At 38.7% G+C, this 72,089-nt stretch overlaps 4 protein-coding genes across 5 annotated transcripts; 2 read left to right on the plus strand and 2 right to left on the minus strand.

Annotated features, from left to right (window-relative positions):
• Positions 1 to 14,650: 14,650 nt before the first annotated feature.
• Positions 14,651 to 21,628, plus strand: LOC109610045. Of its 2 annotated transcripts, none has more exons than XM_025409133.1 (9): positions 14,651 to 15,758; positions 15,837 to 15,995; positions 16,078 to 16,206; positions 16,313 to 16,444; positions 18,907 to 19,014; positions 19,629 to 19,838; positions 20,692 to 20,900; positions 20,987 to 21,146; positions 21,264 to 21,628. In XM_025409133.1, exons 1-9 carry the CDS (start codon positions 15,569 to 15,571, stop codon positions 21,362 to 21,364), a joined length of 1,398 nt encoding a protein of 465 aa, XP_025264918.1. In that variant the 5' UTR covers positions 14,651 to 15,568; the 3' UTR covers positions 21,365 to 21,628. The 2 variants fall into 2 exon arrangements, with proteins under 2 accessions (XP_025264918.1, XP_025264919.1); XM_025409134.1 differs by having other exon boundaries at positions 19,632 to 19,838.
• A 10,026-nt stretch (positions 21,629 to 31,654) lies between these two features.
• On the minus strand, positions 31,655 to 32,329 carry LOC112638086. The gene has a single exon (XM_025409129.1). The coding sequence runs from the start codon at positions 32,327 to 32,329 to the stop codon at positions 31,655 to 31,657; it is 675 nt and encodes a 224-aa protein (XP_025264914.1).
• On the minus strand, positions 32,329 to 33,219 carry LOC112638087. Its single transcript, XM_025409130.1, has one exon. It carries the CDS (start codon positions 33,217 to 33,219, stop codon positions 32,329 to 32,331), a length of 891 nt encoding a protein of 296 aa, XP_025264915.1.
• Positions 33,220 to 47,107: 13,888 nt separating this feature from the next.
• On the plus strand, positions 47,108 to 47,458 carry LOC112638088 (KRAB-A domain-containing protein 2-like). Its single transcript, XM_025409131.1, has one exon. The coding sequence runs from the start codon at positions 47,108 to 47,110 to the stop codon at positions 47,456 to 47,458; it is 351 nt and encodes a 116-aa protein (XP_025264916.1).
• The last annotated feature ends 24,631 nt before the right edge of the window (positions 47,459 to 72,089 follow it).

Here is a 72,089-nt window from a genome sequence, read left to right on the forward strand (position 1 = left end):
ATATATATATATATATATATATATATATATATATATATATATACTTGAGAAATTTTTATTTAGAAAGAAAGTCACACAAGAAAAATCATTTTTCACAAACATGCATTTTACAACGCAAAACAGTGCAGAAAACGTAATATAATAAGTTAAATGATAAAAGTTTAAATGTATAAAAGCTTAAAATGATATATACACAGAGTGTAACGTCTATAGTCTGTAACCATTTATATATTTTGAAAATTATTTTAGAAGTTACGCAAAAAACATTTCAGATAAAAATTGTATGCTCTGAAGGGGACCATGTGATAATAAAATTAAATTTTGAAAAAAAAGCAATTTTTGAAGTTCATACAATTTTGAATGTCATGATCATTTTTTAAAATGGAATTATATAATTTCTTTTATGAAATATGATGATTCTCTCTGATTATTCTGTATATAAAAGTATTAAAGTACAGATTTGGAATGAATATTACAACATTCAAATGAATATTACACAAACTATTTCATATTTTATTTTGACATATTTCGACATAAAATAAAAAATATTGTAAAAATTATTCATGTTTTGGCAAATGTACCTTAATACTATTATGCACAAGATAATAAGATAATGTAATGAAAGTATATTGTTAAAAAAATTACATTTTGTAATCTCCTTTTTAAAAGCAAAAATACATTTTCTTTATGTCAATTGATTTCTTTTATTGTATCAGAATAATAAATGGACAAATTCTTGAAATGTAAAATTTAGGAAAAAATATAATAAATATAATATAATAAATTATAATTATAATTTTCTATCATGATATAATAAGAAATAAAAAGTGCAAAATAAGTTTTTCCAATAATTTTCATAAAAAGAATTTTAATATAAAAAGAATTTTAATATAAAAAGATTTTGTGTGCAATGTTTTACAATACAAAAAAAATACAGACAATAACTTTATATTTTCAATACTGACAGTACAGTATATCAGAACATCAGAATAAAGAAGCAAGGCAATAAACAAATGCGCACAAATAGAAAACAGGTCAAAATGCACCTTTGCGACTAAGCAAATATGTAGTAGAAAAAGTCTTACCTTTCATAAAAATGGTATTATATAACAGCTCTTAGATGTAATGACTTAGATGCAATGCTCTCTTAGATGTAATCCTCTCTCTCTCTCTCTCTAGATGTAACGACAAACTGAAAATTCGAAAAGCGAATATTATTTTCACAAATGTAAAACATAAAAATAAACATAAAGATATGACAATTTTATGACTAATATGCATTTATATAATAATTCATGTTTTTTTATAATTCAATTTTATATTTATAATTTTGTACTTTTTTAAACTAATTAGCATATGGAGGAATGGTAAACGAACAATTATATTAGAATTTTAATGCTCAATAATATTTGATATTTAATTTAAACGCAACTTAAAACAGAATAATAATATACACAGTTAAACCTAATTCAGACTGCACGCAACAAGTAGCAAGCATCGGAGCAGCTAATGCTGTTCACCCAAAACCCAACAGTATAGGTCTGTTTTTTATTCTTGAACTGAGATGAACTGGCTGAGTCTCTGAACTAGTTCAGAGTCTATATCTTTGTCTTTCTAATGTGAAGTAAAGAAGATAGACTAGTGCGGAATTTGTGCGAGCAGCATTGGCTGCTGTTCCGATGCTTGCTGCGTGCAGTCTGAAACAATATTAAGTTAACAATATTTAATTTAATGCTAACATTAATGCTATTGATGCATCTGTTATGGTCATATAATGCCAAATAAGATACTACTTTTGTATTATTTTTTTTTCCTTGAGGTTTCTTGAGTGAGAGTAATAAGACTCACTTCCGAGACCAGAGATTCGAGTGCAATGGTAATCTGAGGGTCATCAACTTCGACTTCCATCATGTTTGAGTGCAAAAAAGAGTCGTGCTACTTACTGTGAAAATCCAACGAAGATGTGCGTGATCCTTCCTCCGGGGAATGATGCAATAGGAAGGAGAAAAGAAAAAGTGATCTTTTTTTAGACAATCGTACCGAGATATGAAAATAATGGACGGTGAATTCACCAATGTCCGAGCAAGCACTCGCGAAAAACTACGCGATTACGATGAAAAATACTATTAATAAGCCTAAAAAATGCGCTCATTTTAACTTTAGAAAGAACGCTCTCGAAACGCGTGTGCACGCGACCGAGGTCAAGTTCAAGATGGCCGTCAACGGCTGCATGCGTTGCGCCGAAAACGAACTCGACGGAAGGTTCGTCGTGCTGCGCGGCGCATATGCGCGATGCCGCATCAGTCAATCATCGAAACAATGAACACTGAGAATATTTACCTAAAATATTATTTCTTATTATCAGAAAACTATTCTGCTTATGCATATTATATTGTAATAATACTAATAAATACGAAAATCAACCTATAAAAAAATGATGCTGAAATTCTCTCTTTTTGAATCCATTACAAAATAAAAAAAGGACTTCTTTAAGTTTACGTAAATTGAATTCCAAAAGAAATCAAAAGATATATCTTTGTGGAATCCTTTTCTAACTATAAAAAAGGAATTCTATTTTAGTTCATTTTGAACAGATTATGCGAATTCGAAAGGAAATCAAGAAACTGAATTCTTTTTTAAATCAAATGGATCAGTTGTGCTATCTGGGAATGTTGTGGCTGCTTCAAGATATCTGTATTACAAACAACAAATATAAATTACAAGCAACAATTATAAATTCTTACATTAATTACAGAATTAAAATTGATATCTCGAAAAGGAGTAACGTCTATGATTCAATTCATGTTTTAACAAATCTATGATTCATATATAGAACTATATAAACGGAAGCATATACAATTCAGAAATAAATTGGGCAAGCAGATAGATAGTCTAGACGTCATATGCTATGATATTGTAAATATGTTAAATTGTTGTTTAAATTGTCTTTTAAATTGTTATTTTTTTATATGGAAGATATAATACAACTTTCTTAAATGATAAATAAATTGCCAATATTTAATAACATTTCTTTTTTTTTGTGTAACTGTTAAGAAGTGCAATATCATCATTGGCATAATAGCTCTTGAGAGTCACAATGTGTGTTCCAGTTGAAACTGTCCAGTTGAATTATATAATAAACAATATATTTTTTAAAATATTCTTTAATTTGTTCTCATTAATTAGTTTGTGAGAAATAGTCTTATTTATAGCAAAACTCGTATTTGATCCTTAATTTTGTTTAATTTTTTATAGAATATACACATATATTTATGTAAGAGATAAAATATCATAATTTAATTACTATTACCAAAATATGATTACCAATACTTTACAAATAATACTATTACCAAAAATTTAATAAATATATCTATTCCTTTTTTGATAAATATACTATTTATCAAAATATACTATTTATGAAAAAGGAATAGAAGAAAACATTGCACGAACAACATTCAATAAAATCATTATATCAATCTATTTTTAAACTTTTGTTTCCTACTTTAAAATATGTAAATAAAAATTGTCAATCTCTACGATTAATTAAAAAAAACAAAAAAGGAATATTATAATATAAAGGAATATTATTAACATTGTTAAAAATATTAATGTAATATGCCTCTTGAAATAAAAAATCTTACATTAAAAATCAAGAAATAAATTATTACATCATAAAAATATATATCATAAAATAAAGGAGTTGAGGTAGTCGTGCACGCTGCGTCGCTGAAACTCGCCTGACGCGAAGAGTAAGCGTAACGCAGGGTTCACCCAGACCCTATAGGATTAAGAAAATTTAGTCGTAAGGTGGCTGTGCACATTGCGTCGTCGAAGCTTGTCTGAGACAAATAGTATGGCGAAACGCAGACTCGAACCCACCTAGAGGAACTAGGAAAAAGGATATATAAATTAAGATAAAATGTAAGGTATGCGATGTAATAGTTTAATAAGAAAGATTTGAACAGTCTCTTCGGCTTAGAATGCTGGGGACTTAAAACCAAGGGATTTTTTTATATTATAAAATAAACTTTATAAAAATATTTAAAATATTTAAAATTGCAAGACAAGGGATTATAATCTCTACTGCATTTTAAATTTTAAATTCATAAAAATATGTTGATATGATTATTTGAAAAAAAAACTTGAAACGACAAGAAAAATGAGTTACTTATTTGTAGGATATTCACTAACAGGATATACATTATAGGACAAAAAAACGTAAAATAATAGCAGAAATGTACTATTTAGACACATTTAAAGAAGCTTAAAAACTTAACAAAAAAAGTACAATAAATCTCTTTCAAAAAGTTAAAGATAAGATGATAAATTGGAAAATGCAAAAAGAAACAGAAATTAAAGAAAAACCAGTCAAAAAAATTAAGAAACAAATTTAAAAAGATGTAAAAGAATATGTAAACCAAATTAATACATCAATTATATGTATGCTTATACAATAAAGCTATAATTAGCTTTAGAAAAAAAATGGATTCAAACAATCAATGAAGAAAAAAATTTTCAGAAATAGTAATATTTAGACTAATATTTACATATAAAATTAAGGATATGAATGAATTTAAACAAGATAAATCATTACACAAGTCGATTTTCAGGATTAAAAATAATGGAAAATACAAGAGATATATATAGTAAAAAGTTACGTAAAAACAACATAAATAGATTAATAAGAGATTTTTAGAAATGTGATTGAATTAATAACTATAAGAAGCTTATTTACTATAATGATAAATATTGCGATAAATGAATAACTAAAAAATAATTATGTTTGGTGTAAAAACTGCCTTTATGTTGAACCACAGAATAAAGCATATATATACCCTTTTGAAGAGTTAACTGAAAGAATAAAATATTTAGACTAAGAGCTCTTTATGATCTAAAGATAGAATCAAAGATTCTAAATTAATTTTCTAAGAAAAAGAATTCCAGCCATTAAAAAGTGAATGTCTATTCAAAAAATAGGGAATTAATTTTTAGGAATTTATATTGTTATATTTATTATATATATACAGGGTGGGGAAAAAGTATGGAAGCAAACAATTATTTCCGAAACTATTCATTTTTCGACAAAATGTCTTAGACATAATTTTTATGGTATGAAAAGATGTATTATGTGGCATAGACGGCATGACCTTGAAATGACCCTTACGAGCCCCTTATTTCATCGATACGAATTATCACAATTGTTTCGTAACTGGGAGTGTTTTTAAGGGAATGGGGCTCATATGCAGTGTTTTGTAAACGTTTCGACATCAGCTACAAGAATCTGTAACAAAAACTGACGAGTTCCATTTGAAATTTTTTACGTTATTTGTATGCAGCTCGTAAGGGTCATTTCAAGGTCATGCCGTCTATGCCACATAATACAGGTCTGGCTATTAAATAACGAGACTGCGCGCACAGAAGGCGTCTTAGAGAGGTAAGGTGGGAAACGAATGCAGCGTTGGATAGCTGGAAGTGTCTACTATTTTAGTACGAAAGCACGTTTTTGTCGCTATAATAGTATTTTTTCTGTAGAGGTTAGAAACGTGTTTTTTTTTCGTGCCGATAACAATGTGTGACGAAAAAAAAAACGAGCAACGGATCAATGTGAAATTTCTCGTTAAATTAAACAAAACTCCGACTGAGTGCTATAAGTTGTTGAAAGAGGCCTATGGTGAGAATTCTCTATCTCGTGCGCGTGTTTTCGAATGGTATAAACGGTTTTCTGAAGGCCGAGAGAGCACCGAAGATGACCAACGTCTAGGTCGATCTGTCTCTGTTTCAACTCCGCAAACAGTGACCAAAATAAATGAAATTGTGCGCGGAGATCGTCGTATGAGCATTCGGATGATTGCTGAGACTATAAACGCCGATAAAGAAACTGTCAGAAAAATTTTATATGACGAATTGAACATGAAGAAAGTCTGTGCGAAGTTGGTCCCAAAAAATTTGACCCCTGACCAAAAGCTCGTCCGTCAACAGATCTGCTCAGATTTTCTTGAGAGGTTAGATGAAGAGCCTGAATTGATGAAAAACATCATCACTTGCGATGAAACCTGGATATTCCAATACGATGTTGAAACTAAGCGGCAATCCATGCACTGGAAAACTCCTGCATCGCCAAGAATGAAAAAAGCAAGGATGTCGAAATCAAAATTTAAAGCCATGCTAATCGTTTTTTTCGACATCAACGGCATCGTGATGACTGAATGGGTTCCAGAGGGTCAAACTGTAAACCAAACTTACTATTTGAAAGTTTTGGCAACGCTGCGAGAGTGAGTTCGTAAGAAACGGCCGGAGTTGTGGAAAAACAAGTCGTGGATCTTGCACCAGGACAACGCACCTGCCCATAATGCGCTGTCTGTGAAGCGTTATTTAGCCGCTAAAGGCACTCCAGTGCTCGAACACGCGCCGTACTCGCCTGATTTAGCACCCTGTGATTTTTTCCTGTTTCCGAAGATCAAGTCTGCCTTAAAAGGAACTCGGTTCGAGTCGATAGAAGAGGTGAAGCGAAAATCGGCGGAGCTCCTAAATGCTCTTACAAAAGAAGACTTCCAGCATTGCTTTGATCAATGGAAAAAACGAATGGAACGGTGTGTGGCGAGGGAAGGGAAGTACATTGAAGGGGAGCATTCGATTGTAGAATAATTTTTAAAATAAAACTCTTTTTCATAAGCAGTCTCGTTATTTAATAGCCGGACATCTTTTCATACCATAAAAATTATGTCTAAGACATTTTGTCGAAAAATGAATAATTTCGGAAATAATTGTTTGCTTCCATACTTTTTCCCCACCCTGTATATGTATATATGTATATATATATATATATATATATATATATATATATATGCACAAAGCATGTTTTGGGACATCCCACTTTCATTTATATAATTAGTGCTATGGCACCTCATAAATAACATGCAATTTGAAATTTTGTTTATAGAGCAATAAATAAGAAAATTATAGCAATTATGTAGTCATTGCATATTTTGAGATTTATTGGACAAAGGTATTGATTGGGAATTGTCCTCAAATTATACAGTTGACATACCTGACGGAAATGTCCTCATATTAAACATTTGGCGTATAAAAATATATAAAAATCTATAAAAAGCTATAAAGCTGGTTTACAAGTTGTTCAAATACATATTTAAAACATATTAATATTTTCATAATATTTTATATTTTTTTATATAATATTTTTAATATTATAATAATTATATAAAGAATTTTGCAATTAGCATTTAACTACAATTGTTTTTTTTTTAAAAAAAGTGATGAATATGTATGTAATATTTATTTCGAACGTATACTTCAAGACTCTACATTTACGCGCAATTATTGCTTTACGGTTTTTATAAAGATTAATAACGTAAATTTTTAATAACAATTAAATTTTTTAATATTTGAAAAATAATATATTTAATTATAAACAATTATTAAAGATTTATGAATCTTAATTTATATTTCGCAAAGTTTAATTTTTCTTTTAAGAAACAAAATCAAGAAATACAAAAGAAATAAATTCAACGAAAGAAATAAGCATTTAAACTGTTTGAAATATATTTGAAAAACATTGAGATAAAATATTTATTTTGAGGTATAAAAAATGCCTTAAAAGTATATTGAGATAAAATGTTTAATTTGAAGACATTTCTCTGCATATCAATTGCATAATTTAAAGACGGTTCCCAATACATACTATCGATATACGGAAATGTCCTCAAATTAAACATTTTATCTCAATGACTCATCACTTTTAATTTATATTCTATGTCAAAATAAACATTTTTCCCAATGTTCAGGCATATTTTTAACTTTTAAATCTATTTTCTTTTGTTAAACGCATCTCTTCAGTTCACTTGAAAAAAAAATTAAATATTGTAAATTCTTAATTGAGATTTATAAAACTAATAATTAAATATATTATTTTACAAATATTTAAAAATATATAATTATCACAAAATCATTAAATCAAATTTGCATTATTATTTTTTATAAAGAGCCGTTTCTAAAGAATTCATTACATCAGCGTAGAATTTTGAAATCTATGTTCTAAATAAATATAACATACATACTTACAAGGAAAGGGTCGGAAGTGTCCCCCTCCGATTTTAATGAGCTTTGAATATGTTGTAGTCTAGATCAAAATAGGAGACACGTATTTTTTTATAAGTGCTGAGTCGGCCGTTAAGGGGGTGAAACACCTTCTTGAAATAAATCGATTTTTTCATTTCTCAGCGGATACCGTCGAAGCGATAAGAGATATAAACAAAAGTTTCAAATAAAAGTTTTATGGTCTTTAATGTACTTCAAAATCATGTAATCAGATTTGTCGAAAATGTCATATTTTTCGAAATCCCCCCCCTCCCTTTTAATGTTTGAAAATTTTTAAATTTGTCTCATAACAAAACTTATAGCTCATTTAACGACAAATTCAATCATATATAATAAAGTTGTATTCCGAAGTCACATTTTTCAGAAATAAATTAAAAATATCCCTATACACTACTATACGCCCGCTTTATCCGCCTTATGACGCTCGTTATTCACAGCGACAGTCATTTTTCTTCGCAAACTCACAGAGGCAACCATAAATTAGCAATAAATAATTTATGAGAATATATTTTTATAAATTATAGAAATTATATTTATAAATATAATTATAAATTATATAATAATTATAATTATAATATATGTCTATATTATGTGACAATAAATATACATATAATTTATATGGAAAAGTAATGTTTTTAATGCATGAAAAATAAAACTAGTCGGACAAGGAAAATTATTGATCAGATGCCGATGTTAATAGATTCAATTCTATGAATAAACAGATGTCGCATTCGCGAAATGAGTTGGTGCAATATATTATTTTATTAACAACTGCGTGCAGTGGAACACATATTACTATTAAAGCGTCTATCGAATATACGCGAGCGCGATAGTAAATATATTTATATATATAAGAAAATAATTAAAAGGATTATAACTTATAAAGCGAGCGAAAAAATGCGTCGCGATAAGAAAGTCAGCTGCCCGAAGTGCTGATACAGCCAGTATCACACGGCCAAGTCATCAAACAGAGGAAGAAATCACTCTCGAAATAGCGCTGAATTGCAATAAAATGCGAGGAAGTCTTCGGACTTCCTTCGCTTGCATTTTGATCACGCCACTTTAGAAATAACCAATGATTTTATTTGGTCATGCCACCGCGCGATCCTCCTCCGATAATCGTTCAGAACCGGAGGCGTTAAAAGTCACCGCCTAGAAGCGGCGGACAGTCACAAATCAGTTATCAAATAATTAACAAGTGCTCGAGTTAATTAACAAGACTAGCCGTTATCCTGAAAAAACAATTGTGCCCCACGCACACAACAATACAGTATGTATGTACTTTTTCGATTTTTAAAACTTTTATAGTTTTTTGCTTTTACTTACACTTCATTCAAAATTGCGGTTTATCTGTTTTGTTTTAATGTATTTAAATTATAATTAATATTTTATTACTTTATTTAAGTTATGTGATAAAACTGTTCTATTTTTCATGAAACTCGGAAAACGTAACAAATTATTAATACGCATTAAATAATAAAATATTTTTGTTGCTAATAAGTATTTTTTTGCTAATATTTATAAAACAAATATACATAATGTTAATAATTTTTTTAGATAATGTTTAATCCAAGAAATGTAGCAGTACTGCTATACACTGCACTGTATATGACTGGGGAATTCCCAGAAAGTCCTGTTACAACAGATGAAAATGAAACAAAAGACATGATGGAAAATATGCTTCGATCAATGTATGAAGAAGCGTTTGAAGTTTATGAAGAATCATCATTAGATTTTCAAAACGAATTTGATATACCTGAAGTAGAACCTGTAATTGATGAAGAAAGAGAAGAAGACACATATTTTGTAAAAGAAATTGAATGTGTTGCGGATTCTGTACCAATAGAATATAAAAGAAATGCAGTAGAGTTATGGAGAAGTGGAACAAAAAAGTCAAGAACTCTTGCATCTATAAGAAATAGATTTCGGAAAGTCACGTCATTACGTCAATTAAGAAGATGGGAGCAGCAAGTAAATCAAGGTGGCAACAGATTTGATAAACTGAAAGAAATTTCAACATATACGTTAAATAAATTCCATGAAGGTATTGAAAAGGGAATAATTATTCATGACATTGATATTGCTCGATGGGCTCTTCGCGCACAGAAGGAAGTAAATCTACTTGGGTTTACAGCATCATTATCATGGGTAAAAAGGTTTAAGCTTGCACATAATATCGTATCTAGAAAAATTACAAAATTTATAACAAAAAAAAATTTAACGTCAGACAAAGATTTAGAAGCACGAAGCAAGTCATTTATCGAAAATGTTAAATCTTCTATTATACAATATGGAATTGAAAATGTATATAATTCGGACCAAAGTGGATTTCAATTAGAATTTCATTCCGGTCGTTCACTATCACCTATTGGTATTAAAAAAGTAGAGCGCATAGTACAATCCATATCAGCAACTACACATAGTTATACTATACAACCTATTGTTTCAGCTGATGGTAGATTATTATCGCCTCTGTTTATTGTTTTAAAAGAACCTACTGGAACATTTGGTCCAATAGTAAAAGAAACAATGTTTAAAGATAATAATATCTTTGTCATGGCATCAAAATCTGGAAAATTAACATCGCATCATTTTGAGATCTGGATAAAAGAAGTGTTTTTTCCAAATGTTGGACCAAAATCAGTGTTATTATTAGATTCTTGGACTGGTCATTGTCCTGATATAATTCAAAGAAACAAACCAGATTTTATAGACAATATTAATTTGTTAACTATACCAGCTGGAGCAACGGGAAAAATACAACCTTTAGATGTATTCGGTTTTCGTTTATGGAAAAATTTTGTTAGACATTTTTCAGATACCATCATGCTTTTAGATCTTGACGTCAAGCTTCATTCAAGAAACAATATTTTAAAATTACAATCATTAACACATAATCAATTTTCATCACCAAGGTTTAAAAATTTATTCAAATATGCATGGTATAAAAGTGGTTATTTAGAAAAGAAACCAGAAGAATTTGATACACCAGTAGATTTTTGTTTCAAAACTAATTTAAAACCAACATGTGATATTTGCGGTGAAATTGCTGTAATTTCTTGCGCATGGTGTAAAAAATCCCTTTGTATAAATCATTTCTTTCATGATCATCATCTTTGTAACCGATATCAACCATGAATATTTGTTATTCTTGTATGCAATAATTATGTACGGTATTTTATGTAATATTTCCATATACATATATATAATGACTTCGGAATACAACTTTATTATATATGATTGAATTTGTCGTTAAATGAGCTATAAGTTTTGTTATGAGACAAATTTAAAAATTTTCAAACATTAAAAGGGAGGGGGGGGGATTTCGAAAAATATGACATTTTCGACAAATCTGATTACATGATTTTGAAGTACATTAAAGACCATAAAACTTTTATTTGAAACTTTTGTTTATATCTCTTATCGCTTCGACGGTATCCGCTGAGAAATGAAAAAATCGATTTTTTTCAAGAAGGTGTTTCACCCCCTTAACGGCCGACTCAGCACTTATAAAAAAATACGTGTCTCCTATTTTGATCTAGACTACAACATATTTAAAGCTCATTAAAATCGGAGGGGGACACTTCCGACCCTTTCCTTGTCAGTATATGTATATCATCATGTGATCATATCACACGATCATATTTTTCCCCTTGAGTAATATACATAACTTTTGAAATCAATTTTATATAATATATAAGAAAGTTAGCAGTTTAGTGCTCATATATTAGATGTCTGTCGATTAAACTAAAAATCTTATATATTAAAATACATATTTTATACCTTTAAAAGAATTTATACGCTGAAAAGCATCATCGATTCGTTCGTTCGATCTTTGTCCAATCTGCAAAAGAAAAAAGTTAAATTTTATTATTTTCTCTTTATTAGTTAATTGGTTTCATTGTAATGTAAAATCTTAAATTTAATTTTTTATTAAAGATTTAAATATTTTTAAAAATGTTATAGTTCTCTCACTGATTGAAATATATTTTAAGACAAATTTCCATAACAAGAAAATTAATTATTTAAAACATGTTTAAAACTTAATCGAAAAATGTTTAATATGTATTTATATTTGTTATTATAGTTTGTTATTATATTATTATAATACTTAAATTCTTTAATAATATGTTGAAAAGAAAACGAAAAGACTTTGAACATCTGAATATCAACATTCTGATTTTATGTATCAACAAATAATTTTGCTTTATCATTATTAATATTTATTTAAAAATTGTTACCTTGTGCTGCGTTGTGCTAGAAACGTCAATTATAGAACCTGGATTATCGACTTCTTCGTCTTGTTCTTCTTTGTTTCTCTCGTACATTCTTTTTTTTTGTACTTGACTCCTTAGTCGTATTTATTTTTTGGTGTTGAATCATTGTGCCAGGTTGTGGATGCAGTAGATGCTTTCTTTTTAAATGCTGCATTAAATTAGTAGTATTACCACCATGTTTCAAAATTTTTGTACATAATGTACAACGCGCACATGTGTTATTTTCTTTTTTAAAATAATCCCAAACAACGCTTTTTTTTTCCTTTTTATTCTCCATCATTTTATAATATTCACCTTTTTTCTTCGCAATATATATATATTGGTAATTTGCGAAGTAAGGAGCAAGCAGACAGGTGCACTTAGCTGTTTCCAATTTTCAACTTTTTTTCTAAAAGAAGATAAAAAAAATTTTATACACACACACACACATGTGTGTGTGTGTGTGTGTGTGTGTGTGTGTGTGTGTGTGTGTGTGTGTGTGTGTGTGTGTGTGTGTGTGTGTGTGTGTGTAAAATTTTTTTTGTTATATAACGAATATTGTTTGATACATATTATTTATGAGATTGATATATATATATATATATATATATATATATATATATATCAATCTCATAAATAATATGTATCAAACAATATTCGTTATATGTAACATAGAAACAAAATCAGCGTATATTTCATGAGCAAAGAAAATGAATAAAAGTGAACAAACAAAATGAATAAAAATAAACGAACGAAATTGTATGCATTGAAATTTTTTTAATTGTTAAAATATGTTTATATATTACATATGACTTAGTTTCGAAAATGTTTAATCAGAAGATATAAAAAAGTTTGTTATACAATTTTCATTTATGAAACTGTCTCGTACGCACGAATGTGCTCACAATGCAAGAAATACATATAAGTATTAAGCTTTTGCGAACATAGTAATATTAGAATATTAATTTAAAATAAAACTCTCGAATTAATAAGCAGGCGTAGATAATATTATCAAAATAAGTCTGAATTTTTAATTTTATTTAATATTTATGCATATAGTTAAAAAAATAAAGTGGATTTAAAGTTGGATTACCTTCGATTTTAATGTTCTTTTGCGTTTATTCACATATGGCTGCATATGGCTGCATATGGCTGCATATGGCGTCGATGAAAGAGGACCAATATATAAGATAATACCAGAAATTATCTACTTTTAAGGTTGATATTACATTTGTCGTACGACGAATTTTTCAAGTGTATTGATTGGCTATTGGATAAAAAATTTCTCAAGTCATAGAAAGCAGCCAATCAATACGCTGAGAAAATATGTCGTACGACAAACGTAATACCGGCCTAAAAGCATATAATGGTGCCGTCACATGCAGCGAAACTTGCGTAAGCGCAGAGAGAAGAATGAGAGGTGTCATGGCCCGCTCTTAGGTGATCCCTGAAAGCGATACGCCCTCTGTGGACCTAAAAAACGTGGACATGAACTACGAAGCTAATGTCCACGAATTTTCTCAGAGGGTATTACCCTCGAACCTACCTTACGAAAAGTTGTTAGTAAAATCTAGTGATAAATTTAGTACCATCGAGAAGAACAAATATCGATATAACAATTAATCGAACATAAAAACATCGGATAAATAATCGATTCCTTAATAAAAAAAGCATCGATATTCAAATAATCGAGTGATTTTTGCCCATCCCTACTATCCATAGCGAAGTCTTTAGGAACATGTTTATGGCTTATTTTGGGAAAACTTGTCCATAGTTCTTTGAATACGCCGTTTATTATTGGGATTTATCACGGTACTAAAAAACCATCTGCAGTTCACAACTACTTAGCACCGTTCATCAATGAATATAAAGAGTTACAAAATGAAGGAATAGTCATAGATGGAAAACGATACAATGTAACTTTACGATGTATAATTTGCGACAGTCCTGCACGGTCTTATGTTAAATGTACCAAACAGTTTAATGGATTCTTCAGCTGCGACAAATGTACTGAAGAAGGCGAATTTCAAAATAGAATGGTTTTTCTTTCTGAATCAGCACCACTACGAACTGATGATACTTTTAGAAATAGATTGAACGAAGAACATCATACTGGAATTTCACCGTTTGAATCTTTACCTATAGATATTGTAAAACAATTTCCACTTGACTCTCTGCACGTGGTATATTTGGATGTAATGAAATCCCTGTTAATGAGTTGGGTAGATAATCGTCGACAGCCAAGTTAGTTTTGTTTTTTTAGTTCTGAGGCTATACAACAATTATCAAATTTCTTAGTTATCGCAACGCAATGGGTGCCTAAGGAATTTAACAGAAAACCTCGAGATTTGCAGGAGTTATGTCGTTGGAAAGGAACTGAATTCCGTTTGTTTTTGTTGTATCTCGGACCGATTATTTTGCAACATTTTCTTCCTCGAAAGTATTTAATTCATTTCAACACTCTACATTGTGCCATGAGAATATTGTGCCACTCTCAAGATTGTTATGAAAACAACGCTTACGCTAAAGAATTGCTTATTTATTTCGTACAGCAATTTAAAACATTGTATGGAGAACAATATGTCACAAGTAACTTTCATTATCTTATTCATTTAAATGAAGATGTAAAAATGTATGGACCATTAGATTCATACAGTACTTTTGATTTTGAAAATCATATGCAAACTGTGAAGCGAATGATACGGAAACATGCAAATCCCTTACAACAAATTCATCGACGACTATTTGAAAAGCATCTCAATCAACATCTCCAAAACAAGAATTTGGACATTTTGCAGTACCCTCTACTGAAATATCCAATTGTGTACAACTTCCCTTGGGTTGTCATAGCGAACATCGAATTCTACAATTCCGCAATTTTCAATTGTCGACTAAAAGGCTGGACAACTGTTGTTTCATGAATGATGAAACTATTGTGATGATCAAGCATATTGGATTAATAGAAAATAGTAGATTGTAGTTCTTGGAAGACAATTTCTGAATAAATGCGACATTTCTAATTATCCGTGCCCTTCCAGTTACTTACAAATATATAAAGTCGATAATCTGTTACCTTTACGATTGTGGTCCGCACAATGCATAAGTTGCAAAGGATTTGTAATAACACATGAAAATAACACATATGCTATGGCTCTTTTACAAAAATAACAAGAGGTGTTTGGAAATAAAATTTTCAGATGCAGTACTTTGTAATAATTTTTAACGACTTTTGTAATCTCGTACCAGCAAATTGGGTGAATATAGAATTGAAGAAAGTTTTTTGGCCTCCAAAGCACGTAAAATTTAATAAACACAAAATGCATCTGCTACAGCCAAATAATGATGATTGGCTTACATATGATTATCGTAAATGTTTAGGACCTTTCGGTACGTTTTTTTTAATATTAGATATATTATAAAGTATTACATGTTACTATATACAATTCAAATTAAAATATATTTTAGAGTCTCTTGAAATAGCAAATCAAGTTGAAGAATATTGCATTAACGTCTCTACAAATGAAGATACTGATGAAACATGTAACAAAGCTCTTAAAAGTAACGTGGAAACAAAACGAAAGAGAAAAAGACCAAAACGTCTTTCCGATACAGACGAAGACGAAGGTAATGCTGTAATATACACACTTCTGGTACAATTCTTTTAAAATGCTGCAGAATATTTCACAAAATATTTTATTTTTTTCAGTGATCAAAGATAACTCTGATACAGATAATAATTCTACACGCTCATTTATATTACCGCTATCTGATTATCAGCTACAAAATTTTAATGAATTTATACCAGAATCAATCTCCATGGGAAATAATATGTTAGGTAATTATATATGTCATACATTCTTAATATTCTATTATTGAATTGTATAATTGTGAATGAATAATACTAATATAAATCAATATATGTTTACAATGCAAAAACCCAGTAACAGAAGACTGCAACGAAAGTAAAAATGAAATAGAGGAAAAATTCTCTTGTGATTCAACAAGTGAACATGAACAAGAAAATACTGGAACAGCCACTACTACTACTACTACTTTACAAAAGCAAAGTAAATGTATGTAATTTATACGTGTTTCAGATCAAATGCAGGTTTTCTTAATGACAGATTCCTGAGGTCATTTGGAAACGATTTTTCCTTTGCGAAAATGTCAAGGGAGGTCATTATTTTTTGCAAGTTTTTATTTTTGTCATCATATATCTTCGTACTTAAGCCTTAAATTTATATTCTATTAAAGTAAACTGCACCTAAAATTATCTGAAGAATTTAATTTTATTAACAGTTTATATCTACAAAGTTTAGTTTACGAAAAGCCTTTCTTTTTTAATTAATTATAACGCGGAAATTATTGGTGTTTCGGCATTTTCGCAGAGGAAAAATCGTCTCCAAATGACTTTAGGAATCTCTCATTAAAAGGACCTGCGTTTGATCTGAGACACCCTGTATACATATATATATATATATATATATATATATATATATATATGGGGCATTCTTTGTGAACCCGAGACCCCATGCTCTCCAGAATTGAGTTGCTCCAAAAAATATTTTTCAGGGTTGAAAATTTACCTAAACATGTCTACTTTTATTTGCCGTGTGGCCTTTTTGAAAATTCAAAATGGCGGCGCGTCCAAACTCCAAAATACCGAAAAACTATTTTATTTTCTTCCTATTGCGTGCGAAAAAAGTATTGTAGCGTATGTTCAAAGATTATTTTTGTCGTCAAAATTGTTTCTTTGTTTGCCTACTTCAAATTCGTGTAATATAATTTTGGATATTTAAGATAGCGGATCCAAAATGGCGGACCAAAATTCAAAATTTAAATGATTTGAAGGAAAATCGATACCTGGGGGTTTTCGTGGTCGCTGATCACGAATCTGAAGTCAAAATTCTGAAATTCAAAATGGCTGACCCAATATGCCCGACTGAAATGCAAAATTTCACATAATTTCGATGAAAATCGGTATTCCGGGGTTTTCGAGGGCTGATTACGAATCTTAGATCAAAATTCTGGAAGTAATTAAAAAATCGAAAATAAATTCGAAGTTACGAAATTTTTACTTGGGGTACTTGGGCGCGCATTATTGACGTAAAAGTAAATGTTCGTAATTGTGTATACCGCTGACGTTAGCATCATCCAACATGTACCTTATACTTTATTTTTTAAAAAAGAACACAGATAAACTGAAATCTGTAAAGAGACACAACTTCGGTTTACTTTTTTAACGGGATAAAATGTAAGTAAAAATATGACAGTTATTTGCAAATACGTACATTAATTTAGTATTTTTTTCTATATGGGTGATTTGCAAATTATACTTTATTTTTAACAGGATGATTGTTCTTTCAGGTGATCTAATAAAAATAAAAAAAAACTTTTATGCAAGTTATTTTTTAAAACATTTTTTATAAACAAATCCCATTTTAACTGTGTTCTCCATGTGATGTTTTAATTATTTTTATTGATAAATGTTCCTTACAATGTTGGTAAAAAATACGTGAAAAAAATAGCAATCAAATCACAATTTGGGCTGAGAATGGTATAAAACTCACTTACAATACGAAGTAACATGAAAATGCAAGGAGAATTTAATAACTTACCAAAGCGAGCTCGCGCGCACCCCCCCCCACACACGCACGCACACACGCACGCACGCGCACACACACACACACACACACACACACACACACACACACACACACACACACACACACACACACAGGTGACGGCAAGGGGAACCATCTGATCAAAGCACCCCGAAGACATGTAAATCCGACTGTGCGACCTCCGCGGGATACATGTTGGATGATGCTAACGTCAGCGGTATACACAATTACGAACATTTACTTTTACGTCAATAATGCGCGCCCAAGTACCCCAAGTAAAAATTTCATAACTTCGAATTTATTTTCGATTTTTTAATTACTTCCAGAATTTTGATCTAAGATTCGTAATCAGCGCCCTCGAAAACCCCGGAATACCGATTTTCATCGAAATTATGTGAAATTTTGCATTTCAGTCGGGCATATTGGGTCAGCCATTTTGAATTTCAGAATTTTGACTTCAGATTCGTGATCAGCGACCACGAAAACCCCCGGGTATCGATTTTCCTTCAAATCATTTAAATTTTGAATTTTGGTCCGCCATTTTGGATCCGCTATCTTAAATATCCAAAATTATATTACACGAATTTGAAGTAGGCAAACGAAGAAACAATTTTGACGACAAAAATAATCTTTGAACATACGCTACAATACTTTTTTCGCACGCAATAGGAAGAAAATAAAATAGTTTTTCGGTATTTTGGAGTTTGGACGCGCCGCCATTTTGAATTTTCAAAAAGGCCACACGGCAAATAAAAGTAGACATGTTTAGGTAAATTTTCAACCCTGAAAAATATTTTTTGGAGCAACTCAATTCTGGAGAGCATGGGGTCTCGGGTTCACAAAGAATGCCCCATATATATTTTTATCTCTATGATAATATAGTTGTATTATATATTTAATGTTTTTTCCAGTATTAACATATTCAGGGAAGAAAACATTTGTTGTAAAAGTCCCTAACGTTGATGGGACACACAATTTGCCTAGACCTTCAGAAAGGTGCACAACTGGAAATACGACTTGTAAGGCTTATAAAATTTTGATATACAAAAATTCATTAAGGTCTTGACTGATTGTTGTAGCTTTTATCTTAACTTCTTAAAATCATTTGTATATTAACCATTAAGCTTAGTTTGTAAAACACGAAATGTCTATAAGTGCGAGTTCTTTAAAAGTAAGATACTTTTAAAACTTATAAATTTTCCAAACTATAGGAAATATAAAATTATAATTACACACATTATATTACTTACAATACTTGTAACGCGATTAATTTTTAGAAAAAATCTCATTTTTAGAGATCAACAAATATTCTAAGATTTTTTCTTGAGTTTTAGAATAAAATGAATTAAATTACTTTGAAGGTTTGAAGAATGATATGTCATATGTTTTATTTAAAGCGTTTTTAAATCTTTTCATATACGAACTTGTCTACATAACTTTGAGAATTAGTTTATGACTAATATATAGGCAATTTTAATTTTTTTATTTTTGTATATAGTTTTGTATATATAGTTGTATATGTATATAGTTTCTTTCAACTCATTAAGGTTCCATTTCTTAAGAGTCAAATATTACTTGTAAAAGATTTTAATCTATACCATAGAAATTATTATAAGTATATTTTGAATCTTAGTAGATATTCATTCCAACAAAAATCGTCCGATAAATAATGATGAAGAACGCACACAAGAACGTAATTATATACGTCGTAGAAATGCAGATGTGGAAATTGTGAATACACGTCGTAGAAATGCAGATGTGGAAATTGTTAATCCTGCCAGAAATACGCAAAATCGTCCGGGAAATAATGATCGAGAACGCATACAAGAACGCAATCATGCACGTAAGTACCTAGAAAACATTTTGCAAGTAAATATGTAGCAAGTCACGCACAAATATGGCTCATATTGCGCAAGCAATACCTTATCCCAATGCGTCGTTAAAGCAGTAGCAAAACGCTAGCACACTTTGTGCGCGTGATCTCAATAAACGATAAACACTGTTGCATGATACTGCAAAGTTTGCGCGTGAATTGAAAGCCATAACATACACATGAGTGGGAAAGCAATGTACAATTACGGGTTATGCTTGCGCCAGACTATGCGCGTATTCGCGATTCGTGATACGTAATTTGTTAATTTTTATCTAATTGGCGAAGGAGTGTGGAGACAAAATTCGTCAAATTTACATTTGCGTGATTCGTCATTCGCGCTGATTCGCTGGCGGAGTGGTTTTTCGACGAAATTAAAGGACACGAATCATCACGAATCGCGAATACGCGCATAGTCTGGCGCCAGCATTACGTATAAACATAATGTATACTATATAAAATGGGAAGGCATTACAATGACGTCATCTGCACAGATGAAATTAAAGCGATATACTCTGAAATTAGAAATTACTATATATAAAGAATATTATATATTTGTGGTGTGTGTGTGTGCGTGCGTGCGTGCGTGCGTGCGTGCGATGCATGTTTTATGATATATTTTGAATACAGATGTATAGTCTCAGGAAATTTCTGAGACTTCCACTTATCGGCAAAATTAAAAAAAATTGTTATTTAGGTATTGTTTGTTATTTACTGGTATTAGACAAAGAAATAGAATCAGTATTTATTTTGACCAGAGTACCAAATCTCAACATTACTTTTTTACAAATATTTTATATTTACTTACAAAATTATGTAAATCAAGTTTCAGAACCAATGACGGAAGAGCGGTTTCTACCATATTTTAAGTGCCTGAAGAATAAGATGAACCATCTTATTAATTTAATGCGAGATCGTGGTATTGAAGTAGAAAATGAAGAAAATCTTTTACCTAACTTTCCTTTAAGAACTGTCCTAGAGTTAGAACAATTTGAAATGCATCTTGTTAAGTCCTCCGAAATACAAAAACAATATGTAAGCTTATTTGTTATATTTTACAGTAGCAATTTTACAATAGCAATATTCAAGTCATTATGATATATTTATGAATATTTTGATAGATTCGCGAAATACAAATGATCGGAGGATCTGATCCAGGCAAATTTACTAGAGCTACATTGCGTTTTTTAATGTCGGATAAGCTGGCTGTGCAGTATTCCTGGTCTGGTCAAAGAAGAACTATTCAATTTAAAAGTACCCTAATTTCTCAACTTATTGTCGGTGTGTAATAAGTATTTTATTTTTTAGTATGTATTTTGACCAAAGTACCAAATCTCTATATTGAACTTTTTTAAAAATATTTTATATTTACTTACAAAATTCTTTAAATTGTTCCAGAAACCGTTTCGAAAGTGAAAAATGCATCTAGAAGCGACATAGAAATATTTATAAAGAAGTGGCTGCAGCACGCTAGCGACCGAATAAAAAATAAGAAATAAATTTTCATAATTCCATAATATACACATATCTACTTTAGGCCTGATTGAACCAACGTTATTTTTAAGCGTTATTTTAAGCTTTAAACGAGACTTTAATGTATTTTTATTTAGAAAGAAAGAGGAAGATTGATACATTATATATATTTAATATTATATATTTAAGTCTCTTGTACGTATGTATGTGAACGTATGAGATACGAATATATGTTTGGTGTATAATTTACGTCACCGCGCGAAAGCGATTAATATAATATATACAGACGATTGTGCGTTCATCATTTTTCTTCGATTTTTCACAAATTCTAAAATTTGGTTTGATACACTCCGGCGAGTATAACAATATATGTTACAATATATGTTACAATATCATTTATCATTTAATAAAATATATTTTGTCATTTTATTACAAAATTGTATTTTATGCATTTAGAGCATTCCAATAATCCTAATTTATCCCATATTCGGATCCCAGAAAATGAATAATAATAGAGTTCTATTATAATTCTATTAGAGTATTAGCTAAAAATTATTTTGAATTCATAGCGAATTATTATAGACTCAAAAAGGAATCCTTTTCGAATCTGAAAAAGAACTCACAAATGGTGACATAAAAGTGAAGTCTTTTGGAATACTTACGAATACTTTTCGAACAGAAATGGGACGAAAAAGAAATTTATTTTATAAATCGGGGATCAAAAAAGAATTCTTTTCGAATTCTCTGTGCTATCTGGGTTGTCATATACAACATTGAAAAGTACATTGTACCGTGAAAGAATCAAACTTCGCCCAACTTTACCAAAGAATATGGAGACGCTTGCTGCGAATTTATTAACTTACCAACCCCTAAACAAATTTTATAAAGGAAATGTGACTTGTAGCGATGGAAAAAAAGCATTAATATTTACAAGTAATGAGCTGTTGCAAGAATTACAAAAATCAACAGAATTTTACGTTGATAGCACATTTAATGTAAGTTTCAATATCTTACAATATAGTATATTGTTATTTTTATATATTATAATAAAAGCAATACGTTTAAATAATGTTAACTTTGTAGATTGTTCCACGTGTACCATTAATGAGTCAAATGTATACACTACATACCCGCTATATGAATGTAGTAAGTAATAAAAATATAACATAATATAAAACAATATAACTAAATAATATAATATAAAATTATATAAATAAATATAACATGTATTGTCACCAGTTAGAATTGCATGTGTAAATATTATTCAGTAAATATTATTCAACAAAAAAAGCATGAAAAAGTTGTAATATGAGTTAATTAATTTTTTTATTAGCTATTTTATTAGTAAATATTTCATTCTTTTATAATATAGACATAGAAAGCTAGTTTAAAAAAGTGTAATATATTATATATATTTAATATATATTTTAGAGAAGGGTCCAGTTGCGCATAGAATAAATCAGACACAGCAGGTTGAACGAATCGGACACAGTAAGAAACGGACACACGATGAAATCGGACACATGACCAGTCGGACTTTTCGCGTGAAGTGAGGGAAAACACATATCGCCTTGTGCCAAAGCCAGATCTCCGCCGCAAGCAACATGCAACACCTTGTGGAGGGGATAACGGGGATGTGAGCGTAACGTACGTGTGAGCTCGGAGATGCGCCGAGCTCACACGTACGTTACGCTCACATCCCCGTTATCCCCTCCACAAGGTGTTGCATGTTGCTTGCGGGGGAGATCTGGCAACTTTGCCTTGTGCTTCGAATGTGTAACGGAGTTCGTAATTATACGGTTTCACATGGGTTTGCAACTTTTCGCGCAAAGCGAGGGACAAAATATATCGCCCTGTGCTTTGGATGCGTAACGAGGTCTGATTGATACTGTCCGATTGCAATCATCGTGTGTCCGTTTTCTACTGTGTCCGATTTGCACTGTGTCTAATTAGCAATGTGTCTGATTTCCACTGTGTCCGATTAGCATTGTGTCCGATTATCACTGTGTCCGATTATCACTGTGTCCGATTTCAATCATCGTGTGTCCATTTCCTACTGTGTTCGATTAACACTGTGTCCGATTCGTTCAACCTGCTGTGTCCGATTTATTCTGTGTGCAACTGGGCCTCACTCATATTTTATATGTACATTATGAAGTTATAAATTAAAAATATGATTTTTATTGTTCTTTGCAATAAATTTATACATGTTTTTTAAATATGCTTTCTCTTTAAATAGTATCTCTTTAAATAAAATCAGTATTCTCTTTAAATAAAATCATGATTTAAATAATATTAATTCAGGCTTTATATCTCATACTTTTATACATTGTTTAATTTTAATAGGAATACTGTAATTCGTTATATTTTGCAAGATATTGCTATGATCTTTATCTTGTGTGAAAGTCGTTCTAGTAATATGTACACAGCTATTTGGAACAAAATTATAGAATTAGTGCCAATGCTTCAACATAATATAAAGTTTATAATGAGCGACTATGAAATGGCAGCCATGAAAGTTATAAATGAATACTTTCCAGCAGCAGAAGCACATGGGTGCTGGTTTCACTATAATCAAGTATGTATTATAATTTTATATAATTTATTTTTGTTTTCTTTGTTCTATATTATTTACATAAACCAGTTATTATAATATATAAATATTCACTTACAGGCACTTTTGCGTCATTGGCGACGATTAGGTTTAATGGATGCACCAAAAAACGTTTTATCAATGACTATGACTATGGCATTGGTTCCTTCTGATCATTTTAAGGAAGCACTTTCCTTTATACAATTTGAAGCTGATCAAATTTCTCATGAATATCCTGCTGTTAATGACTTTTTAACATATGTAGGCAAAACATGGTTACCACTAGCATCAAAAGTCAGCGTTTATGATTGTCCTATGAGAACAAATAATATAACAGAAACTTTTCACAATATAGCAGGAAGAAAATTCAACAAAACTCATGAAAACGTCTGGAGTTTCTTAGGTAATGTTGTCATTTTTTCCATTGTATACACAAAGTAAACAAACTGTTCGAAAAGATAATATGCTTACAGATAATCTACAAATATTAATAACTGACGAAGAAATAAAACTGAAACGTCTAAAAACAGTCGAAACTAGTGGACATCGTACAAATATTAAAAACAGAAACCGAGATAATAAAATATTAGAAATACAAAAATATTTATCAGCAGGCAGGTTAGTTTATTATATATATATATATATATATATATATATATATATATATATATAAAATGTATTATGCGAAGATGAAAAGTAAAATTGCAAAAGAAATATCTTTTTATATATATATATATATATATATATATATATATATATAAAGATACTTCTTTTGCAATTTTACTTTTATATATGTTGTAAAATTATATTACACACACATACACACATATTTTGATAAAATCAAATTTTTAATTTTATATATAGATATAAGATATACATACCTTTCTTTAATTATCTCTTTTCTTTTTTCTGTTTCTCTCTTATTTATAAGAAATTTTTAATTTGACTCTAATTTTGACAATTCGTAAATTTTCGCGATAATCAAAAGCTGTCAAATATGAAATTGATTTCGACAGCAAAAAGTAATGCGAAATTCGAGAATTTATATAACATAGATTTTCTAAAAAGCATACAAATAACTTTATTTACAAAAAATTTAATTCATTTATTGTAGCTTTTTCAACTTTTCAGCAATTACTTTTTATAAACAGTATATTTTTTTGTGAATTAATTGTGTACTATTCATATCTATTGATATGAATAGTACACAATTAATATCTATTCTTATAATATTTTTATGTAAACATTACAAAAAAACAGCTATTAAGAACAATAATTTACGAGATCTTAAATTTTTTACATCAGGTAATTACAAGACAAATTGATGTGTCTAAAAGAATATATATGTGTTTGATTTTATTTATAAGATTACTTTTAGACTGATTTTTTGTAAAAATTAATTTAAAATCAATATCAATATTCCAATTTTGTTTTAAACAATTTTTATTAAATGGACAATTTTTATTAAATTGATTAAATTCGCAACTAAACATAAAATAATTATAGATATTAATTTCCATTTTCGGCATCCTGCATTTATATTGCAAATTTTAATAAAAATTGCTTTTATATTTCTATATATGTAATACATAACAAAAGTACTTTTTATTTTTTCTTAGGTTGGATCTTAACAATTTTTTACGTTTCTTTAACGATAAATGTAAAAATATGCTGAAGGATAAATTACTTTAATGGTATGTATATTATCAATAATGAACAAAATTTGATATTTAAATTTCAGAGAAATAAACAAATATTATATTCTATTAAAGAATATATTATATTATATTATATTATATTATATTAAAGAAATATAGTTAGTTTGCTTCCGTTTTGAGCATTTTAGTAGATTTTATTACAGAGAAGAAAGCAACTTCTCTCTAGTATCAGACACTCTAGTATCAATTATATATTCCTTATTAGTTACAAAGGCATTAATAAAAGAAATTTTAGTAAATGTTCAAATTAGAAAAGTCTCCACTAAATTTTACCTATTGCAATATACAGGGTGTTTCATTTTAATCGCCCCAAGCAAATATCTCGAGAAATATGGAAATTATGAAAAAATGTTTCGAACAAAAGTTGTATGGTTTTGAGGGGGCAATAAGATAGTAACATTGTTTCGACCTTCAACAGTCATTTGAAGATCACATAAAGGTCACCTTAAATTTATTAAATGGAATATCATATATATTATTGCATATTCTTGTAGTTTATCTCGAGAGATTTCCAAAACACTATAATAAATTATTTTTTCATGAAATACTTTTCGAATTATAAGGCTTAAAATCATTTCTTAATTTTACATAAACCATAAAATATCTTGTAAAATATTCATGTTTCGATTATCTTACCTTAATACTTTTATGTACAAAATAATGAGAGGAATCAATTAGTGTAAAGAAAACACATAGTTGTTTCTAAGAAAAAATATATAATTTGCAATTAACAATTCCATATTTTTTCTTAAAAACGACTGTATGTTTTCTTTACACCAATTGATTCCTCTCATTATTTTTTACATACAAGTATTTAAGTAAAATAATCGAAAAATGAATATTTTACAAGATATTTTATGGTTTATGTAAAATTAAGAAATGATTTCAAGCCTTATAACTCGAAAAGTATTTCATGAAAAAATTATTAATTATAGTGTTTTGGAAAGCTTTCGAGATAAGCTACAAGAATATACAATGAAAAATAGCAGGTTCCATTTAAGAAATTTAAGGTGACCTTTTTGTGACCTTCAAATGACTGTTCAAGGTCAAACCAATGTTACTATCTTATGGCTCCCTTGAAACCATACAACTTTTGTCCGAAACATTTTTTTATAAGTTCCATATTTTTCGAGATATTTGCCTGAGGCGATTAAAATAAAACACCCTGTATATTAATAATATAGCAATGTTAAGTTTATTGAAGTTATTTACTTTTAAAAACTGACCGTTTTCAAATTTTGAATACTTTTAATCAAAGACATAGAGTTATATCATATCACAAATTCAAACAAGTTGACCAAAAAAATTTTCTTATAACAATCATATAGTAGGTCTTTCCTCAAACATACGTTTTCAAATATAACTTTCATAATTTGTGTAAATACTACCCTCCGATTTAAATTCATCTAAATGAATATATACAAAAAACATTACCTTGTAAAGATATATTATTAAAATATTTTATATATATAAAACAAAAATTTTAAATATCTTGATTTTTATGGATATATGTATTTAAATATTAATTATAAATTGTATTTTGCAGAAGGTAACATACATAATTCAATATTTGATGAAGAATATGAGTATACATATTTAAGAACAAAATCAAACACACTACATAATATAGAACATAACACAAAAATTAATATAAAAGGGAAAAGACCGTTACAAACATTAAATTGTGAGGGAATGAATCATTCACATATAAAATGCCACAAAAGAAGACGAAACATGTTAAACACTGATCAAGGTAAGTATGCAAATTTTAATATTATGTTTACAATCAAAATACTTTTAAATAAAATAAAAAAAATTGTTTGAATGAAATGAAATAATATACTCTATTAAATTTATTTTATTTATTACCTATTTTTATTTATTTTTTATTCTTTTATTACTTTTTCATTACTTTTACAACTGCAGAATATAATATATGTTGTAAATATATAACAATTCTATTCAATAACAATTCTGTTTGTATTTTTTTGGATTTAATATTTGTCATTAAGTTTATAAAATTTATGTTTTTATGCATATTTGGTCAAAATTTATAATAAATTATTAAGATTATATATATATACATATATACAGGGTCTACCAAAAGTGTGGAAACCCCTAAATATCTCGGAAAATATACGTTTTACAGAAAAGTGTTTCCAACAAAAGTTGTAGGGTTTAAGAAGATCTATATACTGATTCTATCAGTTTGACCTTGGATGGCGTCGTCAAGGTCAGGTCAAGGTCACATTGACTTTTTTAAATGACACCCCCTACATTTGATTGCATATTCTTATAGCTTAATTCAAGAGCTTTCCAAAACACTATAATAATGTTCATTTTTATTAAGTACTTTGCGAGTTATGAGGGTTGAAATAATTTCTTAATTTTACATAAACCATAAAATATCTAGTAAACCATTCATTTTTCGATTATCTTACCTTCATACTTTTATGTACAAATTAATGAGAGGAATCAATTGGTGTAAAGAAAACACATAGTTGTTTCTAAGAAAAAATATGTAATTTGCAATTAACAATTCCATATTTTTTCTTAAAAACAACTGTATGTTTTCTTTACACCAATTGATTCCTTTCATTATTTTGTACATAAAAGTATGAAGGTAAGATAATCGAAAAATGAATGGTTTACTAGATATTTTATGGTTTATGTAAAATTAAGAAATTATTTCAACCCTCATAACTCGCAAAGTACTTAATAAAAATGAACATTATTATAGTGTTTTGGAAAGCTCTTGAATTAAGCTATAAGAATATGCAATCAAATGTAGGGGGTGTCATTTAAAAAAGTCAATGTGACCTTGACCTGACCTTGACGACGCCATCCAAGGTCAAACTGATAGAATCAGTATATAGATCTTCTTAAACCTTACAACTTTTGTTGGAAACACTTTTCTGTAAAACGTATATTTTCCGAGATATTTAGGGGTTTCCACACTTTTGGTAGACCCTGTATATATATATATATATATATATATATATATATATATGTGGGGTATGTCACAACTAAGACTCTACGTTGCAATAAATAATAATTCTGTATTTGTTTCTTTTATAATACAATTGTTAAATGAGTATATCTGATGTGAGCGTGATGTGTCTGTACGCGAGCGAGTCAGTAGTATCGTGTTCAATCGGGTGATGTGCACTCTGTGCAAGCCGGGAAGTTACTGCACTCTGGAAATCTGGATTCCGCATGCATGAACCGAGAAAGGTTTTTTATAATGGGAGAAATTTTACAAGGGATGAATTGCATAAGGAAAAACCATGTGTTTGCCAAATGTTACATGGCAATCTATAGACTCGGAGGACGGCTGCGAAACATGCAAGGGTTGTAAATTCTATTGAGGTGAAAGCGGATGCATGCATGCGGGAATTAGAAAGTTGGTAGGATTTCGGACATGTGTGGAAAATGTGCGTGTGTATGTAACACGGGCGGAGTAGGAGACAATTGTCCCTACAGTACCCCCCTGCTAGTGTTTAACGATATATAAGAATTTACGAAAATCCTCCTTGTAGCCGGTCCGGAAAGCGGACACGTCTACCTGACTTGGTTACGTGTTTGGTCGAGTTTTCTAGTGTTGATTTTAGATGTGTGTGTTTCTGTGTATCGGGTAGGTCTGTAATTACTGTGCCCTTTTCGGAAGGGCCTGGAACGTCCTCCTCGTTGTTGCCATCCTGAGAGACGACTGGATCATTGGCCATGATGTACGCTGGTTTAAGGCGGTTGTGGAAACCGTAACGTCCCGGCCGTTCATACGAACCACGAACGTCTTTTCTGCCCTTTTGATGACTTTGTACGGGCCGTCATACGGCTGTTGCAGAGGCTGTTTGAGACCATCATGGCGTACAAAGACTTCCTCCGAGGTAGCAAGGTCCTTGAAAATGAATGTCTTCCCCGTACCGTGGCGAGATATCTTCGTCGGTCTCAATTCCCTCAGATGTTGGCGTAGCTCCTTGATGAAATCTGACACGTTGTCCGCTGCGTTTTCGCGGTGGAGAGATCCTAAGAACTCGCCCGGGAGGCGTAGCGACTGTCCGTAGACCATGTCGGCTGCCGTGGCTTGCAGGTCCTCTTTCCAAGCTGAGCGGATGCCCAGCAAGACGGTGGGAAGGCTCTGTGTCCATCGGCATTGTTGTTGGCACATGATTGCTGCTTTTAGTTGACGGTGCAGCCGTTCAACCATGCCGTTGGCTGAAGGGTGGTATGCGGTTGTTCTCAGGTGAGTCGTACCTAACAAGTGATTTAATTGCTTGAAAAAATACGACTCGAATTGTCTGCCTTGATCCGTGGTTATTCTCAACGGCGTGCCGAACCGAGATATCCATCCGTCGTAGAGAGCACGTGCGACAGTTGCAGCTTCTTGATCCTGCAGGGGAACAGCTTCTGGCCAGCGAGAGTATCGGTCTACCATAGTTAGGCAGTATCGGTATCCCTCAGACGGTGGCATGATTACGATATCAATATGTATATGCTCGAACCTGGCAGAAGGTGGTGCGAATGTACCGACAGGTGATGAGACATGGCGAGAGATCTTGGCGCGTTGGCATTGGATGCAGCTGCGGGCCCATTGTCTGCAATCAGCTTTGATCGACGGCCATACGTAGCGCTGGGTTATGAGCTTGACCGTCGCGTTGATTCCCGGGTGGGACAGCTGGCGCAGCGAATCGAATGCGACTTTCCTGAACTCCTGAGGAACGAAGGGCCGCGCTGTCTGTGTTGAGACGTCGCAAAATACTGCAACGTCGGTGCCGGGGATGCGTACCTTCTTTATTAAGAGGGTGGAGTCTTCCTCTAGATATCGCTGGAGCTCTTCGTCTTGTTGTTGGGCTGCTGCCAAGGCTTCGTAATCGAGCGTATGCTCAACTTCCTCTACGCGCGACAGAGCGTCTGCTACTACGTTGTCCTCCCCGGAAACATGGCGGATATCGGTGGTGAATTGTCCGATGAAGTCCAGGTGTCTGAATTGTCGAGGTGAACATTGGGCCGTCTTCTTGTGGAACGCATAGACGAGAGGTTTGTGGTCCGTGTAAACTGTGAATGATCGTCCTTCCACGGTGTGCCTGAAATGCTTGATTGCTAGGTAAACAGCAAGTAACTCCCGATCGTAGGCTCCGTATTTTGCTTCCGCAGGACTTAGCTTCTTGGAAAAGAATTCAAGGGGTTGCCAGGCGTCTCCGATCCGTTGTTGTAGGGCTGCTCCGACTGCGTAGTCTGACGCGTCGCTGAAGATTGCGAGCGGTGCGTCGGGCTCGGGATGAGCCAGCAAGGTTGCTTGGGCTAAGCATTCCTTGCTTGCTTCAAATGCCTCTATAGTTGTTGACGTCCAGTTGACTGGCGACTTCCCTTTAACATTGCCTGACAGCAGGTTGTTAAGCGGTGCTTGCGTCTCTGCAGCCTTGGGCAAGAATCTTCGATAAAAATTCAACATGCCCAAGAATTGACGTAATTTCTTCACCGTGTCGGGTCGTGGATAGGTCCGTATGGCGTCGACCTTCTCCGGTAACGGGCGCGTCCCTGCGCCGGAAACAAGGTAGCCGAGAAATTTGACTTCGGGCTGTCCGAATACGCATTTAGCTGGGTTGATGACGACTCCATACTTCTTCAGCCGCTCGAACAGAATCCTCAGGTGTTTTAGATGTTCTGCTTCTGATGTTGATGCGATGAGGATGTCGTCAATGTATGCGTAGCAGAACTCCAGACCTTGCAGCACCTCGTCAATGAAGCGCTGGAAAGTCTGCGCGGCATTACGCAACCCGAAGGTCATGTACTCAAATTCGAAGAGACCGAAAGGCGTCGTGATGGCTGTCTTAGAAATGTCCTCCTCCGCGACAGGAATCTGATTGAAGGCTCGTACCAGATCGACGGTGGAAAAGACGTCTTTCCCATGAAGTGACTGGGAGAAATCCTGGATGTGTCTCACGGGATATCGGTCCGGGCAGGTTCTCGCATTAAGGGCGCGATAATCTCCGCAAGGACGCCAGTCATCGCCTTTTTTCGGCACCATGTGCAAGGGCGATGCCCAGGAGCTCTGTGACGGGCGAGCGATGCCCAGGTGCAGCGATGGCCTCGAATTCCTTCTTCGCCGCCTTCAACTTCTCTGTTGAAAGTCGACGTGGCTTCTGTGCGACAGGCGGCCCTGGTGTGGTGGTGATATAATGTCTCGTCGAGTGACTTACGGCCTTGGGGGTTCCGTCCGGTCGTGTCACCTCCGGGAATTGGTGGAGGAGTTCGTGATACCGCGATGAGCCTGAAATGGTCTTAACACTCGGAATGTCACACTCAATCACCCTTCCATGAGAGGTGAGTTGAGTGGTCGCGTCCAACAGCCGCTGGTTCCTCATGTCCACCAAGAGTCCGTAGTGCACGAGGAAGTCTGCACCGATGATTGGCTTGGAGACCGCGCCGACGACAAACCTCCAGGTGAATTGCCGTCGCAGTCCAAAGTCCAGAGCTAGCGCTACTGTTCCGTATGTAGCGATTGTTGTGTCGTTAGCCGCGGAGAGCTCGTAGCTTGATTTCGTACGAGGTCCCGGTAGGCGCGAGCGTGGAAATACGCACACGTCGGCTCCCGTATCAATCAAGAATTGTAATTTGGTGGATCGATCGCTGACAAAGAGGCGGCGCGATATCGCGGGGCTGATGTCGTCGGCCGCCATTAGCGACTGCCCTGCTCGTTTTCCGGAGATCTGTCACTGTACTTGCACGGCTTTTCGCACTTTCTTGCCTTGTCGCCGTATTGCCAATGGTACCAGCATATCTCGCCAGCTGCATCAGGACGCTGGCTCCGTGATCGCGAGCGCGACCGGAAACGCGAGCGCGACGGAGAGCGTGAGCGCGATCTTCCGCAGGCTTCGCAGGATCCGCTAGTTGGCTGACGCGCTCCTTGGGTATTAACCTCGATCGCCGCGAGCCTCCGTACCATCTCCGCCATCACACGAATCAGATCGTCACCGTGTGCTCGGGCAGGCTGAGGTGCGGGGGCTGACGTCTCGGCGATGAGACCTGCCGGGCCGTACAAGTCCGCGATGGAATCCGCGATATCGGCTCGCTTATCGAGCGTGAGGTCCCGATGCGCCGCGAGGAGGGCCTGGACGTGCCTAGGCAGACGGCCCAGCCAGAGCGTCTGCAAGACGTCCTCAGGGAACTCCTTACCGGCAAGACCGCGAAGATGCCTGAGGAACTGCGACGGTTTACGATCTCCGAGAGGCTCGTTCTCCAACAGGCGACGCGTGTTCTGCTCGCGTGAAGAGCCAAGGCGCTTGATCAGCTCGGTTTTTAAGAGTTCGTACAATTGTTCTTCCCTCATAAGTATGTCGCGGACCTCCAGAGCGTACCTTTGATCGAGGGCTGTGATTACGTAGCCATATTTGGTGCTGCTCTGCGTTATTCCTGCAGCTGCGAAACCGCCCTCCAGCATCCTGAACCACAACTCCGGGTCCGCGGGTATGAATGATGGTACTTTCACTGATACCCGATCGATCGACGACGAATGTGACGGGTTCGCCGTTTCGCGGTTCGCGACACCACTACCGTTGTTGTGAGCCATATAAATTCCAAAGGGACAAGCACTACAATACACTGAGCAGATCACTCACGGTTCGCGAAAAAAAAAAGAGATCACGTCGGGGTCACCAATTTGTGGGGTATGTCACAACTAAGACTCTACGTTGCAATAAATAATAATTCTGTATTTGTTTCTTTTATAATACAATTGTTAAATGAGTATATCTGATGTGAGCGTGATGTGTCTGTACGCGAGCGAGTCAGTAGTATCGTGTTCAATCGGGTGATGTGCACTCTGTGCAAGCCGGGAAGTTACTGCACTCTGGAAATCTGGATTCCGCATGCATGAACCGAGAAAGGTTTTTTATAATAGGAGAAATTTTACAAGGGATGAATTGCATAAGGAAAAACCATGTGTTTGCCAAATGTTACATGGCTCTCAAATCTATAGACTCGGAGGACAGCTGCGAAACATGCAAGGGTTGTAAATTCTATTGAGGTGAAAGCGGATGCATGCATGCGGGAATTAGAAAGTGGTAGGATTTCGGACATGTGTGGAAAATGTGCGTGTGTATGTAACACGGGCGGAGTAGGAGACAATTGTCCCTACATATGTATATGTATATGTGTGTGTGTGTGTGTGTATATATATATATATATATATATATATATATATATATATACAGGATGAGCCATTTTAATTTATCCACCCCAATAACTTTTTTATATTTAAATGTACAACAAAATGTTTCAAATAAAAGTTGCTTGACTTCGAGGGGGACAGAAGATGGGTGGCAAAAATTTGACCTTGGATAGTTATTTGAAAGTCACATAAAGGTTACCTTCAATTTCTTAAATGGAACCCCCTATTTTTCATTTCACATTGTAATAGCTTATCTCGAGAGTTTTCCAAAACACTATAATTAAGTACCTTTTCATTAAGTACTTTTCGAGTTATAAGGTTTGAAATAATTTCTTAATTTTACATAAACCATAAAATATCTATTAAACCATTCATTTTTCGATTATCTTACCTTCATACTTTTATGTACAAACTAATGAGAGAAATCAATTGATGTAAAGAAAACACGTAGTTGTTTCTAAGAAAAAATATGTAATTTGCAATTAACAATTCCATATTTTTTCTTAAAAACAACTGTATGTTTTCTTTACACCAATTGATTCCTCTCATTATTTTGTATATAAAAGTATCAAGGTAAGATAATCGAAAAATGAATGGTTTACTAGATATTTTATGGTTTATGTAAAATTAAGAAATTATTTTAAGCCTTATAACTCAAAACATACTTAATGAAAAGGTACTTAATTATAGTATTTTGGAAAACTCTCGAGATAAACTACAAGAATATGTAATGAAAAATAGGAGGTTCCATTTAAGAAATTGAAGGTAACCTTTATGTGACCTTCAAATGACTATCCAGGGTCAAATTTTTTCCACCCATCTTCTGTCCCCCTCGAAGTCAAGCAACTTTTATTTGAAACATTTTGTTGTACATTCAAATATAAAAAAGTTATTGGGGTGGACAAATTAAAATGGCTCACCCTGTATACAGCGTGTCCCACCTAGAAGTGGCCAACCCCTTTTATCTTTTAAACTGAAAGAGATAGACCATAACAAATATATATGAAATTAAATGGCTTTAACTGAACTTTATTGTGAGTATAGTGGTTGATTACAAAATTTATCTGTATTAAAGAACGGAGAGATATGTATAATTTTTTTAAAATAAAGTAGATATTTTGATATAATAAAAGTTGTAGCGCTGTTTGAAACGAATATAACGATGTATGATTTAATGTAAATATTTTATATATTATACACGATTTTCCGGCTTGAAATATCGCGGGCGACGTCCACCATTTCATTTTCGGCCCTGCGATATAGCCAACTTCTGACTCGTGCATTAAAGGTTGACATATGTCATGTTGTCATTTAATCATAATACTCAGTCAGAAGTTGGCTATATCGCAGGGCCGAAAATGGTGGACGTCGCCCGCGATATTTCAAGCCGGAAAATCTCGTATAATATGTAAAATATTTACATTAAATCATACATCGTTATATTCGTTTTAAACAGCGCTATAACTTTTATTATATCAAAATATCTATATTATTATAAATGAAATATTAATATAAAAAAATAAAATATTATTATAAAAAAATTATACATATCTCTTTGTTCTTTAATACAGATAAATTTTGTAATCAACTACTATACTCACAATAAAGTTCAGTTAAAGCCATTTAATTTCATATATATTTGTTATGGTCTATCTCTTTTAGTTTAAAAGATAAAAGGGGGTGGCCACTTTTAGGTGGGACACCCTGTATTATATATATATATATATATATATATATATACATATATATATATATGATAACAATATATATTTTTTTTAAATGTGAAATTGTGCATAGAAAAATTTGGTTATCTAAAAAAAATATATATAAGTAGTGATACTAGGAGAGTTCTAACTCAGGTCCTCTCAGGGGGGGTGAGGCGCGAGGGGAACCGCGGTGCGGGGGGGAGTGACGTCACGCGCGGGGAAGGAGGAACCGCGGCGCGCGTGGGTGACGTCACCCGCGGGGAAGGGGGATCCACGGCGCGAGCGATGGACGAGTGGGTCCGCGAGGTGAAGGGGATCCACGGCGCGAGAGATGGACGAGGGGGTCCGCGAGGTGAAGGGGGATCCACGGCGCGAGCGATGGACGAGGGGGTCCGCGAGATGAAGGGGGATCCGCGGTGCGAGCGATGGGCGAGGGGGTCCGCGAGGTGAAGGGGGATCCGCGGCGCGAGCGATGGGTGAGGAGGTTCGCGCAGTGAAGGGGGATCCGCGGCGCGACCGATGGACGAGGGGATCCACGCGGTGAAGGGGGATCAGCGGAAAGAAAACGGCGTGTGAGAAGGACAGCGCAACGTATGGGAAAAGAACAGTGCAAAGTGTGTGAAGAGGACAGTGCTACGAGTGCGACAAGGATGGCGTTAACGTGGGACAAGGACGACGTATAGGTGGGAGAAGGACGACGCAAAGGTAAGTGAACAAAGAGTATATTCTAAGCGAAAGAGAGAGAGAGAGAACGATAATATCGAGAATAACAACGCGTGCGAGAGAGAACAATAGCGCAAGAACAACGCGAGTGAGAGAGAACGCATATGAAAGAGAGAACGATAGCGCGAAGACTTACAACTAGCGCGTGCGAGAGAGAACGATAGCGCGAAGATGACGCGTGCAAGAGAGAACGATAATATCGCGAGACTTACAACTAACGATATGATAGAGATAGCGATACTTAAAATTAGTGCGAAAGAGACGCAAGAGAGACGCAAGGATGAGGACGCATGGAGAGGTGCATAAATAATTAGATTTTTTGTTTTAAATCAAAATATAAAATATAAATTTATTAAAAATGTGTGTGTGTGTGTGTGTGTGTGTGTGTGTGTGTGTGTGTGTGTGTGGTGTGTGCTTAAATTATAATTAATAATAATATAATATAATATAATAATAAAATAATAATAAAAATAATTTGGTGGTGCGGGGGGGAGGGGTGAAGCCGCTCCTGGAAGACTAGGGGCGATGTGTCGGGCTGAAGGACTTCCGCTCCTGTCCCTCTCGTCGACTATTCATGTACTCTCGTAAACTCTGAAATTAAACATAATAATTGTAAATGTTTTAAATTTATTACACATTAGCAAAAATATTTTTACCTTCAACGTTTCCAAGTCATGTCGTAGCATATTCTCATGCACATCTTCTTCGAATTTGTCTATACCTTTACATAATTCAAGATGTTCACAAAGTCTATTTCCGAAACATTTTACTTTAGTGTGATTAGGATCTTCCGCATATATACATTCAAAACAAAAACTTGTATCACATTTTTTAACTGAGTTCGCCCAAAAGTCTCGAGTTTTGAGAAATCTATTCAACGAAATTGTGCGGGGTTTTTTCAAGCCGAGCTCACGATTTCTTATAAATTGAACGACTGAGGTTTCCAGATTCTTTTTCGAAAGTTGTTCCCGCTCATACTGAAGTAATTCTTCAACATCACTAGTTCGAAAATCGAAATCAGGTTCCTTATCAGATGAATCTTCTTTCGCATATAATTTCTTCCATTTCGCTCTTCTCTCTCTCTCAATCTCAATTTTTTCCACCACAACGGGATCCATCCAGGCATCATATTCATCCATATCTTCATTGCCGATGATTACGTTTTCTTCAATATCATTATCATCCATATCTTCATTACCGATGATTACGTTTTCTTCAGCCATTGCACTAACGTAACACACACAAGACTAATGAAACGCAAAGAACAACGAAAGAAATGATACTCTAGTGCAGCAGACTCCTCTTCATTATATATCTTTTTAATATCTCGCGTCTCATTCCAATTAGAGCATTGCGTCTCATCTACCTCAGCATTTCTCTACATCTTTGGCGGAGCGTGTTGAGAAAAATTGTCGACTATTCTTATTCGTATGGAAGGAAAGAAATAAAATCATAGATGGAATAAAAATAATTATTTATTGCACGCATCGTAAAGAATATCATTTACAGCACATGTTAATAATTCGCAATCGATCAATGATTCGCTGTCAAAGACATCACTCTCACGTATCGTTTTTACAGCATCGCATACAGTAGTAATATTATTACGTTGTAATACAGTTTCAAATTGTTTAAATTTTTCATTTACGAGATACGTATTCTCGCATAACCAATTGTGCATATGATCGATACAATTTTCAAAATTAAATAAATGTAATAATGTTTCTGGTTTCATGTACAAAGAATTTTCGCATAATGTGAGTTTTACAATTTTCGATTGATACATTTCAATCGTTAAATCTCCAATTCTTAATGGGGGAGCAGTCGATTGTAGAAATTGTTCAACGTCTGCTTGCTTCCGCATCAACAAATTCCACGTTGAAAAGGGTAACACTATTTGATTGCCTCGATTATCACCGAGAATCAGTTCCACGTACGATACAGCTCCAACGCTTATTCCAATGTCCAAATACTTGTACGACGTCGGGGTTAGAGCGTACCTTCTTCCAAGTATGCGAGCCGCACGACGAGGCTGAATACTATAAAATATAAATAATTATACAACAATATTAAAAATCAATAAGTAAAAAATTTTTTAAACGATTTAAACTTACGTGTCGCATTTCTGCTTCTTACACGGTGGAGTTTCACCGTTTCGAATCGGAACGTAGAAATTCATATTTCTTCAGCGATGAACCTTTCACACGCGCGATTGATGCAATACTGCAATCGTATTAGAATCAATATCAATTCAAATAGTATCCCAAATTGCGATGTAGAGGGGATTATTGCTGACGCAACATTTTAATTTCCTCCAAAATTTTGTCGCGCCGATGTACGGCTGCGATGACATCATCATCTTCGGAACAAAGATTTAGCTGAAATTGCTAAAATCGAGCGCTGATGTACGGCTGCGCCTGATGCAATCACGTTAAAATTTTCAAATGTACGTGACAAATAGTGAAAAAATAACCGCCAAGGTTAAAATGTGTATCATCCCTAGACAAAGATTTAGCTGAATTTGATAAAATCGAGCGACGACTGCCACTGATGCAATCGCACCAAAATTATTCAAATGTATGTGACAAATAGTGAAAAAATAACCGCCAAGGTTAAAACATGCATCATCCCCAGACAAAGATTTAGCTGAAAGCGCTAAAAACAAAAAGGACCGATGTACGGTTGCCCCTGATGCAATCACGTTAGATTTTTCAAATGTACGTGACAAAACGTGAAATTATCAAGGTCAAATTGCACACGGTACTACGGGGAATTTTTTGTAAGATGAAATCGTTCCAGAATGTTCGATCATAAAACAATACATGAGACGTTATATAAATCATGATAAAGAGACGCACCCCACCAGTAGCTAAAGTGCATCAGACCTATCATTAGAAACGCTAAATTTTGCAAGTGTGCATTAGGAATATGGAGGAGCAAATTTTGCGAGAACAATCCGCTTTGCTTGGTTCGTTGGAAAACTACATTGTGTGGGAGCAACGATGCGACGAGTACATCGAGTCGCTGGAAGAGCAAAGTCGAATCAAACGGCCGCGATTATCGATCGGATATCGACAATCACTGATTGCTCAGATCGCGCGCCTCGAAGGGCTGAAAAATTCGGTACGTGGACGTTTCGTACACGCGGGTGCCGGATGTAGTGCGCGTCAAAATGGACTTGTGTGGCGCGAAATTGATACGGCGTTCGAGAGTCGCGTATCGACTGGTGCGGTGATAAATTATAATCACATCGAACCGCGCCAATTTCTCGATGACGCCAAAGACATTGTGTTGGAACATGTGCAGGGCGCTTTAAAAAAACACAACAGTGCAAAAGTGAACACTATATTCAACGGCGAATTTGTGTCGGGTGATAAACACGCGAATAAAAGTGTGAATACGAGAAACTATGAACTCTTTCGCACATCCGATTTACGCGAGTGGTACGAACAGCGCGTTATCGAGTCCACCCTAGCGTCTCTCGAAGAGTTTCAGGAACGCGATAGCGGGTGGGCTTTGTCGCGAATACTGAACTTGACTGTAAATATAAACAAGTACAATCCTTTGCGCGCGGAATGTCACATCAAATTACCGCGGGAGATTATGATAAAGAGAGCGGTGATTAACGTGCAATCAAAGGACAATGCGTGTTTCGCGTGGGCAGTGGTCGCCGCTCTGTATCCCGCTGAAAGGAACGCGGAACGGGAATCATCGTACCCGCATTACGCGACAGTGCTGAATCTCCGGGACATTGAGTTTCCAGTGACTGTGAATCAGATTAAGAAATTTCAACTTGCAAATAACATTTCAATCAATGTGTACGGCATCGAAGACAAAAACATTGTCCCGATACGTCTTTCGCAGCAGAAACGGGATAAGCATGTGAACCTGCTGTACATTGAAGATGACAACAGCGTGGGACATTTTGCATGGATCAAGAATTTATCCCGGCTCGTGAGCTCGCAATTGAGCAAACACAATGGTCAAAGATATATCTGTGATCGGTAAGTTTATTTTATATTATTTGGATAATTATAGGTTATACACTTTGTTACATAAATCTTAATTAAATTTTTTTCTTTTACAGATGCCTTCATTATTTTTATTCAGACACCAAGTTGCAGTCGCATACGGTCGATTGCGGAAAGCTAAACGACTGCGCTGTCCGGTTGCCGAGCGACAAGGACAAGTGGCTCGAGTTCAGCAACCCTAATCGGAAGGAACGGCTTCCATTTGTGGTCTACGCCGACTTGGAATGTGTCTTGGCCAAGACGAAAGAAGAAAAATTATATCAACGCCATCGGGTATTTAGTTTAGCTTATTATGTACATTGTTCGTACGACGACTCATTATCAGAGTATCATTCGCGTCGTAGCGTCGATTGTATAACATGGTTCGCCGAAGACCTTAAAAATTTAGCAATTCGCGTTAAGAATATTTTAAAAACAAATGTCCCCATGGTAAATTTAACGTTCGAAGAGTGGGAGAAATTCCATAGCGCCACTCGTTGTCATATATGCGAAAAGCCGTTTACGCAAGATGATACACGCGTTCGCGATCATTGCCATCTGACCGGGCGGTACAGAGGTCCTGCACACTCAAATTGTAATCTAAATTATAAAGATTCTTTTTGCATTCCGATAGTGTTTCACAATTTATCCGGTTACGATTCTCATTTTATTATCGAGGAAATAGCCACAGCGTTCGAAGGGAAAATCGAGTTATTACCGATAACCAAGGAAAAATATATTTCGTTTACCAAAAGTGTTGATCTTAAAGAAGAAGAATCAAAAAATCAAATAAAATTACGTTTCATCGATTCATACAAATTTCTCGCATCGAGTCTCGATAATTGGNTATTCTCGAGTCGGGAAAATGGTACGAATCGAACATGCCGATTAACTATATCAACGTTAATATTATCCGCGTAGAATGTAACGTGACCGCGGGCGGTAAACAACGGCAAACTCGTTCATACGATACATGAATTTTCACCGAGGGTACCGCCGGGATATAAGATAACGGAACGCCAGCGCAGATCATTTCGACTGCCCGATCATCGCGCGAGCTGCGGATTAACGGAGCGAACGTTACGCGTTGTCGATCAAAACGGACGATTGCTTTATTTTCGAGGAGAAAGATCACCCGTAAGATTGCACGTACGACGGTTGCAGCGATAACGTACGTATGCGACGTATGAGATGCTCGTGTTGAACGGATCGAAAGACGTGAGAGATAACACAATCTTTATGAAATCAGTGACACCAACAACAAACAACAATAACATCGAGACGTTCGCTAATATCCAATCATCCGAGAAAAGAAACTCAACACATCGAACGTTGCGTTTTTGCAATCTTTGGGATTCGCGGTGCGAAAACAGCTGAACGATGACGACATCCTCAACATCGGTGAAGAACCTATCTTTGACGATCGTATCGTCAAGATCGAGACTCACACGTACAACCCGTTCGCCAATACAACGTTCGGACACAATGACGAGATAAGAATACCCATACAACAACAGGATCTGTATACGCTGCCGCATGAGAGTTTCCTATACATCGAGGGAAAACTAACAAAAAACAAACCACCAAGCTGAGGAGAAATGAAGTGTTACTGGGAAAAAATTGCGTCGCATTCATGTTCGATGAGATTCGATACGAACTCGACGGTGTTGAGATTGATCGCAATAGAAACGTAGGAATAACTACTATGCTCAAAAACTATGCAACAGAGCCAAACCGATAGACATGTGATTTTGAAAAATGCCGGCTGGGAGAGTCTACCTACGCGCATGGACATTTCAATTTTTGCGTACCGCTCTACATGTTGCTGGGATTTTGCGAGGATTACAGACGCGTGGTGATTAACGCTCGTCACGAATTGATCTTGATACGATCGCGCAACGACAACAATTGTCTGCTTGGAAGTTCGGTGCAGGAGCCTGTGATCGACATATTCAAGATACAATGGCGAATGCCTCACGTGCTGTTGAGCGAAATCAAAAGTTGTTCGATGCTGCGTGCTCTGGAAAGCGCGACGATATCTCAGCATGGCTTTTCGCTCGTGGGATCTGTACGAGTATCCGCTATTGCAGTTTACAACCAAGCATTCGTGGGCCATTAAGACTGCGACTCAGCTGGAGAAACCACGATATGTTATCTTCGCTCTGCAGACAGGTCGGAAGAATGACATGTCTAAGGATGTGGGTGCATTCGACGACTGCAATTTGATCAACGTGAAACTCTATCTGAATTCGGAATATTATCCGTACGACGATATGAATCTGGATTTCGAAAAAAGTAGATATGCCATTCTGTATGAAACATACGCACGCTTCTGCCAGAATTATTACGGACACGAGTATCTCGAGCCGAGTCTCACCGTCCTGAAGTTTCTACAACACGGTCCGTTTATGATTATCGATTGTTCTCGACAAAACGAATCGGTCAAGAGCGCGACCGTGGATGTGAGATTGGAATTCGAGTGTAAGGAGAACGTGCCGCCGAATACCACTGCGTACTGTCTCATCATACACGATCGCATGATCCAGTACAATCCGTTGACCAACGTTGTACGCAAACTCACCTAGGCGACACAAGAGAGAGGGGGAAGAGGAGCATGATATAAATCGAAGTTTTGCGAGATGGTTTTAGAGTTTTGTCATTCCTCTCGACTGGCGTATCAAAGAGAGATCTCATCATGTCCGTAGCAACGTTTGTGGATCTGCAAGGATTTATCGTTGGGAAAAATTTTGTCGTGAAGGAAGCGGCAGTCTTGAGAAAGGGATACGTTCTATCGCATTACTTTTTCGCAAGTCCCGTACCGTGGAGCGTGCTTACAAAAATCTGAGCGATTCAAGTCTCATGGCTGATTAGAAATCATCTGGATTACAATGGGAAGACGGAAACGTTCCGTATGATTTGGCTCAGCGTGTAATTACAACAGCTATCGTTGGTACGATGCACGAAGAAGAAGAAGAAGAATCATCTGTCATATACGTTAAAGGACTTGAAAAGCGAAAATGGTTGACCGATATACTAGACGATGCGAGGAATGGCTATATTATTGAAACCTTGGATGCAGATTACGAAAGATATTGATGCTTTAAATAAATTAGATATTATCAATAGTATGCGATGTGGAAAACATGTTAAGAATTACGCATTACAAAATGTATTTAAAATATTTAACTGGTGGTCGCAACGCCAGAAAGAATTGCAAGAAAATAAAACAAATATGTAAACATTAATATGTGTTTTATCTCTTATTTCCCCCTCCCTAGACCTTTCCTTGCGTTTCTAAGAATATTTTATCTGAGCGTTATTTCATCCTTCTCCTAAAATTCAAAGCGTTAGAAGCATTGATCCCCCCACCACATTATACTTTTGGAAGATGAGCGTCACGTATACCCGGTTAATTCGATCAGTCTCGCATCCAGTAACCGCTCGTGTTTCACTTTTCATAACCTTCAAAGAAATGTACTACGTCGAAAGAAGCAGTAGCGGCAGCGACGTCGGAAGACGCGTGAATAATAATTACGTGCCGAGTCGTAATAAAACTTCATCGTTTGAGAATAAATGTGACGAGTAAGTTTCATTTAACTTTTTTCTATTTTTATAATTTTATTACTATTATTTAATTTTAATTTTTCTATAGCATTTCGTTGGAGCGTCGTGCGACTCGTTATACTAGGTAGATGATACGCATTGACAGCTACGGAATTCAAATTCCTCGAAATTGGTATCAACGTGGGTCCACCGAGTTACGTGGAGATTGCAATAGGAGATCATCGAGGAAAGGAACTGATATTATCTCTCGAAACATGGAAAGGACTCTACGAGCAACGTCGCAATATTCAAAATTTACTTCGGAACGACTCTAAAGATGACTACAATTTCATAAGCGTTGGACCGCTAACAGTGAGAGTTCGTACGATTAATGACGTCAAACTCATAAGTCTCGAATCTTCGGATGTACGCATGATGATGGTCGAATCGACGTTACATCGTATGTTCGATCTCGATCAATGCATAGATGTAACTTTTGATCGATTAGATAAAATTATCCAAACAGTTGATGTTAAATTTACGCAATTCTGCAATATCGCGTCCACTGTAACGGATTCGAAAGAAGTATCATATGTAATACGCGCGAGTGATGTTTTCAACAAGCATCAACTTGTCGATTGCGAACTGGCAGCTTTAACTTTTAATTCTTAATATGTAAGACAAAAATTATATTTGTATACTAAATATATAAGCAGAATAAATAGTTATAAATCTATATTATGGTGTACTTTCTTTGCGTTTTGGCGTGCTCTCCCGTCCCAGCTTTTATGCATAGCTCCTTGCGAGAGAATTATCATGAGAGAGTAAACACTAGGAAAGAAAGAGACAGAAGGAGTGATACGGCGCACGTGAGAGAAGAGATATCACGCAATGAAATTATTTTTGATAATTTAATATAATTTTTTAATAGTTTTCTTATAATTTAGTAATAAATGGAGCAATGAAAAGAGAGGGGGAGAGAGGAATTTGGAAAATAAATCAGATTTTTTTTTATATTAATTAATTAATTTTTAATAAAGAAAATAAAATGTGTATTATATACATAGTGTGCAAAAGAATTTAAAATATACAAAATATAAATGTGTATTATATACATAGTGTGCAAAAGAAATTTAAAGAATTTAAAATATAAATGTATATTATATAAAGTGTGTAAAAAAAAGATACTGTAAGAAAATTTAAAAGAATTTAAAATATAAATGTGTAAAAGATAATGTATGAACAAAATTTAAAAGAAGTTAAATATACAATGTATACATTATATAATATATATAATACAATTATAAAAGTATAAAAAAGAATACAAAATATAAATGATTAATATATAATTGAATAATATAATATAATAGAAGGGCGATGGCGACGACGATATGGTGGGAGTGGTGGGGCGGCCGGTGGAAGAGTGGTGACTCTTTCTGCACATAAAAAAAATTTATTAATTATTTGAATAATTTTGAAAATAAATACCTACACATGCGACCTACCTCCAATTATTGATCAGCATCCATATCAGAATCCGAATCAGAATCATAACTGATCATATATTCAAGATAGTTATGCTGATGGATTCCTCGCATCCTTTCGGAACACGCTTCTCGATTTCCACCTGGCAAACAGCAATCTCGGCAAATGGCTGCCTCTAATTTGTTCCTCTTTCTAATCCGTATATCTCTCTTTTTAATCTTTATATACGATTTTAGATGGGAAGTCGCGATTGGAGAATTTCTTCCGCCAAGTTCCCGATTTCTTAAATATTCCACCACCGACATGTTCATTAATTTTTTATTCCGTTGCTCGCACACTTTAGTCTTATTCACTTTTTTAATGTTTTTTTTCACAACGTGCATTGTGGACACTTTTTTTAATGTTTTTTTTTCACGACGTGCATTGTGGACACATATTGCACGGAAATGTTAGATATAATGGATCTCTGCAATTGGAGCAGTATCGTCCATCCGTTGCATCCAATGTCTGAATTACATGTTTTCGTACGGCATACATCATTTGGGCGTCTACACCTTGCAGCCTAATCATGCAGGACGCACATACTGCTAAAGCGCCGCCAGTCGAGTAATAAAAGAATATCGTGCAATATTTTTTTTGTCCGCTTAATGCATTAATTTCTGCGATAGATACTATTTTTGCTCTGACTAGTGCAGAGTCACTATCCTCACTGCAGTCACTAATACAGTCACTGTCGGACGACAACACGTGATCTTTGTCTTCGTTTTCCATTTTATATATTATCACACAATATATCACACTTTCTAACAGAACACTGTACTTTTTGAGAGAACACTTTCTGAGAGAACACTTTTGTTACCGACGTGTCGATGCGCTTTCAAATCACGTACTATGATCTGATGCGCTTCAATCCTTATATTCGACTAACAAACTTTCAGAGATTGTCGGGGACAAAAATTTTTTTGCAAATGTACCTATCGTAGGAAATGCGCTATTATATTACGTCGATACACAGATTGCTTGAAAAGGTTGGACCGAAATATCTAAAAAATATAAGTTTATGAAATAAAGTTATTAAAAATATATATAAGGGTATAAAAGGTTTTTTACAATATCCCATTTGCAAAAAAAAAATTTTTTGTCCCCCTGATAATGTCTGAAAGCTTGTCCGCTTAATCTCTATTGTTCATACGTCGAACGGAAAAAAAACCTAGAATTTTTTATATTAGGGGTGTACCTCGAGAGTACAAAGCAGCCGAAGATCGGCGCTGATATGTAAACGGGGGGAGCGGGGGGAGACAAAGCAGTCGAACATTGGCGTTGTTAAAATTTTCCTTAAAAAATAAAATAAAAAATAAAATAAAATAAAATAAGATGATAAAATAAAATAAAATAAGATGATAAAAAATGATTTTTTTGGTTAGGCCCAAAATCATCTTCAAAAGAATATCGCCCTTTTTTTTGTTTATGCATGTCATAAAACATCCAACACGTGCATCCCCCACCCCGCAATCCCCGCGTGACGTCATACCCCGCTCCGCTGAGATCCCTCGCACCTCATCTCCCCTGAGAGGACCTGAGTTAGAACCCGCCTAGTACTAACTACTCATAGTCAATAAATAATTAATAATTTGTATTTGTCTAATATTTTTCTACATTATTTTTATTTATGTTTCAGTTATGGAAGCTGAACTAAAAAAGAAATATTGTAATGTTACTCGTCAAATAATAAATTTTTTTCTGTCTTTGTATGAACAGTGTCAACTGAAGAAAAAGATACCAAAACATGGATTAGTTGTACAACTTATTTTATCTGACTACATGAACTCTCGATGTCAACTGGACTTGACTGACATGCAGTCAGAGCCAGATAAAGATTATCGATTCATTATGAGTTATCAAGATCATTTAACCAAATTCACAATTCTTCGTCCTCTTAAGACGAAGACTGCCGAGGAAGTGGCCTACCAACTCATAGACATATTTTGTTTATTCGGTGCCCCATGTATACTTCAAAGCGACAATGGTCGTGAATTCGTAAATAAAATAATTAAAAGTTTGGTCGATATGTGGCCTGGAATGAAGCTTGTTAATGGTAAACCGCGACATTCTCAGAGTCAGGGTTCGGTTGAAAGGTCGAACCAAGATATTCGTGACATGCTGGTAGCGTAGATGGCTGACAATAATACGGAAAAATGGTCTGAAGGACTCCAATTTATTCAAAGTAAGAAGAATCGAGCTCTCCATTCGGTAATTAAGACAAGTCCTTATGAGGCTATATTTGGATCAGCGCAAAAGATCGGACTTGCGGATTCCTCTCTTTCCAGTGACATGTATTCTTCTATAGAAACTGAAGAAGAATTGGAACAACTTCTTTCTTCGAACAATGATCAAGATAAGACTGATGAAGAAGAAGTTAACGAACAATCTAGTGAAGATAAAAATATACCTCAAGTTGGAGAGGTTACACAAGAATAAAAAAAAAAAGATGACAGCAAAATTTATTGTGTGATTTGTGAAAACGAAACTTCAGGAGCTTACAAGTGTTCAGGATGTCATCAATTTATTTACGTTATTTGCGGAGAAAGTGATGAGAATAATGAGGGTTTCGGACAGAACGTTACTTGCAAGCTCTGTATAAGGAAGAACAGTATCAGCGTTGAGAGAGAATGTGCTAAATCTGGTCAAAAACAACAAGCACAAAAATGATTTCATTTTCTAATTCAAAATTTCCTAAAGTTGATATTCGAACTAGTGTAGCGGTCAGAGTGCCTGACGTTGATAAAGGACGCGCAGCTCCCAGAAATGTCTTAACTGTTGTTGCCGGAATTAATTCATCAGGACTTTATCAATTAGGTACCAAAGAAGGGCTCCTTGAGCGATTTTATGCTCGCAATGAATTTATAGTTGCTGAGAGCAACTTTATTGAACTGCAAGACGTACTTCACTAACTCTTCGTTCAGCTTCTATGTTGTCATCTGGAAGTAAGCAAGGTTTTATAAGCTGCCACTGTAAAAGATACTGCATTGACAAAAAATGCAAATGTCTCTCTAAAAATATAAAGTGCAATTCCAAATGTCAGTAATAGTTCTTGCAAAAATAAATAATTTATTAATAATTCCCACAAAGGGACCAATATATATTATGAACAATGTTTATTATTAGAAAAATACTAATTAATGAAGATTTCTATTACAAAATCTTCTTTGATTAAAAGAGCCATAGTATTAATAAAGATAACTGTATTTTCTTTTACAGTCAAAAAGACAATTTGTTTTATTTTAATTGAATTAACGTCAATTGTTATAACAAAATAACGTCATTTATTTTATTTTATGAATCCTTGATACTTACGTATGAAAAAAAGTATTGTAGATTTTAGTCAAATAAAAAAATTTATTTGTAAATGATTTTGTGAATTGGCAAATTTGTTTTTAATAAAAGAACTCTCACAAAGAGAGCAACTCTAAACAGTATTTTATATTATTATTAATAAAAAATACTGATGAATGAAAACTTCTATCACAGAAACTTAATTGTGTCACGGGCTGATTTCCGCGCGATTTTGTTAAGAGATTAGCGGGATCGGAAATCCGGGTTCGAGGTTTCGCAATAAGCGAGAGCGTGTGTAAAAGAATGAAAGAAACAAGTTTTATTGAATGCTTGTGATACAGTATGTATGTATGTGCGCGTGTTGGGGCGCGGGTGCGCGTAGATATGAATGCAAACGCGTGCAATTAGGCGTGAGCGCGATCTTCGGCGCGAGGCGCTAAGTTTTATTGTTTACAAATTAAAATCGTGCACGTCGTAGCGTGCCGCGAGAGATTTTATTAAAGCTGAAACGATGGAGTATAATAATGTGTATATCGGAGATACGATGTGTCGATTGTATTAATACCTTTAAATGGTATATATACGGCGTGTTGTTGTGGTCCGGGCGCGGTCAATGACCGTAGACGCGGCGCGTATTGTGTTTTTGTGCCCGTACGCCGGGGAAAGCCCTGTTTTTCGTGCGCTTTGTACTATGCACGCGATTCCACGAATTTGATAGACGCGGTTTCGTGGAATCTTAACTTATCAGTCCCGTGCGGTTGGATTTTCGGGATCCCAGTGCCAGCGAGAGCGACTCGTCCGAGGCAGCTCTATTCTCTACCCCGTGAGAATGCACTTGCGTTATGGTGGTCGGTTTTAGACCGGTAGTCGAGATCTCTCGACAGAATCGGAGTTCTCTCTGATCCTTTTGTTTCTTGGTCGATGGTATCGAGATCGGATGGAATGATCTGGCTTTGTAGATCGAGAGCACTCGATGGAGGCAGAGTTCACTCTACCTCCTGGTTTTTAAAAGCGAGATTTAATTTTCGGAGCGGTCTAGGTTTCGGAGCTGCTACTCTTTGCTGAGAGCGGATCGGAAAAAGGTACTTATTACACCGAACAGGCCCTTTTTATACCGGCCTAATTGCCCGCGCCGGCGCGCGGCGGTATTACGCCTTCCAAACGGGTTACGGGAAGCGGTACGGTCGGCGGCCCGCTCGGAGGGGTTCGGGGTGCGCACCGAGCGCGGGTTTTTTTTCGCCGGTCCGGATCGAGGCCCGTCGGCAACGCTCGGCGGTATTCGGGTTGTTTTTAATAATTTAAAAATGTGGGCGCACCGCGCCCCTGCCTCTGCCCGGCGGATGTTCTGCCGGGCGACAGCTTCCGGCGGAAGCCGGAATCTTCGCCCGCATCGCATGCCGGGAATATATTACATCTAAGGGGGTGCACGGGGTGCATCGTTACATCACCCCCCCCTTAGATTTGTGCCTGAATTTGAGGCACACTTGACGCTCGATGTACGGAGCGGTGGATCGAACGGTTGGTCGGTTGGTCGGACATCTGGATCTAGAATGGGATGGACGGAATCTAGCTTATTTTGCGCTTATAGCGCAAGTTTCCGTCCCCGGAAAAACGGAGTATCCAGCGTCCCTGCGGAGTACTTGGTTTATATCGCCGGCTGACATGTACCGCGAAGTGCGGTACCTCCAGACCGGGCTCGATCTCTACCTTGGTGGAGCTGTCAAGGGTCCCATCGGTCGGAGGATCTCCGGTGGCGGTTCGGCTGCGGTTTTTGGAAGCGGCCTCGGCTGTTTTTCGTAAGGCCGGCTCGGCTACGCCCAGGTGGTGGCGGCGGTTGGGCCAAGAGCATCAGCCGTTTCTGCTCGTTGACCCGGTCGGACCTCTGGATGGTCGTTCCGACCCTCGGCGACCGCGTTGGTGGCGGCTGCTCTTGCGGCTCTGGTGGCGGAGCCGGCGGCGCGGGCTGCGCCTCGGTGGCGGAGGATTCGCCCAGATATTCCTCTATTGCTGCTAGGATATCTTCGTTGTTCGACATGTCGACTTGAAGTGAACCGTTGCTTCGAATTACACGTCGTCATCCTCGCTATCGTTATTGTCGCTGTTGTTATTATTGTTGTCCTCGTCCTCTGAGTCTGTTTTTGCTGATTTCAAATCCTGTATATGGACGTGTTTCAGCCATTTTCCTCGCCTGCTCCGAAGATCCACGATCACAGGCGATATTACCCGACGTACTTCGTAAGGCCCGCTATATTTCGGCGCGAGTTTCGCGTTGAAATTATCCGCTTTTTTCGACAGTCGATGATCTTTCTTTCACACCCATTCACCAATGCGCGGTTTCCAGGTCCTCCTTCTCAAATCGTAGTAGTGTTTCTGCTTTTCGAAGGCTCTGGCGAGATTGATTTTGACGAGCTCGTTAGCTTCCTCCAGCTATTTCTTAATTGTTTCTGGAGCTGGTGTTGGACTGTTCGTCGGCCACAGGCGATATTAATTCACGGCCACAGTTTAAGAATGCTGGTGTGTATCCTGTTGCGTCGTGTACGGCCGTGTTATACGCGAATTGTAATGCGTTTATCTTCTCGTCCCATGCTTTCTGATCCTCTTCTGACGTACTGGCTCACCATTGTTTTTATTGAGCGGTTGGTCCTTTCTACCGGATTGCAGTGAGGCGCATATGCCGGGGTGGTTATGTGCTTGATGTTGCACTCCCTTAGTCTCTCCTCCAGTTGTCGAGATCGAAGTTGTGTTCCGTTATCTGACAGAATGCTTTCTGGCTTGCCGTGTCGCATAATGATATTGCTCGTGACGGCTTGTGTGACGGCGTCGGCCGTGGCTCGGCGCAGCGGTGCAAGTTCGGTCCATTTTGAAAAGCGGTCCTGCATGACCAGCAGCCAAGTATGCCCTTTCTTGGATCTCGGTAATGGACCAATTAAATCGATGCAGATCTGCTGCCATGGTCTATTCGTTTCGGTTGCGTGCAGCTTTCCCGGTGGTTTCTCTTGCGCTGCTTTGTGACTTTGGCAATTTTTGCAATTTCGTACGTACTTTGTTATGTCCCGGAACATGCCTGGCCAATAGTAACCCTCGGCAATCCTCGCGATTGTTTTCGCGATGCCGAGGTGTCCGGCTGTTGGTTCGTCGTGATATTTCTGCATGACCTTTTGCCGTATCGGTGTCGGGACGCACAGCTTCCACTGGTCGCTGCTGCTTATCTCCTTGAAGTTCAGCGTGTGTAGGATGTGTCGGTTCAATTTCCCTTCCTTCATCCTGTATTCTGGTCTGGTGGCTGGATCCTGTTCTGTTTCTTCCCGCATTCGGTCGTACCAGCGGCACTTCTTCCGTTCGATAGCGCGTACTTCCGGGTATCGTGATAACGCATCAGCCACGCGATTTTGTACCCCCCGGCGGTACTTGATGTCGAATTCAAATTGTTGTAGCTCGAATACCCAGCGTCCGAGTCGTCCGGTCGGAGATTCTAACTTTTGTAACCATTTCAGGGCCTGGTGATCGGTTATGACCGTAAAGGCATAGTGTTCGCGAATGAAAGAGTTTGAGCGGAAAGCGCGTTCCGAAGAATTTTTCGACAGGACACCACACACTTGTATGCAGCGATAAGACACGACACGTATATTTTTGTATTTTTTATGAAGTTTTATTTTAACGAAACACAATAAAATAAAGAAAGTTTTACACAAAATATACTTGGTTTCAGACACTGATGCGAAGCGAGAAAATCGAAAAGTCCGAGTGAGAAAGCGGTCGTGTATGAGAAGCGGTTGTACGAAGCGGTTTTACAGTGCAAGCGGTTTAGCGGAAAAGTGCGAGACTTTGACTGTGTGGGGTCCATGCGCTGGGCCCTTTATATAGCGGACTTGATTTTTGATCCCGTTATAGCGTGGACCAATTAATTTCGGAAATTGGCGGTGACCTCAGGGCGCCGCTCGTGATTGGCCGCCGATGAGGTCATGAATTAATTTTTTAACTATTGCCATGCGCACGATCCTTTTCGATCAGCTGATTGGCGATCAGCTGATCGCGACGTATGGGCGCGCATGCCCGTCTGTCGCTTAGATTCCAGTGACGGTTGACAATGTTATTGTTAATCGTTTATGATACGCGTTTTTTATGTGCTGAAAAAACAGGCGAGAACTCGAACGATCGAGTTTTTGTTGAAAATAAAGTTTTCGAGAAGTTTCTCGACGCCCGTTACTTTTGAATTTTCGGGTTTTATAATAAGAAAAATGCTGATTTTACTTTACTCGAATTTTCATATCGGTGATAATTTATGAATTTCGAACACATAGCCTTCTAAATAACCTTTCATCCGCCGGATTCCCCAGACGATTGCCAGGCATTCGAGCTCTGTCGCGGAGTAGTTTCGTTCCGCCGCGTTTAAAGTCCGGCTCGCATACGCAATAACTCTTTCTCCGTCCTCGTGTTGTTGCGTGAGGACTGCACCGAGGCCGGATGTGCTTGCGTCCGTTTGCAGACAAAAGCGCTTCGTAAAGTCTGGGCAGGCCAGGACTGGAGCGGAAACTAGTTTTGCTTTTAACGTGCGGAACGCCTCCGCCTGTTCGGTATCCCATGCCCAACGTGAGTTCTTCTTAGTTAGACGCGTAAGCGGTGCAGCTATTTCGGAAAAGTTCGCAATGAATCGCCGATACCACGAGGCCATCCCAAGAAATTGCCGAATTTGCTTGACCGTTCGCGGCTCCGGCCAGTCGGCCACTGCACTAACTTTTTCCGGATCTGTTCGGATTCCCTCCCTGTCTATGATGTGCCCGAGATATCTTAACTTATCTACGCAAAATTTGCACTTATCAGGGTTCAGCCGTAGTTGTGCATTTCGAAGGCGACGGAAAGTCTCGGCGAGCAGCTCGAGGTGTTCATGAAAAGTCTTACTGATAATGATAATATCGTCTAAATAAACGAAAACGTGAGGTTCTAAATCCGGCCCGAGGATTGTATCTAATAATCTCTAAAATGTCGCTGGTGCCAAATGCAACCCGAACGGCATTACTATAAATTGAAATAACCCCTTCCCCGGGACGGTAAATGCGGTTATTGGTCGACTTTCTTTCGCGAGCGAAACCTGCCAGTAACCGCTTTTAAGATCAAGTGTGGACAGGTAACGCGCCTCTCTTAATTTGTCGAGCGTCGCGGTAATTTGCGGTAGAGGATACGCGTCTTTGTGTGTCGCGTCGTTTATTCGGCGGAAGTCTATGCAGAACCGGTGTTTGCCATCTTTCTTTTTGACTATTACGATCGGCGAGCTCCATGGGCTATGCGATGGTTCGATCACGCCTTGTTCTATCATTTCGTCCACCTCTTTGTCGATGATAGCCTGCATGGCCGGGTTGCGTGGCCGATATCTTTGTTTGACTGGTGTTTCGTCTTTCAATCTAATGATATGTTCTACCGTAGTTCTCTTTCTAGGAATTGTTGCAATTGTTCTTTTTCCTCCAGAGTTTGTACGGCTAGTCCCCCGATCGTATTGCATTTTGGCAATAGCTTCCTCACGTATCTCGGTGGTGGCGGAATTCTTAGACGTAACCTGTATTGCAGATCAATCCCGATGATCACTTCATCCTCCATGTGTGGGAGGATGACAAAGTTATGTTTGATCGTCCGCCTGCCTATTTTATACGGAAGTTTGATGTGCCCCAGTGTTTCACCCGTGGATCCATTCGCGAGGCCTACCGCCCCTCTCTCTCCCCTAGTTTCGAACTCTTTTTTGTTTAATGCTTCGGCTGTGGTCTGATTGATCAGGGAGATCTCTGAACCTCCGTCCACCAGGGCGTGGTATTCTCGTTCTCGGATATTTATTTTCACGTGCGGTCGCGGTGTGAATATTATGCGGGGCTCGGGGTTGTGTTTGCGGCCTTGCTTTCCCCGGCCCCGGAGGCGTTTCCCGCCCTTGGATGACAGTCCTTCATTAATACTCCGTCTTGACCACATTGAGAGCAGAACTTCTTTGTCTTTTGCATTAAGCGCGCGTGTGTCCCCTCTGCTTGCATCGCCAACAGCAATCGTTTTTGTTGTATACTGCTGCTATAGCCGGTTTCGCGGTATCTTTTTCGCGTTTTGCTGCCTCTTTCTGTTCCTGCAATATATCCTCGAATTCCGCGGCCCGAGTCTGTAGCTCTACTATGCTATGCACGTCGTCAATTCTTACGTAATGTTTATACGCCGGGTTCATGTTTTCGTAAATGATATCGAGCTGCTCGTCTCGCGAGTACCCCCCGGCCCGACGCATCAGTGTCATCATCACCGTGACGTACTGTGCAAATTTTTCCGTTGATTTTTGGTGCCGCCCCATAATTTCTCGCCGCAATGTGGCCGCGTATCGTCGAGGCAAAAATTGTCTTCGGAAGTTGCGCTCAAATTCGTCCCACGTTTCCCATGAATCCCGATAATTCCTGTACCACAATAAACTGTCCCCTTTTAACAGTTCCGGGAGCCCCTGCAAAAGCTGCGATGCTGTGAAACCGTATGCCTGCCTTAATTCCCCCACCCTTTCCAAAAATGCAGCGGGGTCTCGGCCGTCGAAAGTGCATTCCCATTTGCGAATCTGGTTGATTGTTTTCCCGTCGTAAGGAAACACCGGAATCTCTGCGGCCGTGGGTGTTCGAAATTCCGCGTTCGCCAGTGACGGAATGGACAGTCGAGGTATCGCCCCCTGGGTGCCTGTTTCCCCCGTGAATGCCTCGAACGCGTCAATTTGCTCAGGATGTTCCTCCGCGAATCGGCTAATTCGTTTGCGAAGTTCCTCCAGTGTACCGGCGTCTTCTATATTTAGCGCTTTCGCCATCACAATCAAATGCTCTTTATTAAGCCTATATATCCACGCTTTCATTACTTACTCGCCCGCTCTATTCGTAATGCAATTTCACAACTGTTCGGGCGCCAATGTCACGGGCTGATTTCCGCGCGATTTTGTTAAGAGATTAGCGGGATCGGAAATCCGGGTTCGAGGTTTCGCAATAAGCGAGAGCGTGTGTAAAAGAATGAAAGAAACAAGTTTTATTGAATGCTTGTGATACAGTATGTATGTATGTGCGCGTGTTGGGGCGCGGGTGCGCGTAGATATGAATGCAAACGCGTGCAATTAGGCGTGAGCGCGATCTTCGGCGCGAGGCGCTAAGTTTTATTGTTTACAAATTAAAATCGTGCACGTCGTAGCGTGCCGCGAGAGATTTTATTAAAGCTGAAACGATGGAGTATAATAATGTGTATATCGGAGATACGATGTGTCGATTGTATTAATATCTTTAAATGGTATATATACGGCGTGTTGTTGTGGTCCGGGCGCGGTCAATGACCGTAGATGCGGCGCGTATTGTGTTTTTGTGCCCGTACGTCGGGGAAAGCCCTGTTTTTTGTGCGCTTTGTACTATGCACGCGGTTCTACGAATTCGATAGACGCGGTTTCGTGGAATCTTAACTTATCAGTCCCGTGCGGTTGGATTTTCGGGAACGCAGTGCCGGCGAGAGCGACTCGTCCGAGGCAGCTCTATTCTCTACCCCGTGAGAATGCACTTGCGTTATGGTGGTCGGTTTTAGACCGGTAGTCGAGATCTCTCGAAAGATTCGGAGTTCTCTCTGATCCTTTTGTTTTTTGGTTGATGGTATCGAGATCGGATGGAATGATCTGGCTTTGTAGATCGAGAGCACTCGATGGAGGCAGAGTTCACTCTACCTCCTGGTTTTTAAAAGCGAGATTTAATTTTCGGAGCGGTCTAGGTTTCGGAGCTGCTACTCTTTGCTGAGAGCGGATCGGAAAAAGGTACTTATTACACCGAACAGGCCCTTTTTATACCGGCCTAATTGCCCGCGCCGGCGCGCGGCGGTATTACCCCTTCCAAATGGGTTACGGGAAGCGGTACGGTCGGCGGCCCGCTCGGAGGGGTTCGGGGTGCGCGCCGAGCGCGGGTTTTTTTTCGCCGGTCCGGATCGAGGCCCGTCGGCAACGCTCGGCGGTATTCGGGTTGTTTTTAATAATTTAAAAATGTGGGCGCACCGCGCCCCTGCTTCTGCCCGGCGGATGTTCTGCCGGGCGACAGCTTCCGGCGGATCGCGTGCCGGGAATATATTACATCTAAGGGGGTGCACGGGGTGCATCGTTACAATTGTTTTAAATTTTATTATAAGAGCTATAGGATTCATAAGGCTAACTGTTAATTTTCTTTATAATTTTTTTCTTTATAATTTTATTTTTATTGCATTATTGCTGTATCAATAAACGTCAAATTTCAAAGATTTAAATACAACTACCTTTTGTCCTTTTATGTCCCACGTTGAGATGTGCTGCCTCCAATACATCAAATAGCTCATCTGCCTTACAGAAATAGCGAATTTTAGAATCGTCCATACCTTCAGAACCACTTTCAATCAGTTTTTCAGTATCATCAAGTTTTAAGATGTCGTATCGCTTTATACGACGATACTGCTTTGATGATACCGATTGCTTATTTTTTCGAAGTAACTGAGCTTCTTTTACTTTTTGAAGTAATATTTCGTATCACATAATTAGCACGCAAACCAACAACGTCCACACTCTAGCAATACGCTAAATAAAATAACGAACAAGAATGTGCATGAATTCGTCGGCCGTTGATAGATTGTATTTACATCGCGTCATGGCTGCATCAATAAGCGTCCACAACGCGTTTGTGCATTTTTACATTGCGAGAACGCGTTTTGGTCGATTATCAAAAGAACTTCAACACGAATTTCGCTTTGTGGCCTTTTTGAATATGCCTAAACGCGTTATGAGCGTTTTGGAAAGTGCCTCGACGTAAATTTCGCGTTGTGGCTGAATCTGAGAAGTCAGAACGCGTTGTGATCGGTTTTTTCGTTCAGTGAGCGTTTTCGGTCTTTGAGCCTAACATATATACAAGGTGTTTCAGACCACCCGTACCACCCATTTGAAAACTAGAGAAGTGATTATTTAAAAAAAGTAAAAACATTTTCTTTATAAATCGGGTGCGCTCTATCGAATGGTGATATTTTCAACTTCTTGAAATTGAAAAACAATTTGAATTAACAATTCCATATTTTTTCTTAAAAACAACTGTATGTTTTCTTTACACCAATTGATTCCGCTCATTATTTTGTACATAAAAGTATTAAGATAAGATAATCGAAAAATGAATATTTTACAAGATATTTTATGGTTTAAAATTAAGAAATTTTATGGTTTAAAATTAAGAAATGATTTTAAGTCTCATAACTCTAAAAGCACTTCATGGAAAAATAATTTATTAGTGTTTTGGAAAGCTCTGGATGTAAGGCTACAAGAATATGCAATAGGGGGTTCCAATGCAGAGGGGGTTTCATTTAAAAAAATGCACTTCCGGTCTGAATCGCCTATTTTCGGCCGGAACCAGAAGTTGAAAATATCACTATTCGATAGAGCGCACTCGATTTATAAAGAAAATGTTTTCACTTTTTTTAAATAACCACTTCTCTAGTTTTTAAATGGGTGGTACAAGTAGTCTGAAACACTCTGTATATATATACATATATATATATATATATATATATATATATATATTTCTTTTTAATATTTAATATTGATTATTAATATTTTTATTATAAAACAATTAAAGAAAAAGGCTAGAAAATAAAATTACATTATAAAATTAATTACATTTTAAAATATAGTAATTGCTATAAAAAAAGTTGATATTGCGGGAATTCAAACTCATCGACGCAGTTACAAAAATTTAATGCGCTCAACTTAATTGCTAAATGTATTTAACGTATTGCTGGGCAGACGATCAATTTTAAAAATTTTTGTAAATTTTTCAGAAACTAAGGCCTATGTACTCAAATTTTTTTCCACAAATTTTATTCCCTTTCCTCTTCAAGTGAACTATTCATTTTTCTGACGGTTATTGCCATCTTCGTGTTAATAATTATTAATATAATAAATGTACATACAGGGTGTTCATTTTAAACTTTCCACTCGTTTATTTCATGATTGACTATTTTCTGCGAAAAATGCCAAGACGTTAATTTTGTTTTTGAAGGGGATATTTAAGTACATTAAATGAATATTTTACGAGAAATTGTATAGTTTATATAAAATTACAAAATTATTTCAAATCTCATAACTCGAAAAGTATTTAACATATAAAATACTTTCTTATAGTATTTTAGAAAGCTATCGAGAAATGAAAAATAGGGAGTTTCTTTAAAAAAAATATTTAACTTCATATAACTTTAGCACCTTCACTCAAGATTAAATATAATTCACTGTTAAATGTCCCCCTTTGAATACTACAATATGTCTAAAACATTTTTTTCATTTGATCACTTTTTCTGTGATGTTTTTTCTGGCATTATTTTTTACAAGGCAAATGTATGAGATCACATGAAATAGTTTACTTAGTCATGTGTCTGGATAAATTGATTGAAACAGGTGCTGACGTGAAACTAGTAACATGTGATCAAGATACAAATAATGAAGCCACTTATAGTCAACTAGGCGTTAATGTCCAAGAACCGTATTTCATGCACACTAATAAAAGATATCATGCTTCATATGATTTTCCGCATTTAGTAAAAAGATTAGCGAGTTTCCTTAGAACGCATGACAAGATATATTGCAAAGGAGAAATAATCGCATCAAATTCTGATTTTATAAAGACCTGGTGCAAAAACCTAGTGCGATAATGCGACAAAAGGAGGCTCAAATTTATTATCCCATATTACACAAGCACACATTCGTCCGAATTATTTTGAAGCTATGAATATGAAAAGAGCATTTCAATTATTTAGCATTTCAATTATACATTCGCAGCTGCAATTAAAATAGCTGGGGATGATAAAGAATTAGATTCAAGTATTTGGAAAGCAACAGCTGATTTTGCAGAGCATATGAACAACGTAATTGATGCTTGTAATTCATATAGTTTTAATGTCACACATTTGGTGGAAAACGGCCATTGTCAAGAAAACGTCCTGACATTGAATATTTATTATCAAACTTTATGCAATGGTCCCTAGGATGGTTCAAGTTTCCGAATAAACTAAGTCAAGTTCCTTGCTTCGAAGGTTTTGCCATTACGACACAAGCAATTCTTTCTCTGTATAAGGAACTTGCAAGTAAAAATGAAGGATTTGAACTTGCAACATTTTTATGCAACCAAGATGCGGTAGAACATTTGTTTTCAAAAATTCGGCAACGTGGAAGATTAAATCCTAATTCAACAGCAAGAATGATTCGATTATCATTCAGGCATATAATTTCCACAGGTTACATTGAAACAAGTGATAAAGGAAATGTGCAATGTCATGAAAGTGAGGTTCTCATTAATAAACCAAATCAGCTTATTAAGACGGTTGAAAATCGTATGAATAAAAATAATGTTGCTATCATTGATGATGATATTGATGATAATGATGATGATGATGTTGCCTCGATAACAAATTTATTTAATAAACATGCAGACATTCTTGAAGAATGTGATATAGACACAGAAAATGTAAGTATACTCAATAATTATGATGAAAATACGATAATATTGTTTACAGGATAGGTGTATCGAAAGAAATAATTGTCAAAACTGTCGTGCAACAATGTTAAAAACGCCAATGGAAGACGCGACGCCAAATGTAAAATACATCGAATATCGTGAATATCCCAACGCAGATGAGGATGCTCCAACAGTTACGAAATTAGCACGACCAACAAGCCTCTTTATCGATGACATCAAAACACAATTGATGAGTTTTAATCATACGTGGCAACATCATTGGGCATCAAAGGTCCTTGAGAACATTGCAAATGAGGGTATGTATGCAACAAATAAAGTGCATGCTGAATGGTTTAATATAAATGATAAGTGTTATAATCATCACATACAAGCATTAAAGTTTTTATTAACTGTCAAGCGACGCGGTAGCGTTGCGACGCCAAGTACATAAAAAACAAGTCCAAGCATTGAGTTCCACGCATTGAGTTGAGAGTTAATGCTCCCGACGCGGCGCTACCAAGTACCTTATCCGGAATTTCGCGTCAAGTAAACTTTCGGTTAAGATATTTAATAAACTAAAGCCGTAATCAAAAATCTAACGACACTTTTATTATAAAATGTGAATATATGCTTTCGATTGCGACCTGTTTGAACAAAATCGGTGCAGTCAATCCTGAGAAATGATGATCGAATATCAGAGTTGTGACATTTTTCGTTTTCCTTCATTTCCAGTAGTCTCACGTACATATGCTCGCACGTAGACACGCAAAGCGTGTCCCTCAAGCGGCGTTCACATCGCTGCGTATACGATTTTTGCTTCGATATGTACAATGCTTTAAGTGACAAAATCATATGTGTGCATATGCGCACATACGTGTGATATGTATATGTATGTGTACATACATATGAAAGATATCAAGCGACGCAGTAGCGTCGCGACGCCGAGTGCATTGAGTGATTGTCATTTAAAAAAAAACCTCGATTTGTGACACTTAACGACCGCCAAGTGGACTGTGATTCATCAATCAAAAGGTAAATATTGTAAAATTTTTCTCATTTCTATTTAGATTAGACATAATATATTTTGACATATTGTTCAGGATTGGCCCTGAATTTCGAGCGAAAATATCACCCCCGGTAATACTAGCGCCATCCATGCGCGTCAAAGCGAACTCACAAATATAACTTCGGTCTTTTTTCAAAATCCTTTTTTCAAAATCAGCCAGGATCCGCGTGATCGCGGAACAATACATGATTCTGGCCAATAAGGCAATCGGAAAATCACGCGATTCGACGTGCCTGAACCAGATAGGCTCAAATCGGATCATCCGATGCGCCATCAAATTCTTATTATCCGGGAGAAAGGTTCTCTCCCGTGCAGTCTTTGTCTATTTCATATCCAAGTCATTACGATGTAACGGTGCACTCCGATTGCACCGTTCCGAATTCCCGGCAACAACATCGCCGGAAGCTGCCGCCCAGTAGAACACCCGCCGGGCAGAGGCAGGGGCGCGGTGCGCCCACATTTTTAATACTTATTAAAAACCGGGGCCGTTGTAAATCCAAAACTGCCGAGAATTGCCGAGCGAAGCCGACGCGGCCCGACCGACCGACCGGCGAAAACCCGCGCTCGGCGCAAAATCCGAATCTCTCCGAACGGGCCCGACCGTACCGTACCGCAATTAACCCGTTCGGAAGGGGTAAACCGCCGCGCGCCGACGCGGGTAATTAGCCGGTATAAAAAGGCCGTGTTTCGGCTAATAGACACATTCTCCTGTTCCGCTCTAAGCTGTACGCTCAAGAGAATTTACTAGATACCTGAAAACCGGCACTACCGCCCCGATCAATTAGGTTGAGCGTGCTCAGCCTAAGCCGAGAGTTCTCGTTATCGCGCGGGGTACTGCCTCCATCCGCTCCTCCACATCCCGGCTGGCAAAACCCACGGAAGGTGGAGTTCAGAGCCGCCCCGATCGAGAGTTCTCGAGGCCAGCTGTTCTCACACGCGATTCCAACTTATTCGCGCGATATTTTAATTCGCGGAGACCGCATATTATTTCGCGGAAAGAACTTGTTGTTTCTCGGAATCCACCGGCTTTTTCTTCGAACACGGGATTCCCGGAACGACGGGATTCCCCGTGCAAGAAACGCGACAAAAACACCGTTACAACAACACGAGATCTTCGACCGATACCGAGCGCATATCCGCACGCGTCAAAACAACGTTTTATACACGCGTATTATACCAGCGAATTATCGAACATACGCGCCACGATTATATCGGCGCATTCTGACTTGCATTCTGCACGCGTAATCAAACAATTTATACACTCGAACACGCTCGCAGTTATGATCGCAGCGAGATACACACACGACTTGTATACACGCCTTAATTCGAATAAATACTTTCTTTTCTTTTACATCACACATTCGCTCACCATTCATTACCCCGAATCCGACGAGTTTATCCGCAATCGAATCTCCGGAAAACGGAACGTTACATTGGCGCCCGAACAGGGACCGTTTGCGTGAGCATTCGACAGGTGTAAAAGCGAGTTGTACGAATATTTCAGTATGAAGTCGTGGTTGTATGCGCTCCCGAAGGAACAACTGGCCGTGCTAGCCGCAGGTTACGGCATAGAGAGCACGGGCACTCTCGATGAAATTCGCCGACGCATGCGGGAGTACGCGGACGCGAATCCGGATGATTTTACGACCGATCCTCATGACCATGGGGCACCTTCTTTTGCATACCCCCAGGTCATCGTATCGGCCCCGCCTCCTATCGTCCGCGACGCGCCTGTCGACGGGGCAGCGCCGGCCTTGCCCGATAATCGGGTAATCAACCAGCTGCGGAAGAGCGGTTGTCACTTCGACGGCCGTGACCCCGCCGCGTTCTTAGAACGCCTGGCCGAGCTCCGCGATAACTATCAGATCACAGCGGAGCAAATTCTGCGCGGTTTATCGGAGTTGCTACGGGGGGATGCCCTTTTATGGTATCGTAACCATCGAGGCAGCTGGCTCACGTGGCAGGACTTTGAGGCCGCGTTCCGACTGCAGTTCCTGCCCCATCGTTACGTAGCTTCCTTGCGTCGCGAAATTGAGAATAAGCACCAGGGGGCCCACGAGACGTTCGCACAGTACTCCACGGTGATGATGACGCTGATGCGCCGTTTGGGCGGTTTCTCTCCGTTTGAGCAGCTCGAATACTTGTACAGCCACATGCACCCAGAGTATAAATTTTATATCCGGAGCGCGGATTTCGGTAGCATCGCCGAGCTACAGGCGCGAGCCCGCGAGCATGAGGATTTGGTGAAAGAACGGCAGGAGGCCGCGAAGAGGGAAAAGGCCGAAGTAAAGCCCGTGGTGGCCGCCGCGTATAGCAAAACCGAGTGCTGCTGGCGGTGCAAACAACGTGGGCATACCGGCCGCCAGTGCAAGCGGCCAGCGAAGAAATTCTGTTCCCAGTGCGGACGGGACGGGGTGCTCACTTCGCAATGCCATCCACCGGCGGGAAAAGGCAACGGGGCGGGAGGAACACAGGTCGACGCCACTCCCAGCCCCGCATAAGTTTCACGCCGCGACCGCATATACGGGTTACGATCGGGAACCTGACGTGCGACGCCCTGATCGATACCGGATCCGAAACGTCGCTCATCAACGACGAAATCGCCGAGACCCTCCAACAACGGGGTTTTAGGGTCACCTCCGAAGAGAGCCAGATCCAGCTGGCCGATGACCAGGAAGCCACCACCGCGGGGGCAATCACCTTGCCAGTCAAGGTGTCGGGACGAAAGACCACACACACGTTCGCAATTATGCCGCGTCTCTCCGGTGAAGTTTTCATCGGAGTAGACCTCCAGGCCAAGTTACGTCTGGGCACGCCGGCCCCCCCTCGGCACGTGATTCAAGCACGAGGGCGATGTTGCACCACCGGGGGTTTGGCCGGGAAGACCCCCGCCGAAAGCGAGCGCCTACGAGAATTTTTGCACAACGAGCTCGGAAAATTCGGGGAGGTGAAAGGGCCTACGGACCGGGCACAGCATTCTATCCGATTGAGAGACGATACTCCCATCAAACAACGGGATCGGCCCCGCAATCCGGCGATGCAGGCGATAATCGAGAACGAGGTAGACGAGATGCTGGCCCGAGGGGTTATCGAACCCTCACATAGCCCGTGGAGTTCGCCCATCGTCGTCGTAAAAAAGAAAGACGGCCGGCAGCGGTTTTGCATCGATTTCCGACGGGTCAACGAGGTGACCCATAAGGACGCTTACCCGCTGCCGCAAATTACCGCGACTCTAGACAAGTTGAGGGGGGCCCGGTATCTGTCCACCCTGGATTTAAAGGACGGTTATTGGCAGGTGCCGCTGACCCCGGGAAGTCGACCCGTTACCGCTTTCACCATACCGGGTAAAGGGCTCTACCAGTTCACGGTGATGCCATTCGGACTACACTCCGCGCCCGCCACTTTTCAACGACTGTTAGACTCGGTTCTCGGGCCCGAGTTAGAACCGCACGTTTTCGTCTACTTGGACGACATCATCGTAATTAGCCGAACATTTGAAAAACATCTCGAGCTGCTCAGGGAGACTTTCCGCCGTCTACGTGACGCGCGCCTCCGCCTGAACCCGGAGAAGTGTCGGTTTTGTGTAGACCGCCTTATATACCTCGGGCACGTCATCGACCGCGAGGGAATTCGCACCGATCCTGAGAAAATTCGCGCCGTGGCCGGTTGGCCAGAACCGCAGACCGTGAAACAGATCCGTCAGTTCGTGGGGATGGCGTCGTGGTACAGACGGTTTATCCCGAATTTTTCTACGATCGCCGCGCCGCTCACCCAGTTAACTAAGAAGCACGCCCGTTGGAGGTGGGGCCCGGAGGAATCCACCGCGTTCGATCGGTTAAAACAAGCGCTGATTTCCGCGCCGGTTCTGGCCTGCCCCGATTTCAACCGCCGTTTCTCTCTGCAGACCGACGCTAGCACGACCGGGCTCGGAGCCGTCTTAACGCAACAGTTTGAAGAAGGCGAGCGCGTGATCGCCTACGCGAGTCGCACTTTGAATTCAGCCGAACGGAATTACAGTGCGACGGAGCTCGAATGCCTAGCCATCGTCTGGGGCATCCGCCGCATGAAGAGTTACCTCGAGGGTTACTCGTTTACCGTCGTAACCGACCATCAGGCCCTACGATGGCTTCAAAAGATGGAGGCGCCAACCGGACGCCTCGGACGCTGGGTGTTCGAGCTCCAGCAGTACGATTTCGACGTACGATACCGTCGCGGGGTATTAAACCGGGTCGCAGACGCACTGTCGCGTCACCCGGCTACCTGCGCTGCCAGACGCCAGGAATGCTCCTGGTACCGCCGCACGCAGGAAGGGGTCCAGAATGACCCCGCCGCGTATCCCGATTACCGCATCCAGGATGGACAGCTGCACCGCCTCATATACCATAGCCTGGACTTCAAGGACAGCCACCCGGACGAGCAGTGGAAACGCTGCATACCCAAGGAGGACCGGAGGAAGATATTGCAGGAATACCACGACGCCCCCACCGCCGGGCACCTGGGCATCGCGAAAACCATCGCCCGGATCGCCAAGAGGTACTACTGGCCGGGGATGTTGCGCGAAATTGCCGGTTACGTACGAGCCTGCCAGAACTGCCAGGCCCACAAGGTCGCTCAGCAACGACCGGCCGGGGCACTGCACTCTACGTACGTCGGCCGACCCTGGGAACAAGTGACGCTGGACCTCGTCGGCCCACTGCCACGTTCGCACCAGGGACATACGTGGCTGTTCGTCCTCCAAGACCGGTTCACAAAATGGATAGAGCTTGTGCCGTTGCGCCGAGCTACCGCCGCCGCCGTCACCAAGGCACTGACCGAGCGCATTCTCCTGCGCCACGGCCGACCCGAGTCCGTGCTATCGGACAACGGGACACAATTAAAATCCACCCAGCTGGAGGAGTGTCTGCGAACGTGGAATGTCCGGCATATCACGATACCCGCTTATTCGCCGCATTGCAATCCGGTCGAGAGAACGAACCGCACCGTCAAAACAATGATCACCCAGTACATCGAAAAAGATCATCGAGCCTGGGACGAGCACATACCGGCCTTGCAATTCGCCTATAATACGGCACTCCACGACGCGACCGGATACACGCCGGCTTTCCTCAATTACGGGCGCGAAATACAGGTCCCGGAAGACACCGACCCGCAGACAGCAGCACCGGACGCGCCTGACGTCATCCGAAACAAGCTCACCGAGGCGTACGAAGTGGTGAAGCTTCATATGGCGCAAGCTTTCCAGCGCCAGAAACGCCATTACGATCTCCGGCGTCGGCCTTGGAAACCGAACGTCGGGGAGTGGGTGTGGAAGCGCGACCACCCTCTTTCTAAGAAAAGCGAAGCGTACAACGCCAAATTGGCGCCCAAGTTCAGCGGGCCATACGAGATCCAAAAAATCGTCTCACCCGTTATAGTGGATCTCAAGAGCAAGAGGGGAAAACGGATAAGGCATGTACATATCCAGGATTTAAAAGCGGCTCACCAAAACAACAACAATGTCAACCTTATCCCCCCCAGCGAGGACATCGATCACGAGCCTGATACCTCGTTTTTCGATAACGCTCACAACTGAGCCAGACTTCGTAGAAGATGGAGCAGAACCGAGAAATCCTGGACGAGATAACCGCTCTACTGCAGGAGTACGAGGCGAGCAATCTCGCGACGCGGACCGAGGAACCCGCGCCGCCCCGCATTGCCGCACCACCACCGCCGCGGCCACCTCGAGTCGGCACCACCATCCAGCGGTCCGACCGAGTCAACCGGCAGAAGCAGGAGGCTCTCCTGACGCCGCCACCGCCACCACCGCAGCGAAGGGCCCAGCGGCCATACGAAAGGCCACCCCTGCCAGTCAACCGAGGGGACGCGCCAGCCGAGCCGCCGACCATCCTGCGACCAATGGGTCCGCTGCCGCCACCACCGATCCTCGTGGAAGTCGAGCCAGGGATCACCGTGGAGGTCCCTCATTTCGCGGTTTATGTATCGCACCGATACAAGGCGCGAACGCCTGCCGGACGGTGGATTATCAGATTCACCCGCGATGGCAGGGTGCGCTATTGCCGCCGCATTCCACCACGCGCGGCCTAATAAACAATGGATGAGAACCGTTTGTTTTGTAAACAGAGCCGACCAGGCATCCACCCGCCCAACCGACCGACCGACTGAAGCGGATGCCCGATTCGGGCATATTTAACATGGGGGGTGATGTAACGGTGCACTCCGATTGCACCGTTCCGAATTCCCGGCAACAACATCGCTGGAAGCTGCCGCCCGGTAGAACACCCGCCGGGCAGAGGCAGGGGCGCGGTGCGCCCACATTTTTAATACTTATTAAAAACCGGGGCCGTTGTAAATCCAAAACGGCCGAGAATTGCCGAGCGAAGCCGACGCGGCCCGACCGACCGACCGGCGAAAACCCGCGCTCGGCGCAAAATCCGAATCCCTCCGAACGGGCCCGACCGTACCGTATCGCAATTAACCCGTTCGGAAGGGGTAAACCGCCGCGCGCCGACGCGGGTAATTAGCCGGTATAAAAAGGCCGTGTTTCGGCTAATAGAAACATTCTCCTGTTCCGCTCTAAGCTGTACGCTCAAGAGAATTTACCAGATACCTGAAAACCGGCACTACCGCCCCGATCAATTAGGTTGAGCGTGCTCAGCCTAAGCCGAGAGTTCTCGTTATCGCGCGGGGTACTGCCTCCATCCGCTCCTCCACATCCCGGCTGGCAAAACCCACGGAAGGTGGAGTTCAGAGCCGCCCCGATCGAGAGTTCTCGAGGCCAGCTGTTCTCACACGCGATTCCAACTTATTCGCGCGATATTTTAATTCGCGGAGACCGCATATTATTTCGCGGAAAGAACTTGTTGTTTCTCGGAATCCACCGGCTTTTTCTTCGAACACGGGATTCCCGGAACGACGGGATTCCCCGTGCAAGAAACGCGACAAAAACACCGTCACAACAACACGAGGTCTTCGACCGATACCGAGCGCATATCCGCACGCGTCAAAACAACGTTTTATACACGCGTATTATACCAGCGAATTATCGAACATACGCGCCACGATTATATCGGCGCATTCTGACTTGCATTCTGCACGCGTAATCAAACAATTTATACACTCGAACACGCTCGCAGTTATAATCGCAGCGAGATACACACACGACTTGTATACACGCCTTAATTCGAATAAATACTTTCTTTTCTTTTACATCACACATTCGCTCACCATTCATTACCCCGAATCTGACGAGTTTATCCGCAATCGAATCTCCGGAAAACGGAACGTTACAACGAGTCATTGTGAGAGTCATAGAGAGTTCTAACGAATTTTTATAAAAGTCATTGTCGGATTATCGAGCAGCGAGAACTAAGATTTTGCAAGCGCGTTTGAAACAGTGTAACGTGCCAAACGCGATTATATTTAATCGACGAATTTTGTATAAGATATCACGACGGATCAACGGACAATTCAGTGAAAGATAATCGATTCCGTTCAACACGTGAACGTTCTGAGCGCGAGTGCCGGGATTCGTCTGAGCACCTCCACTCTAAGTCAGAGGTGGAGCCTGTCTCTCATTGAGCCTCCGCTCATTCGTCGAACATTGGAAAGTGCGGTCTTGCTCGCTCTCACAGACAGCCCGATAGAGCGCTGTCTCTCTCTATCTCGCGCGTGCAACCGTGGAAAGTGCGGTCTCGCTCGCCCTCACAGACAGCCCGATAGAGCGCTGTCTCTCTCTGTTTCACGTCGAACCGTGGAAAGTGCGGTCTCGTTCGCTCCCACGCGGACGGCTGAAAGAGTGCCGTCTCGCTCGTTCTTACAGACAACCCGATAGAGCGCTGTCTCTCTCAGTTTCACGTCGAACCGTGAATAGTGCGGTCTCGCTCGCAATTACGCAGACGGCTGAAAGAGTGCCGCCTCGCTCGCTCTCACAGACAGCCCGATAGAGCGCTGTCTCTCTCTATCTCGCGCGTGGAGCCGTGGAAAGTGCGGTCTCGCTCGCTCTCACGCGAACCGTGAATAGTGCGATCTCGCTCGCAATCACGCGGACGGCTGAAAGAGCGCCGTCTCGCTCGCTTTCACAGACAGCCTGATAGAGCGCTGTCTCTCTCTGTTTCGCGTCGAACCGTGGAAAGTGCGGTCTCGCTCGCTCTCACGCGGACGGCTGAAAGAGCGCCGTCTCGCTCACTCTTACAGACAGCCCGATAGAGCGCTGTCTCTCTCTGATTCGCGTCGAACCGTGGAAAGTGCGGTCTCGCTCGCTCTCACGCGAACCGTGAATAGTGCGGTCTCGCTCGCAATCACGCGGACGGCTGAAAGAGCGCCGTCTCGCTCACTCTTACAGACAGCCAGATAGAGCGCTGTCTCTCTCTGTTTCGCGTCGAACCGTGGAAAGTGCGGTCTCGCTCGCTCTCACGCGGACGGCTGAAAGAGTGCCGTCTTGCTCGTTCTCACAAACAACCCGATAGAGCGCTGTCTCTCTCAGTTTCGCGTCGAACCGTGAATAGTGCGGTCTCGCTCGCAATTACGCGGACGGCTGAAAGAGTGCCGCCTCGCTCGCTCTCACAGACAGCCCGATAGAGCGCTGTCTCTCTCTTTCTCGCACGTAGAGCCGTGGAAAGTGCGGTCTCGCTCGCTCTCACGCGAACCGTGAATAGTGCGGTCTCGCTCACAATCACGCGGACGGCTGAAAGAGTGCCGTCTCGCTCGCTCTCACAGACAGCCCGATAGAGCGCTGTCTCTCTCTGTTTCGCGTCGAACCGTGGAAAGTGCGGTCTCGCTCGCTCTCACGCGGACGGCTGAAAGAGTGCCGTCTTGCTCGTTCTCACAAACAACCCGATAGAGCGCTGTCTCTCTCAGTTTCGCGTCGAACCGTGAATAGTGCGGTCTCGCTCGCAATTACGCGGACGGCTGAAAGAGTGCCGCCTCGCTCGCTCTCACAGACAGCCCGATAGAGCGCTGTCTCTCTCTTTCTCGCACGTAGAGCCGTGGAAAGTGCGGTCTCGCTCGCTCTCACGCGAACCGTGAATAGTGCGGTCTCGCTCACAATCACGCGGACGGCTGAAAGAGTGCCGTCTCGCTCGCTCTCACAGACAGCCCGATAGAGCGCTGTCTCTCTCTGTTTCGCGTCGAACCGTGGAAAGTGCGGTCTCGCTCGCTCTCACGCGGACGGCTGAAAGAGCGCCGTCTCGCTCACTCTTACAGACAGCCCGATAGAGCGCTGTCTCTCTCTGTTTCCCGTCGAACCGTGGAAAGTGCGGTCTCGCTCGCTCTCACACTGACGGCTAAAAAGTGCCGTCTCGCTCGTTCTCACAGACAGCTGATTGAATGCTGTCTCTCAGTTTCGTGCGTGCACCCGTGAATAGTACGGTCTCGCTCGATCTCGCGAACGACCGATAGAGCGCCGTCTCGCTCGCTCTCGCAGACAGCTGATGTAACGCTGTCTCTCTCAATCTCGTGCATGCAACCGTGAATCGTGCTGTCTCGCTCGCTCACGCGGACAGCTGATAGAACGCTGTCTCGCTCGCTCTCACGCGAACAGCTGATAACGGGTTGTATCGTTTTTATCAAGCGAACAATTGTATAGTGCGATCTCGCCGATCGAGTGCGAATCTTGACGTGCTCAAATATCCGAAATAGAGTCGTATACGCATCGAAATCTCATAAACTCTGTACATATCGTGTATTTTACGCAATAAACTTATCACCACTCTTGTGTGGCTGTCACTGTGTTACAACCAAAGGAGCAATTTTACGTTATTGCATCCCGTCACTCATCCAGTGCGAAATCACGTTACTTGCAAATTCGCGATACCCTCTCGGGTGTGTCCCAGCAAAACAAAATCGCAACTCACAGGTGCGTCCCGAACACATATTATATTAATAAAGAGAATAGACAGTTATCATTTTGTGGAATATATTTGTATAATTTATAAATATATATATATATATATATATATATATATATATATATATACAGGGTGGGCCATTTTAAGTGATCCACTCAAATATTTCGGAAAATAATGAAAAATCAAAAAAATGTTTCAGATAAAAGTTGTATGGCTTGAAGGGGGCCATCAGATAGTGGCAATGATTTGACCTTGGAGAATCATTTGAAGATGACGTAAAGGTAACCTTCAATTTCTTAAATGGAACTCCCTATTTTTTATTATATATTCGTGTAGCTTATCTCGAGAGCTTTCCAAAACACTATAATAAAGTATTTCTTCATTGAGTACTTTTCGAGTTATGAGGCTTGAAATCATTTCTTAATTTTGTATAAACCGTAAAATATCTAGTAAAATATTCATTTTTCGATTATCTTGCTTTAATACTTTTATGTACAAAATAATGAGAGGAATCAATTGATGTAAAGAAAACACATAGTTATTTTTAAGAAAAAATATGTAATTTGCAATTAACAATTACATATTTTTTCTTTGAAACAACTATATGTTTTTTTACACCAATTGATTTCTCTCATTATTTTGTACATAAAAGTATTAAAGCAAGATAATCGAAAAATGAATATTTTACTAGATATTTTACGGTTTATACAAAATTGAGAAATGATTTCAAGCCTCATAACTCGAAAAGTACTCAATGAAGAAATACTTTATTATAGTGTTTTGGAAAGCTCTCGAGATAAGCTACACGAATATGTAATAAAAAATAGGGAGTTCCATTTAAAAAATTGAAGGTTACCTTTACGTCATCTTCAAATGACTCTCCAAGGTCAAATCATTGCCACTATCTGATGGCCCCCTTCAAGCCATACAACTTTTATCTGAAACATTTTTTTGATTTTTCATTATTTTCCGAAATATTTGAGTGGATCACTTAAAATGGCCCACCCTGTATATATATGTATATATATATATATATGTATGTGTGTGTGTGTGTGTGTGTGTGTAGAAATGTGTAGAAA

Source organism: Camponotus floridanus, unplaced genomic scaffold, assembly GCF_003227725.1.
Source record: "Camponotus floridanus strain SB8 unplaced genomic scaffold, Cflo_v7.5 scaffold242, whole genome shotgun sequence".
NCBI lineage: Eukaryota > Metazoa > Arthropoda > Insecta > Hymenoptera > Formicidae > Camponotus > Camponotus floridanus.

What these genes read in the sequence shown, in the direction of transcription:
- LOC112638086 (XM_025409129.1), bottom strand. Translation starts at nt 32,329, where the DNA reads ATGGCGGCCGACGACATCAGCCCCGCGATATCGCGCCGCCTCTTTGTC.
- LOC112638087 (XM_025409130.1), bottom strand. Translation starts at nt 33,219, where the DNA reads ATGGCTCACAACAACGGTAGTGGTGTCGCGAACCGCGAAACGGCGAAC.
- LOC109610045 (XM_025409133.1), top strand. Translation starts at nt 15,569, where the DNA reads ATGCAGTACTTTGTAATAATTTTTAACGACTTTTGTAATCTCGTACCA. An exon ending in TAAATGTTTAGGACCTTTCG is followed by an intron (nt 15,759 to 15,836) that starts GTACGTTTTTTT and finishes AATATATTTTAG; the next exon opens with AGTCTCTTGAAATAGCAAAT. An exon ending in CATGGGAAATAATATGTTAG is followed by an intron (nt 16,207 to 16,312) that starts GTAATTATATAT and finishes GCAAAAACCCAG; the next exon opens with TAACAGAAGACTGCAACGAA.
- LOC112638088 (XM_025409131.1), top strand. Translation starts at nt 47,108, where the DNA reads ATGAACTCTCGATGTCAACTGGACTTGACTGACATGCAGTCAGAGCCA.